Raw genomic sequence first — 60,948 nt, 5'->3', positions numbered from 1 at the left:
TCAAGGGGTCCTGTACTGGAAGATGCAGCAGGGTTGGCTGAGGGGTTGGCTTAAGTGCATGAATTTTGCGCACTGAGCCTCTAGTAATATTATAACATCTGTGTAAGGTGTCATATGGGTTTGAGATTAATTGCATCATTTCTTAGTCCATTATATAATGTCTAATCATTGGGGTGTATCCCTGAAATGAACCTAATGTTCTATGTTAACTCATTTAAAAAATGTTTTTAAAATTACATCGGACCATGTTACCTTCATAGAGTCATATTGTACATTAAGTACGTTTTGTACAGGTTGCTCGAGAAGAGAGATCTAAAGCTAAAAAGAAAAAAAAGTTGAGATTCATAAATTTGCAAAATAAACCAAAGGCAACCACAAACACAACCGTAAAAACCATAAAGATAAAAGCCGAGGTAAAATGCATTTGGAGACCTGATCCCCTGTCTTTCGATGCCAGGACCGAAGTAGCGAGAGGCTAAGATAAGCTGTGGCTGTTGCTCCTGGGACCACGGAGGGGTCATGGCCAAGCTCCCGTCGAAGGTGCACCTCAACTCGCACCCCATCTGCCTGAGGATCCGTGGGCACTCAGTGTATGAGGACGAGGACCAGCGCACGTGGCTGCATCTTGTCATGGAGACAGCAGGTGTCCTGCAAGTACGGTTGCGCCAGGAAGACATCCCCAGTGGGCATATCTCACTCACCACAAGCCCGCAGACCTCGAGCAGCATGCCTTTGATGTGGATGCTCAAACTTGGAGGCCCGTACGTAGACCACATGTACCGTTTCTGGCGTATCGTGCACCACATCAAGGAGAATGGCGTGGAGGAAATGATCCTTGAGCTGATGGAAGACTCGCAAGTGTGATGGAGTCCGTGGCTCTGTCAACCTGAGACCCAGTCCTGCTTCCCTGGGAGTGGAATGTGTATAGTTCTGTTCAAATTCTTAATAAGCTCTGTCGTTCTATCTGCCAGCCCCTGGGTGCAAGGACACATTGATCTCTCTCTCTCTCTCTCTCTCTCTCTCTCTCTCTCTCTCTCTCCTTGTTTTTCTTCTCTTTCTTCTTCTTCTTCTTCTTCTTCTTCTTCTTCTTCTTCTTCTTCTTCTTCTTCTTCTTCCCCTCCTCCTCCTCCTCCTCCTCCTCCTCCTCCTCCTCCTCCTCTTCCTCCTTTTTCTCCTTTCCCTCTGTCTCTTTGTCTCACTGTCTTTCTCTGTGTCTCTCCCTCTCTCTCAAATCAACAAAAACATTTTGAGCTAAGCTGATGTTTCTCAGTTGTTAAGGGACGACCTATGAACCCGGAAGTCACAGTTCGATACCTGTTCAGGGCACAGACAAGAAATAACCAATGAGCCCTAGCTTGTTTTGCTCAGTGGAGAGAGGGTTGGACTGTGGACTCTGAAAGGTCCCAGGTACAATTCTGGTCAAGGGCACTTGCTCTGGTTGTGGGCTCAATACCCAGTAGGGGGTGTGCAGGAGGCACCCGACGTATGATTCTCTCTCATCATTGATGTTTCTCTCTCCCTTCCTGTATGAAATCAATCATATATAATAAAAGCCTAATATGCTAAGAGTCCAGTCGACCGGTCATCTTTTCAAACAATCAAAGCATAATATGCAAATGACATACTAAGGTTGCTCAACTGCTCGCTATGACATGGATTGACCACCAGGGACAAGGCTTTCAGACTGGTAGGTCAGCTTGCTGCTGTGGTCTGGCTGAACGGGACTGAATGAGACATGCTTTACACACCCTAGACCCCTCACACCATCCCTCCCCAGCTGGTCAACCTCCCGTGTCCGTCCGAAGACTTAATGAGGCACCGGTGTGATGCCTTGACATGGCCTGTGCCCTCTCATAAATTGGGAACTGACTGGGGAAGTCAGAGAGCCAGTTTCGGCCTATCCCCTCAGGCGAGTACGAGGAACCACACTGGTGCACGAATTTGTGCACTGGGCCTCAAGTAAAAATATATTAAATAGAGAAAGACAAAGAAAAAGACCTTAAGCCTTAAAATATTAGCCCAGCCCCGTGGACAAGGCTCGAAGACATCACTGGAAATAGTTTTTGTTTCAATGACCAGCGTTCTCATAGTTTGAACTCCTAAGGTGCATCAACTGATACTACAGTCTCCAAAAAAAAGAAGGAATGTTTGGGGGATTATGGGTGTTTTATGCTGATCATCTCTTTCCTTTGAGGTATTATGAGGGATGCCAGGGCTTATCTCCTGAAGGATCAAGCCGTCTCTGTGTACGGCTTTAGCTTCTAGCTCGGGATGCATTTGGGTTTTGAATTGTGTTTAGCACTAAACAGCCCCAAACAAAACCCACCGATCATAAAATTCATCTAGATCGCACCAGAGAGGGCAGCTGGAGGGGGGTCCGGGGGGAGCCCCAGAAATCAATTTCAGGGCATCCATGGTTGCATTAAAGGGATCACTGACTGCTGAGTAAATTCTCCTCTTGCAGGAAAGTGTTGGCAAATGCACATTGAGACCTTTAAGGCTGAGGAAAGGGAGCGTGAGGGAAGTGTTTCAAAGGTGTGTTTCTCATATTCAAAATATTGCACTTCTACCCCAGCCAACGTTGGTCAATCGTTGAGCGTCAACCTATCAAGGAGGAGGTCATGGTACGATTCCCAGGCAAGGGCACATGCCCCGGTTGAGGTGGGATCCCAAGTAGGGGGCGTGCGGGAGGCGGACGATCAGTGATTCTCTCTCATAATGGATGTTGCGCTCCCTCTCGCTTTTCCTTCCTCTCTGAGTCAATAAAAACATTTAAAAAATATTAAGCAAGTGTTGCCTTCAGATTAAATGCACATTGTTTTAAAAGAGTTTATTATTTTTTTGGTTTAACATACCAGGTGTGTAGTCATTTAAAGACTATCTAGCTCCCGAGCTGGTTTGGTTTAGTCGATAGAACGTCCACCTTTTTTATTCAAATAAATTTTTATTGATTTCAGAGAGGAAGGGAGAGGGAGAGAGTTAGAAACATCCTTAATAAGAGATTCATGGATCAGCTGCCTCCTGCAAGTCCCTCACTGGGGATCAAGCCCACATCCTGGGCATGTGCCCTTGACCGAGAATCGAACCCCGGACCCTTCAGTTCGCAGGCCGACACTCTATCCACTGAGCCAAACCAACCAGGGCCAGTTTGATTTTTCAAAAGTCGCAAATGCCTTGAAGAAGAAGTAAGCATCTCAGTATTCATGTCACAGTAGTTGCATGAATTCATGTAAATCATTGGAATTACAACTCACCTCACCATTTTTTCCACATTGTTCCTGTAATGCAGACTCTGACTAATAATGACGCTTGTAGGTAAACAAACAGTTTGAATAAGAATCCTAGGAAAAACTTTTATACGGTATGAACTGTGACCTTCCCAGTTCTGTGAGATTTGCTGTCCTTCAACCTTAGAACCAGGAGGACAAAGTCTAGGATGACGCACAATGGACTGTCAGCTGACCACTTGTAAGATCCTTATCAGATTCGACTGTGCCTGTTGCCACATAGAGAACTTCTCAAGCCCTGCCCCCTGACCTCTTTGCTATGTTTGGTCTCTCCCTCCTTATAAAGGTTCTGTCTGTACTGAGATGTGCAGATGAGTTTTGGGACGAGCTTCCCTCATCTTGTCAGGTTGCCGGCACCTGAATAATCCTCTTTCCTTCCTGACGACCACCTGCTTCCTGGGACTGGTTTCTGGGGTTTGAGTCAGTAGTACCTTGTTATCCTGGAAACATTCCTGGTACATGGACTCCTGGGAATATGTGTATCATGGTCATGTTCTTTCTTCTGCATGTGACAGGGGGAAGCAGAGACTAGTACAGAGTAAAGGAGCGAAGAACGGTGCTTTGCCTTCAGAGCAAGTAGAACAGGTACGAAAAAGATGGATGGGAGAAGGAGGAGGAAGGTTGGGGGATGGAATCTGATCTGAGGGAGGAATTTGGACTTTGTAGACTGAAGTGATTTTAGCAGCACAACCATACAGCTCTTGCCAAGAGCATGGCTGAGGTTTAGGAAAGGGAGAGATCATTCTATGAGTGATGTTATGAGACCTCAGGAATCCTACTTGCTATTTCACCTGTCACTTGCTTCCTGTTTGCCCGATCAGCTATTCCAGGTATCGCTCTGTCCCTGAATATTTTGGTCTTGCCTCTCTCACCAGCAATTGAGAAGCAAGACGGCTGTTAAGAAGCCCACCTGAACGCAGGCATTAGCTTTGTTCCTCTGCCAGCTGTTAAAGGTGAAGCGTATCATTTGCACGGGGTGGGTTGTTCTATGGTTTGTGAGTTCCATCAGAGATGATCAGAAAGAAGGTGGTGGTTTTGGGACAAAAAGAAAAGTTGAACAAACTAGGAAGTTTTAATTAAGAAAAAAAGAAAAGGAAAGAAAAGAGAAGAAAAGAAAAGGAAAAAAAAGAAAAGAAGAGAAAAGAACCCGGCTTGCGTGGCTCAGTTGTTGAGCTTAAACCTAGGAACCAGGAAATCTCGGTTTGATTCCCGTGTTGGGCACAGGCCCGAGTTACAGTCCTGATCCCCAGTAGGGGCATGCAGGAGGCAACCAATCCCTGAATCTCTGTCATCTTTGATCTTTCTCTCTCTCTCTCTCCCTCTCCCCGCCTGTCTGAAATCAGTAAAACTATATGAAAAAAACAACAAAAGAATAGTCATGGCAGTATAAAGTAGAGCATTGAGTCAATCCAATATAATGAAAGGCTAAAATGCAAATCAAACAAACAGCAGAACGACTGGCCGCTATGACACACATTGACCACCGGGGGAAGATGTTCATGGCAGGACCTGTCCACTGGTGGTCCATGCACTCACGCAGGGGGAGCGTTGCTCAGCCAAAAGCCAGGCTCAAAGCTGCCGAGACAGGGGGCGAGGGGGAGCCTCCACGGCAGCACAAAATTGGGCCTCAGCCGTCAGTTGGACATCCCTCAAGGGGTCCCAGACTGTTTTAGGCCACAGGGCTGACTGAGGGACACCTCCAAGTGCATGAATTTTCTGCAGTGAGTCTCTAGTAATATTATAATAACTTTGTATGGTGTCAGATGGTTATGAGGTTAATGCATGATTACTTACTCCATTATATAATGTTTAATCATAGGGGTGTACCCGTGAAATGAACCTAAGATTGTATGTCAAATGTCATTTAAAAATGTTTTTAAAATTCCATAGGACCATGTTAACTTCATAGAGTCACATTTTACCTTAAGTATGTTTTGTACAGTTTGCTCAAGAAGAGATATTTAAGATAAAAAGAAAGAAAAGTTGAGATTTATAAATTTGCAAAATAAACCAAAGGCAACCACAAACACAACCGTAGAAACCATAAAAATAAAAGCCATGGTAAAATGCATTTGGAGACCCCATCTTCTGTCTTTCGATACCAGGACAAAAGTAGCGAGAGGCTCTGAGAAGCTGTGGCTGTTGCTCCTTGGACCACGAGTGGTCATGGCCGAGCTACCCTTGAAGGTGCACCTGACCATACACCCTATCTTCCTGAAGATCCGTAGGCACTCGGTGTATGAGGATGAGAACCAGCGCATGTGGCTGCATCTCGTCATGGAGACAGGAGGTGAACTGCAAGTACAGTTGCGCCAGGTAAACATCCCCAGTGGGCATATCGCACTCACCACCAGACTGCCGACCTCGATCACCATGCCTTCAAGGTGGGCGCTCCACCTTGGCATCCAGTACCTGGACTCCATGGGCCAGTTCTGGCACATTGTGCACCACGTAGAGGAGGATGGCATGGAGGAAATGATCCTTCAGCTGATGGACAACTCGTAGGACATGTGATTGGGTCCCTGGCTCTAGTCAACCAGAGCCCCAGTCCTGCTTCCCTACCCGCAGGACATGTATAGTTCTGTTCACCTTTTTACTAAGCTCTGTTGTTCTATCTGCAACCCCCTGGGTGTGAGGGCACGTTGATCTCTCTGGCTCTCTCTCTCTCTTTCTTCTTGTTCTTTTTGTTCTAGTTCTCGTTCTTGCTCTTGTTTTTCTTCTTCTTCTTCTTCTTCTTCTTCTTCTTCTTCTTCTTCTTCTTCTTCTCCTTCTTCTCCTTCTTCTTCTTCTTCCTAGAAATTCTGCTTCTCCTTTCTCTGTATATTTCTGTCTCTTTGTCTCTCTGTCTCTCTCAGTCTCTCTCCCTCTCTCTCAAATCAATAAAAGCATTTTGAGCCAAGCTGGTGTTGCTCAGTGGTTGAGGGACGACCTATGAATCCGGAGGTCACAGATCAATTCCTGGCCAGGGCACAGACAAGAATTACCCAATGAGCCCTAGCTTGTTTGGCTCAGTGGATAGAGGGTTGGACTGTGGACTCTGGAAGGCCCCAGGTTCAATTCTGGTCAAAGGCACATGCTCAGGTTTTGGGTTTGACCTCACATGGGGGCGTGAAGAAGGCACCCGATGTATAATTCTCTCTCATCATTGATGTTTCTCTCTCCCTTCCTGTATGAAATCAATCCTATATAATAAAAGCCTAATATGCTAAGTTTCCAGTTGACCATTCATCTGTTCAAACAATCAAGGCATAATCTGCAAAAGATATACTAAGGTTGCTCAACTGCTCACTATGACATGCATTGACCACCAGGGAGAAGGCATTCAGAATGGTAGGTCAGCTTGCCGCTAGAGTCTGGCTGACCGGGACTAAGGGAGAAGGGCTGGACATGCCCTGGAGCCCTCCTACGATATCACCCCTGTTGGCCAATCTCCCACATCCCACCCCAGCCCCAATCATGTACCGGTGGGGTCCCTTGGTCTGACCTGTGCCATCTCATAATCTGGGACCCCTCTGAGGATGTCAGAGAGCCAGTTTCTGTCGATCCCCGCAGGACAGGCCACACTGGTGCACGAATTTGTGCTCCGGCCTCTAGTTAAAATATATTAAACAGTAACAGGCAAAGAAAAAGACCTTAAGGTTGAAAATATTAGCCCAGCCCGGGTAGACAAGGCTCGAAGACATCACTGGAAATAGTTTTCATTTTTTTTTTTTTTAGTGTTCTTTCTTTTTATTTTTTTTTAAATATTACAAAGGGTATTACATATGTGTCCTTTTTTTCCCCCGCCCTTGACAATCCAATGGCCTCCCCTGCCATCCAGTGTCTCATGTCCGTTGGTTATACTTATGTGCATGCATATAAGTCCTTCGTTTTCATTTCAATGACCAGCATTCTCATGGTTTGAACTCCTGAGGTTCGTCAACCAATACTACCCTCTCCAAAAAAAAAACGAATGTTTTGGGGATTACGGGTGTTTTATGCTGATCGTCTCTTTCCTTTGAGGAATTATGATGGATGCCAGGGCACGTCTCCTGAAGGCTCAAGTTGGCTCTGTATGTGGCTTCAATATCTAGTTCTGTGTGCATTAAGGTTTTTAATTGTGTTTAGCACTAAACAGCCCCAAACAAAGCCCAGCGATCATAAAATTCATCTACCATCGAACCAGACAGAGGCGACAGGCCGAGGGCCCAAGGGGAGCCCCACAAATCAATTTCAGGGCATCCATGGTCGTATTAAGGAGATCACTGAGTACTGATTACATTCTCCTCTTGCAGGAAAGTGTGTGAAAATGCAAATTGAGACCTGTAAGGCTGAGGACTGGGGAGCGTAAGGGATGTGTTTCTAAGGTGTGTTTTTCATATTCAAAATATTGCACTTCTGGCCCGGCCGGCGTGGCTCAGTTGTTGAGCATCGAGGAATGGACCAGGAGGTCACGGTTCGATTCCCAGTCCAGGGCACAGGCCCAGGTTGCAGGCTCGATCGCCAGTAGAGGGCGTGTGGGAGGTGGCCAATCTGTGATTCTCTCTCATCATGGATGTTTCTCTCCCTCTAGCTTTTCCTTCCTCTCTGAGTAAATAAAACATTTAAAAAAATATTAAGCAAGTGTTGCATTCAGATTGAATGCACATTGTTTTCAAATGGTTTATTATTTTTTTGTTTAACATACCAGGTGGGTAGTCATTTAAAGACTACCTAGTGCCAGAGCCGGTTTGGCTCAGTGGATAGAGTGTCCGCTTTTTTTTTCTTAATATATTTTAATTTATTTCAGAGAGGAAGGGAGAGGGAGAGAGTTAGAAACATCCACGATTAGAGAATCATGGATTGGCTGCCTCTTGGAAGTCCCTCACTTGGGATAAAGCCCACAACCTGGGCTTGTGTCCTTGATCAGGAATCGAAGCCAGGACCCTTTAGTTCACAGGCTGACACTCGATTCACTGAGCCAAACCAACCAGGGCCAATTTGACTTTTCAAAGGTCGCAAATGACTTGAAGAAGAAGTAAGCATCTGATTATTCATGTCACAGTAATTACATGAATTCATGTAATTCATGGGAATTACAACTCACCTTACCATTTTTTCCACGTTGTTCCTGTAAATGCAGACTCTGAGTAATAATGATGCTTGTAGGTAAACAGCCTGTTTGAATAAGAATCCTAGAAACAAATTTTATAAGCTATGAACTGTGACCTTCCGAGTTCTGGGAGATTTGCTGACCTTAAACATTAGAACCAGGAGAACAAAGTCTAGGATGACCCACACTGGACCAACACCTGACCACTTGTAAGATCCTTATCAGATTGGAATGTGCCTGTGGGCATGTAGAGAACTTCTCAAGCCCCACCCCCTGACCTCTTTGCTCTGTTTGGCCTCTTTCTCCTTATAAAAGCCACTGCCTGTACTGAGATGTGCAGATGGATTTTGGGACGAGCTTCCCCCATCTTCTAAGGTTACTGGCACCTGAATAAACCTCTCTCTTTCCTGACGACCACCTGTCTCACAGGACTGGTTTCTGGGGTGTGAGTCAGTAGTACCTTGTTTTTCTGGACACATTCCTGGTACATGGACTATAGGGAATATATGTATCATGGTCATGTTCTTTCTTCTGCAGGTGAAAGGGGGTAGCAGAGACTGGTCACAGAGGAAAGGAGTGAAGAACGCTGCTTTGCCTTCAGAGCAAGAAGAATAGGTAAGAAAAAGGTGGATGGGAGGAGGAGGAGGATTTATTGGGGAAGGAGTCTGATCTGAGAAAGGAATTTTGGCTTTGTCTACTGAAGTGAGTTTAGCAGCAAAACCATACTGCTCTTGCCAAGAACATGGCTGAGGTTTGGGGAAGGGAGAGATCATTCTATCAGTGATGTCATGAGATCTCGGGAATCCTACTTGCTGTTTCACCTGTCACTTTGCTACCTGTTTTCCTGATCAGCTATCCCAGGTGTCTGTCTGTCCCTGAATATTTTGGTCTTGCCTTTCGCACTAGCACTTCAGAAGCAAGGCCCCTGTTAAGAAGCCCACCTGGATGCAGACGTTAGCTTTGTTCCTCTGCCAGCTATTAAAGGTAAAGTATATTATTTTCATTGGGTGGGTTGTTATATGGTTTGTGAGTTCACTCTGAGATGATCAGAAAGAAGGTGGTGGTGTCAGGACAAAAAGAAGAGTTGAGCTAACTACAAAATTTTAATTAAGAAAAAGAAAAGGAAAGGAAAGAAAGGAAAAGAAAAGAAAAGATAAGAAAAGGAAAGGAAAGGAGAGGAAAAGAAAGGAAAGGAAAGGAAAGGAAAGGAGAGGAAAAGAAAGGAAAGGAAAGGAAAGGAAAGGAAAGGAGAGGAAAAGAAAGGAAAGGAAAGGAAAGGAAAGGAAAGGAAAGGAAAGGAAAGGAAAGGAGAGGAGAGGAGAGGAAAGGGAAGGAAAGGAAAGGAAAGGAAAGGAAAGGAGAGGAAAAGAAAGGAAAGGAAAGGAAAGGAAAGGAAAGGAAAGGAAAGGAAAGGAAAGGAAAGGAGAGGAGAGGAGAGGAAAGGGAAGGAAAGGAAAGGAAAGGAAAGGAAAGGAAAGGAAAGGAAAGGAAAGGAAAGGAAAGAAAATAGCCCCCCTGGCATGGCTCAGTTTTTTAGCTTAAACCAAGGACCTGGAGATGTCAATTCGATTCCCAGTCATGGCACATGCCCCGGTAACAGTCTTGATCCCCAGTAGGGGTCATGCAGGAGGCAACCAATCCGTGATTCTCTGTCATCATTGATCTTTCTTTCTCTCCCTCCCCCTTTCTCTCTGAAATCAGTAAAACTATATGTAAAACACGAAAGAATAGTCATGGCACAGTAAAGTAGAGAATTGAGTCTATTCAATCCTATATAATAAAAGGCTAACATGCAAATCAACCAAACAGCAGAATGACTGGTCGCTATGACAAGCACTGACCACTGGGGGCAGATGCTCATGAGAAGAACTGTCCACCGGTGGTCAGTGCACTCCCACAGGGGGAGTGCCGTTCATCCAAAAGCAAGACTCACAGGTGCCGAGCACAGATGGGTGGTGGGAGTCTCAATGGCAGCACTAAAGCAGTCCTAAACTGTCAGTTGGACATCCCTCAAGAGGTTTTGGACTGGGAGAGGCTGAAAGGTTTGTTGAGCGACCCCCATGAGTGCATAAATTTTGTGCATTGAGACTGTAGCACTATTATAATAACTGTGTATGGTGTCAGATGGGTATGGGATTAATTCCATGATTTCTTCGTCCATTATATAATGTCTAATCATTGGGGTGTACCCCTGAAAAGAACCGAAGGTTCTATGTTAACTCATTTAAAAATGTTTTTAAAATTCCATAGGACCATGTTACCTTCATAGCGTCATATTTTACTTTAAGTACTTTTGTACAGTTTGTTCGAGAAGAGAGCTCTAAAACCGAAAAGGAAGAAAAGTTGAGATTTATAAATTTGCAAAATAAACCAAAGGCAACCACAAACACAACGGTAAAAACCGTAAAGATAAAAGCAGAGGGAGAAATGCGTTTGGAGACCCCATCCCCTGTCTTTCGATACCAGGACCAAAGTAGCGAGAGTCTCTGAAAAGCTGTGGCTGTTGCTCCTTGGACCACGGAGGGGTCATGGCCAAGCTCGAGTCGAAGGTGCACCTCACCTCGCACCCCATCTGCCTGAAGCGTGGGCCCTCGGTGTATGAGGATGAGAATGATCGCACATGGTTGCACCACATTATGGACACAGAAGATGTCCTGCAAGTACGGTTGCGCCAGGAAGACATCCCCAGTGGGGATATCGCACTCACCCCCAGCCCGCTGACCTCGTACACCATGCCTTTGGTGTGGACGCTCTACACTGGCAGCCAGTACGTGGACGCCATGTGCCGGTTCTGGCGAATCGTGCACCACATCAAGGAGGATGGAGTGGAGGAAATGATCCTTGAGCTGATGGAGGACTCGTAGGACACGTGATGGGGTCCCTGGCTCTTATCAACCTAAGCCCCAGTCCTGCCTGCCTGTTGGTCAGACGTGTATATTTCTGTTCACCATTTTACTAAGCACCGTTGTTCTATCTGCCACCCCCTGGGTGCGAGGGCACATTGATCTCTCTCTCTCTTTCTCTCATTCTCTCTCTCTCTCTCTCTCTCTCTCTCTCTCTCTCTCTCTCTCCCTCTCTCTCTTCTTGGTCTTATTGTTGTTGTTGTTGTTGTTGTTGTTGTTGTTGTTCTTCTTCTTCTTCTTCTTCTTCTTCTTCTTCTTCTTCTTCTTCTTCTTCTTTTCCTCCTCCTCCTCCTCTTTTCTCTCTCTCTCTGTCTCTTTGTCTCCCTGTATCTCTCTGTCTCTCTCCCTCTCTCTCAAATCAATAAAAGCATTTTGAGCCAAGCTGGTGTTTCTCAGTGGTTCAGGGACCACCTATGAACCCGGAGGTCACTCTTCGATTCCTGGTCAAGGCACAGACAAGAATTGACCAATGAGCCCTAGCATGTTAGGCTCATTGGATAGAGGGTTGGACTGTGGACTCTGGAAGGTCCCAGGTTCGATTCTGTTCAAGGGAACAAGGTCTGGTTGTGGGCTCTATCCCCAGTAGGGGTGTGCAGGAGGCACCTGATGTATGATTCTCTCTCATCATTGATGTTTCTAGCTCCCTTCCTGTATAAAATCAATCCTATATAATAAAAGCCTCATATGCTAAGTGTCAAGTCCACCGGTCATCTGTTCAACCAAGCAAAGCATAATATGCAAATGATAAATTAAGGTTGCTCAACTGCTCACTATGACAGACTTTGACCACCAGGAACAAGACATTCAGACTCGTAGGGCAGCTTGCTGCTGGGGTCTCACTGATGGGGACTTAGTGAGACATGTTGGACACACCCTGGAGCCCTCCGACGGTCCTGACCCAGCTGGTCAAACTCCCACATCCCACCCGGGCGCCAATCGTGCACCGGTGGGATCCCTTGGCCTGGCCTGTGACCTCTCATAATCTGGGACCCCTCGGGTGATGTCAGAGAGCCAGTTTCGGCCGATCCCCGCAGGCCAGGACTAGGGACCACACTTGTGCATAAATTCGTGCAACAGGCCTCTAGTAAAAATATATTTAAAAGAGTACATCAACGAAAAAGACTTTAAGCCTGAAAATATTAGCCCTTCCCCTGAAGACAAGGCTCAAAGACATCACTGGAAATAGTTTTCATTTCAATGTCCAGGGTTCTCATTGTTTGATCTCCTGAGGTTCGTCAACCAATACTACCCTCTCCAAGAAAAGAACGAATGTTTGGGGGATTACTTGTGTTTTTAGCTGATCATCTCTTTCCTTTGAGGAATTACGAGGGATGCCAGGGCTCATCTCCTGAAGGCTCGACCCGGCTCTATGAGTGGCTTTAGAGTCTAGCTCTGGATGCATTTGGGTTTTTAATTGTGTTTATCACTAAACTCCCCCAAACAAAGCCCAGCGATCATAAAATTTATCTAGCATCGCACACAAGAGAGGTGGCAGGAGGGGGGCCCTGCGTGAGCCCCAGAAATCAATTTTAAGTCATCCATGGTTTCATTAAAGAGATCACTGACTGCTGATTCAATTCTTCTCTTGCACGAAAGTGTTTGCAAATGCAAATTGAGACCTTTAGGGCTGAGGACTGGGGAGCGTGAGAGATGTGTTTCTAAGGTGTGTTTCTCATATTCAAAATATTGCAAATAGGGCCCAGCCAGCGTGGTTCAGTGGCTGAGTGTGGACCTATCAACCAGCAGGTCAGGGTTTGATTCCCAGAATAGGGCACATGCCCAGGTTGCGGGCTCGATCCCCAGTAGGCGGCGTTGGGTTGCAGCCTAACCGTGATTCTCTGTCATCATGGATGTTTCTCTCCCTCTCGCTTTTCCTTCCTATCTGAGTCAATAAAAACATTTAAAAAATATTAAGCAAGTGTTGCATTCACATTAAATGCACATTGTTTTAAAATAGTTTATTATTTTTTTGGTTTAACATACCAGGTGCATAGTGATTTAAAGTGGACCTACAGCCTGTGCTGGTTCGGCTCAGTGGATAGAGCTTCGCCCTTTTTCTCAAATACATTTTTATTGATTTCAGAGAGGAAGGGAGAGAGAGAGAATTAGAAACATCCATGATGAGAGAATCATGGATCGACTGCCACCCGCAAGTCCCTCACTGGGGATCAAGCCCACAACCTGGGCATGTAACGTTTACTGGGAATAGAACCTGGGACCCTTCCGTTTGCAGGCCTACACTATCCACTGAACCAAACCAGCCTGTGCAAATTTGACTTTCAAAGGGCGCAAATGCCATGAAGAAGATGTAAGCATCTCAGCATTCATGTTACAGTGGGAATAACAACTCACCTCCACATTCTTTCCACATTGTTCCTGTAAACGCAGACTCTGACTAATAATGAAGCTTGTAGGTAAACAACATGTTTGTATAAGAATCCTAGGAACAAATTTTAGAAGATACGAACTCTGAACTTCCCAGTTCTGGGAGATTTGATGACCGTCAACCTTAGAACCAGGAGGACAAAGCCAAGGACGACGCACACTGGTCCAATACCTGACCATTTGCAAGATCCTTATCAGATTGGACTGTGCCTGTCGGCACTTAGGGAATTTCTCAAGCCCTGCCCCCTGACCTCTTTGCTCTGTTTGGCCTCTCCCTCCTTATAAAAGCCTCTGCCTGTACTGAGATGTGCAGATGAGTTTTTGGACGAGCTTCCCCAATCTTCTCCAGTGGCTGGCACCTGAATAAACCTCTTTCTTCCTGAAGACCACCTATCTCCCGGGACTGGTTTCTGGGGTGTGAATCAGTGGTACCTTGTTTTTCTGGACACATTCCTGGTAGATGAATTTTCTGATAGCTGGTGGTTTGGGGCTGTTTAGTGCTAAACAAAATTAAAAACCCAAATGCACACAGATCTTGACCCTAAATCCGTGATTTTCTCTCATCATGGATGTTTCTCTCGCTCTCGATTTCCCTTCCTCTCTGAGTCAATAAAATCATTTACAAAAATATTAGCAATTGTTGCATTCCGATGGTATGCACATTGTCTAAAATAGTTTATTATCTTTTTGGTTTAACATACCAGGGGGGTAGTCATTTAAAGCCGACCTAGCGCTCGAGCTGGTTTGGCTCAGTGGATAGAGCGTGGGCTTGTGGACTGAAGGGTCCTGGGTTCTATTCCAGTCAAGGGCTCATTCCTGGGTTGCCAGCTTGTTCTACAATGGGAGGCGGGCAGGAAGCAGCCAGTCCAGGTTTCTCTCTCATCATCATTGATGTATCTATCTCTCTCTCCTTTCCAACCTAACATCAATCTTGAGGCCTCGCCTCAAGATCTCTCATGTGTAGCACTGCAGACACTCTGTCTCATGACCCCTTTGGGCTTGATTCCTATGAGGGAAGTATGAGGGTGACATTTGAACTATGTTTTTTATCTCCCATTTTTTCTTTTCTCTTTTTATTTTCCTTCTCCTGAATGCCAACAGGCAGATGCCTAACATTTCCTTAGGACCCCATTCATCTTTCCTTCCTAATTGGAAAGAGTTTGCTTCAGTCCAGGTCATTGAACTGCGAGTTGTTTATTATTTTATTTTATTTTATCAGAGAAGAATGGTGAGGGAGAGAGTTAGAAACATCCATGATGAGAGAATCATGGATCAGCTGCCTCCTGCACATCCCTCTCTGGGGATCAAGCCCACAACCTGGGGATGTGACCTTGACCAGGAATCAAACCCGGGTTGCTTCAGTTCAAAGGCTGACACACTATCCACTGAGCCAAACCGGCCAGGGACAATTTGACTTTTTCAAAAGGTGGAAATGCCTTGAAGAAGAACAAAGTAACTCAGAATTCATGTCACATTAATTAGATGAATTCATGTAATTCATGGGAATTACAACTCACCTCATGATTCATTCCACATTGTTTGTGTAAATGCAGACTCTGACTAATAATGAAGCTTGTAGATAAACAGCCTGTTTGTATAACAATCCTAGGAACTGTTTATAGAAGATATAAACTCTGACCTTCCCAGTTCTGGGAGATTTGATGACCTTCAACCTTAGCACAAGGATGACAAAGGCTAGGATGACGCACACTGGACCATCACCTGACCACTTGCAAGATCCTTATCAGATTGGATTGTTTCTGTTGGCACGTTGAGAACTTCTCAAGCCCCACCCTCTGACCTCTTTGCTCTGTTTGGCCTCTCCCTCCTTATAAAAGCCTCTGCTTGCACTGAGTTGTGCAGATGAGTTTTGGGACGAGCTTCCCCCATCTTCTCAGGTTGCCGGCACCTGAATAAACCTCTTTCCTTCCTCACCACCACAGTTCTCACAGGACTGGTTTCTGGGGTGTGAGTCAGGGGAACCTTGTTTTTTCTGGACACATTCCTGATACATGGACCCCTTGGAACAGGTGTATCATGGCCATTTTCTTTCTTCTGCAGGTGACAGGGCGAAGCAGAGTCTGCTCACAGAGGAAAAGAGGGAAGAACGGTGGTTTGCCTTCAGAGCAAGAAGAACAAGTAAGAAAAAGATGGATGGGAGGAGGAGGAGGAGGAGGAACTGGAAGGATTGGGGATGGAGTCTGATCTGAGGGAGGAATTTGGACTTTGTGGACTGAAGTGAGTTTAGCAGCAAAACCATACTCCTGTCAGGAGCATGGCTGAGGTTTGGGTGAGGGAGAGATCATTCTGTAAGTGATGTTATGAGACCGCAGGAATCCTACTTGCTGTTTCACCTGTCTCCTTGCTTCCTGTTTGCTCGATCAGCTATCCCAGGTGTCTGTCTCTCCCTGCATATTTTGGTCTTGCCTCTCTCACCAGCACTTGAGAAGCAAGACCTCTGTTAAGAAGCCCACCTGGACACAGACGTTAGCTTTGATCCTCTGCCAGCTGTTCAAGGTAAAGAATATTATTTGCATGGGGTGGGTCGTTCTATGGTTTGTGACTTCCCTGTGAGATGATCAGAAAGAAGGTGGTGTTCAGGACAAAAATAAAAGTTGATCAAACAACAAAGTTTTAATTAAGAAAAAATGTACAAAAAAGAAAAGAAAGAAATGAAAAGAGCCGGGCTGGCACGGCTCAGCTGTTTAGCTCAAACCTAGGAACCAGGACATGTCGATTGGATTCCAAGTCATGGCACATGCCCAGGTTACAGTCTTGATCCCCAGTAGGAGGTGTGCAGGAGGAAACCAATCGATGATTTTCTGTCATCATTGGTCTTTTTTTCTCTTTCTCTCCCTATCCCTTCCTCTCTGAAATCAGTAGAACTATATGAAAAAAACGAAAGAATAATCATGGCAGAGTAAAGTTGAGCATTGAGTCCATGCAATCCTATATAATGAAAGGCTAATATGCAAATCAACCAAATGGCAGAACAAGTGGTAGCTATGACACACACTGACCACCGGGAGCAGATGCTCATGTCAGGAGCTCTCCACTGGTGGTCAGTGCACTCCCACAGGTTGAATACTGCTCAGCCAAAAGCCAGGCTCACAACTGTCGAGCACAGGGGGTGGAGGGAGCCTCCACGGCAGCACTAAAGCGGGCCTAAGCCGTCAGTTGGACATCCCTCAAGGGTTCCTGGACTGGTAGAGGCTGCAGGATTGGCTAGGTAACCCCCACAGAGTGCATAAATTTTGTGCACTGATCCTCTAGTAATATGACTGTGTATGCTGGAAGGTGGATATGAGATTAATTGCAGATTTCTTAGTCCATTACATAATGTGTAATCATTGGGGAGTACCCCTAAAATGAACCTAAGTTTGTATGTCAACTGTCATTTAAAAAATGTTTTAAAATTCCATAGGACCATGTTACTTTCACAGAGTCATACTTTACTCTAGTACGTTTTATGTATTTTTTACTAGGAGAGATATCTAAATTTTAAAAGAAAGAAAAGTTGAGATTTATAAATTTGCATAATAAACCAAAAGCAACCACAAACATAACCATAAAAACCATAAAGATAAAAGCCGATGTAAAATGCGTTTGGAGACCCCTTGCCCTGTCTTTCGATACCAGGACCAAAGTAGCGAGAGGCTCTGAGAAGCTGTGGCTGTTGATTCTTAGACCACAGAGGGGTCATGGCCGAGCTCCCGGAAAAGGTGCACCTCACCTCGCACCCCATCTACCTGGATATCCGTGGGCCCTCGCTGTATGAGGATGACAACCATCGCACATGGATGCTTCTTGTCATGGAGTCAGGAGGTGACCTGCAAGTACAGTTGTGCCAGGTCGACGACCCCAGTGAGCATAACACACTCACCACCAGCCCGCAGACCTCTGGCACCATGCCTTCGTGGTGGGTGCTCCACCTTGGCACCCAGTACATGGACTCCATGCACCGGTTCTGGCGCATCGTGCACCACGTCAAGGAGAATGACGTGGAGAAAATGATCCTTGAGCTGATGGAAGACTCGTAGGTCACGTGATGGGGTCCCTGGCTCTTGTCAACCTGAGCCCCAGTCCTGCTGGCCTGCTGTTGGGATGTGTATAGTTCTGTTCACCTTTTTACTAAGTTCTGTTGTTCTATCTGCCACCTACTGGGTGTGAGGGCACATTAATTTCTCTCTCTCTCTTTTTCTCTCTTTCTTCTTCTTCTTCTTCTCCTCCTCTTCCTCTTTTCTCCCTCTCTCTCTCTCTCTCTGTCTCTTTGTCTCCCTGTATCTCTCTGTCTCTCTCCCTCTCTCCCAAATCAATAAAAGCATTTTCAGCCAAGCTGGTGTTGCTAAGTGGTTCAGGGACAACCTATGAACTCAGAGGTCACGGTTCAATTCCTGGTCAAGGCACAGACAAGAATTAACCAATGGGCCCTAGCGTGTTAGGCTCTGTGGATAGAGGGTTGGACTGTGGACTCTGGCTGGTCCCAGGTTCAATTCTGGTCAAGGGCACACGCTCTGGTTGTGGGCTCGATCCCCAGTGGGGGGCGTGCAGAAGGCACCGGATGTATGATTCTCTCTCATTTACATTTCTCTCTCCCTTCCTGTATGAAATCAATCCTATATAATAAAAGCCTAATATGCTAAGTGTTCAGTCGACCGGTCATCTGTTCAACCGATCAAAGCATAATATGCAAATGATATACTAAGGGTGCTCAACTGTTTGCTATGACATGCATTGACGACCAGGGACTAGACATTCAGACTGGTAGGTCAGCTTGCTGCTGGGATCTGGTTGATTGGGGCTAGTGAGACATGCTGGACACACCCTGGAGCCTTCCCATGGTCCATCCCCAGCTGGCCTACCTCCCGTGTCCATCACCAGACCTAATGGGGCACCAGTTTGGTACCTTAGCCTGGCCTGTGCCCTCTCATAATCTGGGACCACTCGCGGGATATCAGAGAGTTTCGGCTGATCCCCACAGGCCAGGTCAAGGCACCACACTCGTGCACAAATTCCCCCAAACATTTGTTCTTTTTTTGGACGAACCTCAGGAGATCAAACAATGAGAACGCTGGTCATTGAAATGAAAACTATTTCCAGCAATGTCTTTGAGACTTGTTTACCGGGGCTGGGCTAATATTTTAAGGCTTAAGGTCTCTTTCTTTTTCTTTCTCTGTTTAATATATTTTTACTAGAGGCCCAGGTTTAGGGCACAATCGCCAGGAGGGGGCATGTGGGAGGCGGCCGATCCGTGATTCTCTTTAATGCAAACATGGATGTCCTGAAATTGATTTCTGGGTCTCCCTCCAGCTCCCTCTCCAGCCTCCTCTCGCTGGTGCGATGGTAGATGAATTTTATGATCACTGGGCTTTGTGTGGGGCTGTTTAGTGCTAAACATAATTAAAAACCCAAATGCACACAGAGCTAGACGCTAAAGGGGTGACTCTCTCTCATCATGGATGTTTCTCTCCCTCTGGTTTTCCCTTTCCCTCTGTGTCAATGAAATCATTTAAAAAAATATTAGCAATTGTTGCATTCAGATGGCATGCACATTGTTTTAAAATAGTTTATTATTTTTTTTGTTTAACATACCAGGTGGTTAGTCATTTAAAGACGACCTAGCACCGGTGCTGGTTTAGCTCAGTGGATAGAGCATTGGCCTGCGAACTGAAGAGTCCCCAGTTTTATTCCCAGACAAGGGCACATGCCCGGGTTGTGGGTTCGATCCCCAGTGGGGGGCGTGAGGAGGCAGCAGGTCCATGATTCTCTCTTATCATCACTGATGTTTCTTCTCTCTCTCCCTCCCTCTCTAAAATCAATAAAAAATTATATTTTTTATAAAAGAGCCCACGCCTCGAGATCTGTCATATGTCCACTGCAGACACTCTGTCTTGTGACCCTTTTGTGCTCGATTCCTTTGAGACCAGTATGAGGGTGTCATTTCAATTAAATATAATTTTCTGCCATTTTTTCGTTTTTCTTTTTATTTTGCTTCTTCTAAATGCCAACGGGCAGATGCCTGACATTTCCTTAGGACCCCATTCATCTTTCCTTCCTAACTGGGGAAGAGTTTGCCTCAAACCAGGTCATTGAGCTGGGAGTTGTTTTTAATTTTTTTTTTCAGAGAGGAATGGAGAGGGAGAGAGTTAGAAACTTCCATGTTGAGAGAATCATGGATCGGCTGCCTCCTGCACGTCCCTCACTGCGGATCAAGCCCACAACCTGGGCATGTGCCCTTGACCAGGAATCAAACCCGGGATCCTTGAGTTCGCAGGCCAAAACTCTATCCACTGAGCCTAACAGGCCAGGGACAATTTGACTTTTTCAAAGGGTGCAAATGCCTTGAAGAAGAATGAAGCATCTCAGCATTCATGTCACAGTTGGAATTACAACTCACCTCATCATTCTTTCCACATTGTTCCTGTACATGCTGACTCTGACTAATAATGATGCTTGTTGGTAAAGAGCATGTTTGTATAAGAATCCTAGGAACTAAATTTAGAAGATATGAACTCTGACCTTCCCAGTTCTGGGAGATTTGCTGACTGTCAACGTTAGAACAAGGAGGACAAACTGTAGGATGACGCACACTGGACCGACACATGACCATTTGCAAGATCCTTATCAGATTTTACTGTGCCTGTCGGCACTTAGGACGTCTCAAGCCCAGCCCCCTGACCTCTTTGCTCTGTTTGGCCTCTCCCTCCTTATAATAGCCTCTGCCTGCACTGAGATGCTCAGATGGGTTTTGAGATGAGCTTCCCCCATCTTCTCAGGTTGCCGGCACCTGAATAAACCTCTTTCCGTCCTCACCACATCCTGTCTCACGGGACTGGTTTCTGGGGTGTGAGTCAGGGGAACCTTGTTTTTTCTGGACACGTTCCTGGTACATGGACTCCTGGGAATATGTGTATCATGGTCATTTTCTTTCTTCTGCAGGTGACAGGTGGAAGCAGAGACCGGTCACAGAAGAAAGGAGCGAAGAACGGTGTTTTGCCTTCAGAGCAAGAAGAACAGGTAAGAAAAAGATGGATGGGAGAAAGAGGAGGAAGGATTGGGGATGGAGTCTGATCTGAGGGAGGAATTTGGACTTTGTAGACTGAAGTGAGTTTAGCAACAAAACCAAACAGCGCTTGCCAAGAGCATGGCTGAGGTTTGGGGAAGGGAGGAATCATTCTATAAGTGATGTTATGAGACCTCAGGAATCCTACTTGCTGTTTCAACTGTCTCATTGCTTTGTGTTTGCCTGATCATCTACACAGGTATCTGTCTTTCCCTGAATATTTTGGTCTTGCCTCTATCACTTGCCTCTAGCACTTGAGAAGCAAGACCGCTGTTAAGAAGCCCAACTGGACGCAGGCATTAGCTTTGTTCCTATGCCAGTTGTTAAGGGTAATGCATATTGTTTCCCTATTATTTGCATGGGGTGGCTTGTTCTATGGTTTTGAGTTCCCTCTTAGATGATCAGAAAGAAGGTGGTGGTGTCAGGACAAAAAGAAGAGTTGAACCAACTACAAAGTTTTAATTAAGAATAAAAGAAAAGGAAAGGAAAGGAAAGAGCCTGGCTGGCATGGCTCAGTTTTTTAGCTTAAACCAAGGACCTGGAGATGTCAATTTGATTCCAAGTCATGGCACATGCCCAGGTTACGGTCTTGATACCCAGTAGGGGGCATGCAGGAGGCAACCAATCCGTGATTCTCTGTCATCATTGATCTTTCTTTCTCTCCCTCTCCCTTTCTCTCTGAAATCAGTAAAACTATATGTAAAAAATGAAAGAATAGTCATGGCACAGTAAAGTAGAGTATTGAGTCTATGCAATCGTATATAATAAAAGGCAAATATGCAAATCGACCAAACAGCAGAATGACTGGTTGCTATGACACGCACTGACCACTGGGGGCAGATGTTCATGACAAGAGCTGTCCACAGGTGGTCAGTGCACTCCCACAGGGGAAGCGCCATTCATCCAAAAGTCAGGCTCACAGGTGCCGAGAACAGAGAGGTGGTGGGAGCCTCCATGGCAGCACTATGCGGGCCTAAACTGTCAGCTGGACATCCCTCAAGGGGTCTTGGACTGGGAGAGGCTAAAGGGTTATCTGAGCGACCCTCATGATTGCATAAATTTTGTGCAGTGAGACTCTAGTACTACTATAATAACTGTGTATGGTGTCAGGTGGGTATGGGATTAATTCCATGATTTCTTAGTCCATTATATAATGTCTGATCATTGGGGTGTACCCCTGAAATGACCCTAAGGTCCTATGTCCGCTGTCATTTAAAAGATGGTATAAAAATTCCAAGGGCCATGTTACCTTCAAAGAGTCATATTTTACTTAAGTACACTTTGTACAGTTTGTTTTAGAAGAGAGATCTAAAGCTAAATAGAAAGAAAAGTTAAGATTAATAAATTTTCAGAATAAACCAAAGGCAAACACAAACACCACCTTAAAAACCATAAAGATAAAAGCTGTGTTAAAATGCGCTTGGAGACCTGATCCCCTGTCTTTCGATGCCAGGACCAAAGAAGCGAGAGACTCTGAGAAGCTGTGGCTGTTGCTCCTTGGACCACGGAGTGGTCATGGCCGAGCTCCCTTCGAGGTTGCACCTCACTTCGCACCCCTTCTGCCTGAGGATCCTTGGGCCCTCGGTGTATGAGGATGAGAAGCAGCACACGTGGGTGCATCTAGTCATGGAGACAGGAGGTGTCCTGCAAGTACGGTTGCGCCAGGAAGACATCTCCAGGGGGCAAATCGCACTCACCACCAGTCCGCTGAACTCGAGCACCATGCCTTTTACGTGGCTTCTATACGCTGATAGCGAGTACGTGGACTCCATGTGCAGGTTCTGGCGCATTGTGCACCACATCAAGGAGGATGGAGTGGAGGAGATTATGCTTGAGCTGAGAGACAACTCGTAGGACATGTGATGGGGTCCCTGGCTCATGTCATCCTGAGCCCCAGTCCTGCTGTCCTGCTGGTGGGATGTGTATAGTTTTGCTCAACTTTTAACTTAGCTCTGCTGTTCTATCCTCCACCCCCTGGGTGCAAGGGCACATTGATCTCTCTCTTTCTCTCTCTCTCTCTCTCTTTCTTCTTCTTCTTCTTCTTCTTCTTCTTCTTCTTCTTCTTCTTCTTCTTCTCCTCCTCCTCCTCCTCCTCCTCCTTTCTCTCTCTCTGTCTATCTCTCTCTGTCTCTCTCCCTCTTTCTCAAATCAATAAAAGCATGTTGAGCCAAGCTTCTGTTTCTCAGTGGTTGAGGGACGACCTATGAACCTGGAGGTCACGTTTCGATTCCTGGTCAGGGCACAGACAAGAATTAACCCATGAGCCCTAGCTTACTCGCTCAGTGGATATAGGGTTGGACTGTGGACTCTGGAAGGTCCCAGGTTCGATTCTGTTCAAGGGAACATGCTCTGGTTGTGGGCTCAATCCCCAGAAGGGGGTTACAGGAAGCACCCGATGTATGATTCTCTCTCACCATTGATGTTTCTCCCTCCCTTCCTGTAGGAAATCACTCCTATATAATAAAAGCCTAATATGCTAGGTGTCCAGTCAACTGGTCATCTGTTGAACCATTCAAAGTGTAATATGCAAATTATATACTACGATTGATCAACTCCTCACTATGACATGCATTGACGACCAGGGACAGGACATTCAGACTGGTATGTCAGCTTGTTGCTGGGGTCTGGCAGATTGGGAATGAGTGAGACATGCTGGACACACCCTAGACTCCTCACAGGGTCCGTCCACAGCTGGCCAACCTCCCGTGTCCCTCCGCAGACCTAATGGGGCACCAGTGTGGTGCCTTGGCCTGGCCTGTGCCCTCTCGTAAATTGGGAACCCTCTGGGAAAGTCAGAGAGCCAGTTTCAGCCAATCCCCGCAGGTGAGTCTGAGGCACCACACTGGTGCACGAATTTGTGCACTGGACCTCTAGTAAAAATATATTAAATAGAGAAAGACAAGGGAAAAGACCTTAAGCCTGAAAATATTAGCCCAGCCCGGGTAGACAAGGCTCAAAGACATCACTGGAAATAATTTTTGTTTCAATGACCAGCGTTCTCATAGTTTGAACTCCGGAGGTTCGTCAACCGATACTACAGTCTCCAAAAAAAGAACCAAAGTTTGGGGGATTATTGGTGTTTTATGCTGATCATCTCTTTCCTTTGAGGAATTATGAGGGATGCCAGGGCTCATCTCCTGAAGGCTCGAACTGGCTCTGTGTATGGCTTTAGCATCTAGCTCTGGATGCATTTGGGTTTTTAGTTGTGTTTAGCACTAAACAGCCCAAAATAAAGCCCAGCAATCATAAAATTGATCTAGCATCGCACCAGAGAAAGGCGGCTGGAGAGGGAGCTGGAGGGAGCCCCAGAAGTCAATTTCAGGGCATCCATGGTTGCATTAAAGAGATCACTGACTGCTGATTAAATTCTCCTCTTGCAGGAAAGTTTTTGGATATGAACATGAAGTCTTTTAAGGATGAGGACTGGGGAGTGTGAGGGATGTGTTTCTAAGGTGTGTTTCTCATATTCAAAATACTGCACTTCGGGACCGGCCAGCGTGGCTCAGTGCCTGAGCGTTGACAGATCAACCAGGAGGTCAGGGTTCGATTCCCGTTCAAGGGCACATGCCTGGGTTGCGTGCTCGATCCTCTGTAGGGGGTGTGTGGGAGGCGCTCAATGCGAGATTCTTTCTCATTAAGGATGTTTCTTTCCCTCTCGCTTTTCCTTCCTCTCTGAGTCAATAAAAACATTTAAAAAAATATTAAGCAAGTGTTGCATTCACATTAAATGCAAATCATTTTAAAATGCTTGATTTTTTTTTTTTTTGGTTAAACATACAAGGTGGGTATTCATTTAAAGTGGACCTAGCGCCTGAGCTGGTTTGGCTCAGTGGATAAAGCATCGGCCATTTTTTTCAAATATATATTTAATGATCTCAAAGAGGAAGGGAGAGGGAGAGAGTTAGAAACATCCATCATGAGAGAATCATGGATCGGCCACCACTTGCAAGTCCCTCACTGGGGATCAAGTCCACAACCTGGGCATGTGCCCTTGAATGGGAATCAAACCCGAGACCCTTCAATTCGAAGGCTGACACTCTATCCACTGAGCCAAACCGGCCGTGGCCTATTTGACTTTTTCAAATGGTGGAAACGACTTGAAGAAGAACGAAGCATCTCAGAATTCCTGTCACAGTGGGAATTACAACTCACGTCACCATACTTTCCACATTGTTCCCGTAAATGCAGACTCTAATACTGAAGATTGTAGGTAAACAACATGTTTGTATAAGAATCCTAGAAACAAATTTTACAAGGTATGAACTCTGACATTCCTAGTTCTGAAAGATTTGATGACCTTCAATCTTAGAACCAGGAGGACAAAGGCTAGGATGATGCACACTGGACCGTCACCTGACCACTTGCAAGATCCTTATCAGATTGGACTGTGCCTGTGGTCACAGAGAACTTCTCAAGCCCCGCCCACTGACCTCTTTGCTCTGTTTGGCCTCTCCCTCCTTATAAAAGTCTCTGCCTGCACTGAGATGTACAGATGGGTTTTGAGAAGAGCATCCTCCATGTTCTCAGGTTGCCGGCACGGGAATAAACCTCTTTCCTTCCAGAACACCGCCTGTCTCAGGGGACTGGTTTCTGGTGGGTGAGCCAGGAGAACCTTGTTTTTCTGGACACATTACTATTACATGGACTCCATGGAACAGGTGTATCTTGGCCATTTTCTTTCTTCTGCAGGTGACAGGGGGAAGCAGAGACCAGTCACAGAGGAAAGGAAAGAAGAACGGTGCTTATCCTTCAGAGCAAGAAGAACATGTAAGAAAAAGATGGATAGGAGGAGGAGTAGAAAGCATTGGGAATGGAGTCTGATCTGAGGGAGGAGTTTGGACTTTGTGGACTGAAGTGAGTTTAGCAACAAAACCACACAGCTCTTGCCAAGAGCATGGCTGAGGTTTGGGGAAGGGAGAGATCATTCTATCAGTGATGTCATGAGACCTCGGGAATCCTACTTGCTGTTTCACCTGTCACTTTGCTTCCTGTTTTACTGATCAGCTATCCCAGGTGTCTGTCTGTCCGTCCCTGAATATTTGGGTCTTGCCTCTCTCACCAGCACTTGAGAAGCAAGACGGCTGTTAAGAAGCCCACCTGGACGCAGACATAAGCTTTGTTCCTCTGAAAGCTTTTAAAGGTAAAGCATATTATTTTCATGGGGTGGGTTGTTCTATGGTTTGTGATTTCCCTCTGAGATGAACAGAAAGAAGGTGTTGCTGTCAGGACAAAAAGAAAGGTTTAACCGACTACAAACTTTAATTAAGAAAAAAAAGAGAAGAAAAGAATAGAAAAGAAATAAAAAGAGCCCGGCTGTCATGTCACAGTTGTTTAGCTTAAACCTAGGAACCAGGAGATGTCGACTTGATTCCCAGTCATGGCTCATGCCCGGGTTACAGTCTTGATCCCCAGAAGGGGACATGCAGGAGGAAACCGTTCCTAGATTCTCCGTCATCATTGATCCTTCTCTTTCTCTCCCTCTCCCTTTCTCTCTGAAATCAGCAAAACTATATAAAAAAAAGAAAGAATAGTCACGGCACAGGAAAGTAGAGCCTTGAGTCAATCCAATATAATAAAAGGCTAATATGGAAATCAAAAAACGGCAGAATGACTGGTCGTTATGACACGCACTGACCACCGGGGGCAGATCCTCATGGCAGGAGCTGCCTACTGGTGGTCAGTGCACTCCCAAAGGGGGAGCTCCGCTCAGCCAAAAGCCAAGCTCACAGCGGCTGAGCACAGGGTGGTAGTGGGAGCCTCCACGGCAGCACTAAAGCGGGCCTAAGACTTGAGTTGGTCATCCCTCAAGGGGTCCCAGAATGGGAGAGGCCACAGGGTTGGCTGAGAGACCCACTTGAGTGCATAAATTTTGTGCCCTGAGCCTCTAGTAATATTCTATCATGTGTGCACCATGTCAGATGTGTATGAGATTAATTGCATGATTTATGAGTCCATTATACAATGTCTAATCATTGGGGTGTACCTCTGAAATGAACCTAATGTTCTATGTTAACTCATTTAAAAAATGTTTTTAAAATTCTGTAGGACCATGTTACCTTCATAGAGTCATATTTTACATTAAGTACGTTTTGTTCAGGTTGTTAGAGAAGAGAGATCTAAAACTAAAAAGAAAGAAAAGTTGAGATTTATAATTTTGCAAAATAAACCAAAGGCAACCATAAACACAACCGTAAAAACCATAAAGATAAAAGCTGAGGTAAAATGTTTTTGGAGACCCGATCCCCTGTCTTTCGATACCAGGACCGAAGTAGCGAGAGGCTCTGAGAAGCTGTGGCTGTTGCTCCTTGGACCACGGAGGTGTCATGGCCGAGCTCCTGTCGAAGGTGCACCTCACCTCGCACCCTATGTTACTGAGGATCCATGGGCCCTCGGTGTACAAGGATGAGAAGCGGCGCAGGTGGCTGCATCTCGTCATGGAGACAGGAGGTGTCCTTCAAGTACGGTTGCACAGGGAAAAAATCCCCAGACGGCATATCGCACGCACCACCAGTCCGCAGACCTCGAGCACCATGCCTTTGCTGTGGACGCTCCAACCTGGCAGCCAGTACCTGGACTGCCTGAGCCGGTTCTGGCGCATCGTGCATCACATCAAGGACAATGGCGTGGAGGAAATGGTCCTTGAGTTGAAGGAAAACTCGTTGGACAGGTGATGGGTTCCGTGGCTCTTGTCAACCTGAGTCCCCGTGCTGCTGGCCTGCCGGTGGGACATGTATAGTTCTGTTCACCTATTTAAAAAGCTCTGTTGTTCTATCTGCCACCCCCTGGGTGCAAGGGCACATTGATGTCTCTCTCTCTCTCTCTCTCTCTCTCTCTCTCTCTCTCTCTCTCTCTCTTGTTGTTGTTGTTGTTGTTGTTGTTGTTGTTGTTCTTCTTCTTCTTCTTCTTCTTCTTCTTCTTCTTCTTCTTCACCTCCTTTCTCTCTCTCTCTCTCTCTCTCTCTCTCTCTCTCTCTCTCTCTCTCTGTCTCTCTCCCTCTCTCTCAAATCAATTTTGAGCCAAGCTTCTGATACTCAGTGGTTTAGAGACGACCTATTAATCTGGAAGTCAAAGTTCAATTCCTGTTCCGGGCACAGACAACAATTAACCAATGAGCCCTAGCTTGTTTGGCTCAGTGAATAGAGGGTTGGACTGTGGATTCTGGAAGGTCCCAGGTTCAATTGTGGTGAAGGGCACATGCTCTGATTGTGGGCTCATCCCCAATAGGAGTCGTTCAGGAGGCACCCGATGTATGATTCTCTCTCATCATTGATGTTTCTCTCTCCCTTCCTGTATGAAATGAGTCCTATATAATAAAAGCCTAATATGCTAAGTGTCCAGTCAACTGGTTATCTGTTCAACCAATCAAAGCATAATATGCAAATGATATACTAAGGTGGCTCAACTGCTCGCTATGACATGCATTGACCAACAAGTAAAAGACATTCAGATTGGTAGGTCAGCTTGCTGCTGGGATCTGGCTGATCTGGACTGAGTGAGACATGCTGGACACACCCTGGAACCCTCCCATGGTCCCTCCCCAGCTGGTCAACCTCTCAAGTTCCTCCCCAGACCTAATGTTGCACCGGTGGGGTCCCATTGCCTGTCCTGTGGCCTCTCATAATCTGGGACCCCTCAGGGGATATCAGAGTGCCAGTGTCAGCCCGATCCCTGCAAACCAGGCCGAGGCACCACACTGGTGCAAGAATTCGTGCACTGGGCCTCTAGTAAAAATATAGTAAACAGAGAAAGAGAAAAAAAAAGACCTTAAGACTGAAAATATTAGCCCAGCACCCAAAGACAAGGCTCAAAGTCATCACTGGAAATAGTTTTCATTTCAATGACCAGCGTTCTCATTGTTTGATCTCCTGAGGTTCGTCAACCGATACTATCCTCTCCAAAAAAGAACCAATGTTTGCAGGATTACGGGTGTTTTATGCTGATCATCTCTTTCCATTGAGGAATTATGAGGGATGCCAGGGCTTGTCCCCTGAAGGCTCGAGCCGGCTCTGTGTATGGCTTTAGCATCTAGCTCTGGAGGCATTTGGATTTTTAAGTGTGTTTAGCACTAAGCAGCCCCAAACAAAGCCCAATATCATACAACTCATTACCATCGCACCAGACAGAGGTGCCTGGAGGGGGGACCAAGGGGAGCCCCAGAAATCAATTTCAGCGCATCCATGGTTGCATTAAAGAGATCACTGATTGATGAATAAATTCCCTTCTTGCAGGGAAATGTTTGTAAATGAATATTGAGCCCCTTAAGGCTGAGGACTGGGGAGCATGAGGGACATGTTTCCAAGTTGCATTTCTCATATTCAAAATATTGCACTTCCGGCCCGGCGGGCGTGGCTCAGTGGTTGAGCATCAACCTATCAACCAGGAGGTCATGGTTCGATTCCCGGTCAAGGACACATGCCCGGGTTGTGGGCTCGATCCCCAGTAGGGGGCGTGTGGGAGGCAGCCGATCCGTGATTCTCTCTCATCATGGATGTTTCTCTCGCTCTCTCTTTTCCTTCCTCTCTGAGTCAATAAAATCATTTAAAAAATATTAGCAATTGTTGCATTCAGATGGCATGCATATTGTTTTAAAATAGTTTATTATTTTTTTGGTTTAACATACCAGGTGGGTAGTCATTTAAAGACGAACTAACCCCCAGCTGGTTTGGCTCAGTGGATAGAGGGTTGGACTGTGGACTCTGGAAGGCCCCAGGTTCGATTCTGGTCAAGGGCACATCCTCTGGTTGTGGGCTCCATCCTCACTGGGGGGCGTGCAGGAGGCAGCCGGTCCATGATTCTCTCTCATCATCGCTGATGTTTCTATCTCTCTCTCTCCCTTCCTCTCTAAAATCAATAAAAATAATATATATTTTTTTATAAAGGAGCCCATGCCTCGAGATCTGTCATGTGTCGCACTGCAGACACAATTTCTCATGACCCCTTTGGGCTCGATTCTTTCAAGGGCCGTATGAGGGTGACATTTGTATTATGTTCTTTTTCTCCCCTTTTTTATTTTTATTTTTCTTCTCCTAAATGCCAACAGGCAGATGTCTGACATTTTGTTAGGACCCCGTTCATCTTAACTTCCTAATTGGAGAAGAGTTTGCCTCAGTCCAGGTCATTCAGATGGAAGTTGTTTTTATTTTATTTTATTTTTTCAGGGAGGAATGGAGAAGGAGAGATTTAGAAACATCCATGATGAAAGAATCATGAATCAACTGACTCCTACACGTACCTCACTGGGGATCAAGCCCTCAACCTGGACGTGTACCCTTAACTGGGAATGGAGCCCGGGACCCTTCAGTTCGGAGTCCAGCACTCTATCCACTTAGGCAAACCGGCCAGGGCCAATTTGACTCTTTGAAAGGGTGCAAATGCCTTGAAGAAGAACAAAGCATCTAAGCATTCATGACACAGTGGAAATTACAACACACCTCATCATTCTTTCCAAATTGCTCCTGGAAATGCAGACTCTGACTAATAATGAAGCTTGTAGGTAAACAGCATGTTTGTATAAGAAACCTAGGAACTAATTTTGCAAGATATGAACTCTGACCTTCCCAGTTCTGGGAGATTTGATGACCTTCAACATTAGAACCAGGAGGACAAAGTCTAGGATGACGCACACTGTACCATCACCTGACCACTTGCAAGATCCTTATCAGATTGGACTGTGCCTGTGGTCACGTAGAGAACTTCTCAAGCCCCGCCCCCTGACCTCTTTGCTCTGTTTGGCTCCTCCCACCTTATAAAAGCCTCTGCCTGCACTGAGATGTGCAGATGGGTTTTGGGACGAGCTTCCCCCATCTTCTCAGGTTGCTGCACCCGAATAAACCTCTTTCCTTCCTCACCACCTCCTGTCTCACGAGACTGGTTTCTGGGGTGTGAGTCAGGGGAAACTTGTGTTTTCTGGACACATTCCTGGTACATGGACTTCTGAGAATATGTGTATCATGGTCATGTTCTTTCCTCTGCAGGTGACAGGGGAAGCAGAGACAAGTCACAGAGGAAAGGAGTGAAGAACGCTGCTTTGCCTTCAGAGCAAGAAGAACAGGCAAGAAAAAGATGGATGGGTGAAGGAGGAGGAAGGATGGGGGATGGAGTCTGATCTGAGGGAGGAATTTGGACTTTGTGGACTGAAGTGAGTTTAGCAGCAAAACCATACAACTCTTGCCAAGAGCATGGCTGAGGTTTGGGGAAGGGAGAGTTCATTCTATAAATGATGTTATGAGACCTCAGGAATCCTACTTGCTGTTTCACCTGTCACTTTGCTTCCTGATTTCCTGATCAGCTATCCCAGGTATCTGTCTGTCCCTGAATATTTTGGTCTTTCCTCTCTCACCAGCACTTGAGAGCAAGACCACTGTTAAGAAGCCCACCTGGACGCAGACGTTAGCTTTGCTCCTCTGCCAGTTGTGAAAGGTAAAGCATATTATTTGCATATTATTTGTATTGGGTGGGTTGTTCTGTGGTTTGTTAGTTCCCTCTGAGATGATCAGAAAGAAGGTGGTGGTGTCAGGTCAAAAAGAAGAGTTGAACCAACTACAAAGTTTTAACTAAGAAAAAAAGAAAAGGAAATAAAAGAAAAGAAAAGAAAAGAAAAGGGAAAAAAGAATTGTAAAGGATAGAAAAGAGCCCGGGTGGCAAGGCTGAGTTTTTTAGCTTAAACCAAAGAACCTGGAGATGTGGATTCGATTCCCTGTCATGGCACATGCCCGCGTTACAGTATTGATCCCTAGTAGGGGGCATGCAGGAGGCAACCAAACTGTGATTCTCTGTCATCATTGATCTTTCTTTCTTCCCTCCCCTTTTCTCTCTGAAATCAGGAAATCTATATGTAAACAACGAAAGAATAGTCATGGCACAGGAAAGTAGAACATTGAGTCAATGCAATCATATATAATAAAAGGCTAATATGCATATCGACCAAACAGCAGAATGACTGTTTGCTTTGACACACACTGACCACTGGGGGCAGATGCTCATGACAAGAGCTGTCCACCGGTGGTCAGTGCACTCCCTCAGGGGGAGCGCCGTTCATCCAAAAGCCAGGCTCACAGGTGCCGAGCACAGAGTGGTGGTGGGAGCCTCCATGGCAGCACTATAGCAGGCCTAAACTGTCAGCTGGACATCCCTCAAGGGGTCTTGGACTGGGAGAGGCTGAAGGGTTGGCTGAGCGATCCCCCTGAGTGCGTACATTTTGTGCACTGAGACTGTAGTACTATTATAATAACTGTGTATGGTGTCAGATGGGTATGGGATTAATTCCATGATTTCTTAGTCCATTATATAATGTCTAATCATTGGGGTGTACCCCTGAAATGAACCTAAGGTTCTATCTTAACTGTCATTTCAAAATGTTTTTAAAATTTCATAGGACCATGTTACCTTCATAGAGTCATATTTTACCTTACGCGCTTTTTGTTCAGGTTGTTAGAGAAGAGAGATCTAAAACTAAAAAGAAAGAAAAGTTGAGATTTATAATTTTGCAAAATATACCAAAGGCAACCACAAACACAACCGTAAAAACCATAAAGATAAAAGCCGAGGTAAAATGAATTTGGAGACTCCATCCCCTGTCTTTGGATACCAGGACCGAAGTAGCGAGAGGCTCTGAGAAGCTGTGGCTGTTGCTCCGTGGACCACGGAGGGGTCATGGGCGAGCTCCCATCGATCGTTCACTTCATCTCGTACCCCATGTACCTGAGTATTCGTGGGCCCTCGGTTTATGAGGACGAGAACCAGCGCACAGGTTGCATCTCGTCATGGACACAGGAGGTCGCCTTCAAGTACAGTTGTGCCAGGTCAACTACCCCAGTGAGCATAATGGACTCCCCACCAGCCCACTGACCTCGAGCACCATGCCTTCGTGGTGGACCATCCACCTTCACAGCAAGTACCCGGACTCCATGGACCGATTCTGGGCACTGACAAGAATTAACCAATGAGCCCTAGCTTGTTTGGCTCAGTGGATAGAGGGTTGGACTGTGGACTCTGGGAGGTCCCAGGTTCAATTCTGGTTAAGGGCACATGCTCTGGTTGTGGGCTCGATCCCCAGTAGGGGGCATGCAGGAGGCACCCGATGTATGATTCTCTCTCATCTTTGATGTTTCTCGCTCCCTTCCTGTATGAAATCAATCCTATATAACAAAAGCCTAATATTGTAAGTGTCCAGTCGACCGGTCATCTTGTCAACCAATCAAAGCATAATATGCAAATGATATACTAAGGTTGCTCAACTGCTCGCTATGACATGCATTGACCACCAGGGACAAGGCTTTCAGACTGATAGGTCAGCTTGAGGCTGGGGTCTGCCAGATCGGGACTGAGTGAGATGGGCCAGACACACCCTGGAGCCCTCCTGAGTCCCTCCCTGGCTGGCCAACCTCCCGCATCCCCCCCTGGCCCCAGTCATGCATTGGTGGGGTCCCTTGGGCTGGCCTGCACCCTCTAGCAATCCAGGACCCCTCAGGGGATGTCGTAGAGCCGGTTTGGGCCCAATCTCTCAGACCAGGCCGAGGGACCCCACTGATGCACGAATTCGTGCACTGGGCCTCTAGTTGGTTAACAAAAATAAGGTTAGTGGATGAAGCAAAATAAAAAGCAAAAACTCAAAATCACAGACAACAGTCCAGTGATGACCAGAGAGAAAGGGGGTTGGGGGAAGGAGAAAGAGGGTAAAAGGAGTATTAATGGTGATGGATGAGACTTGACTTGGGGTAGTGAACACACAGTATGATAGATGAACCATGTCTTATAGAACCTCACGAGTTTTACAGAGTCACTAGAGGCCCGGTGCACGAAAGTCATGCATTTGGGGGGGAGGTGGTCCCTCAGCCTGGCCTGTGCCCTCTCGGGCAGTGGACCTGGGCCGTCAGTCGGACATACTTAGTGCTGCTGGTGAGGTAGGAGAGGCTCCCGCCACCGACCGCCACTGTGCCCACCAGCCATGAGCCTGTGGGAGCACACTGACCACCAGGGGGCAGCAGCTCCTGCATCGAGCTTCTCCCCCTGGTGGTCAGTGTGCATCATAGACCTGGTCCTTCAGCTCTTCAGCCGATTTGCATATTAGCCTTTTATTATATAGGAATATGACACCAACATCAAAAGACTTCAATGACCCTTAATCCAATGTCTGACTTGAATGTCTGAGCCCAAGTATCCCAGAGTCAAGGTTTGGGAAGGTGTGTAGCCTCTTATATAAAAAATGCATCCTTGGCCCGGCCAGTGTTGCTCAGTGGTTGAGCATCGACCTATGAACCAGGAGATCACGGTTCGATTCCCGGTCAAGGGCCCAGGCCCGGGTTGCAGGTTTGATCCCCAGTAGGGGACGTGCAGGAGGCAGCCGATCCGTGATTCTCTCTCATCATGGATGTTTCAATCTCTCTCTCCCTCTCCATTCCTCTCTGAAATCAATAAAAATATTTTTTAAAAAATGCATCATTGGCTCGGCCAGTGTGGCTCAGGGATTGAGCGTACACCTATGAACCAGGTAGTACTGGTTCAATCTCCCAGTCGGGGAAAATAGAAAAATGAACCAATGAATAGCTCAATAAGTGAAACAACAAATCAATGTTTCTCTCTCTTCTTCTCTAAAATCAGGTGTTGTGTTTTTCTTTTTAATTTTTAAGAACAAAAAAGCAGCTGTAACCGGTGTGGCTCAGTGGCTAGAGCGTCGGCCTGCGGACTGAGGGGTCCCGGGTTCGATTCCAGTCAAGGGCATGTACCTTGCTTGCGGGCACATCCCCAGTAGGGTGTGTGCAGGAGGCAGCTGATCGATGTTACTCTCTCATTGATGTTTCTAACTCTCTATCTGTCTCCTTTCCTGTCTGTAAAAAATCAACCATATATATTTTTTTTTTCTTTAAAAAAAGAACAAAAAAGCAAATCTAATTTATTTCTTCTTTTGACCTTAAACCATAGTTTGCTGCTATGAAAAATATCTACCTGCCCATTTGGGGGGAACACAGCATTTCTGTTTGAATATTTGCTAACATCTTACATTCGAGATTGCTTTTCAAAATGAGCATTTTTACATGCTCAGAGCAACGTATTTTAATTTGGAGGGGAAAATAAAAAAAAAAACTAGGGAAACATCTTTCGAGCTATAACTCGTTTCCTGGCTTTTGCCATGCATCGCAATTTGAACTACGTGGGATAAAAGCTCCTATTTGACTGTGCGGCTCACCAGGATGAATGGCCCGTCTTGGAACTCTTCCCTCTAACAAATACGAACACTGTATTCTCTCCTCACAAAAGCGCAGCTTGAATAAACACGCCTGAACGGGCAGGCATGCATGGCGGCAAATACCTCTTTTCAGAGTTCAGAGAACAAAAAACAGTGGAAAAACTTATTTTCATATTGTTGTCTTTTGTTTTGATTACATTTTCATGGTTTGTTTGTTTTTTCCCCCCAACGATTTCATGCCCAGCAAGGACTGCCTTTCTTCCTTGCATTAGTAAGACCGTCAATACAGCCTCACCAGTGTGACTCGGAGGTTGAACGTCGACCTAGGAACCAGGAGATCAGGGTTCGATTCCCAGCCAAGGGCATATGCCTGGGTTGCGGGCTCCATCCCCAGTAGGGGGCGTGCAGGAAGCAGCCGATCCATGATTCTCTCTCATCATTGATGTTTCTCTCTCCCTCTTCCTTCCTCTCTGCAATCAATAAAAATATATTTTAAAAAATAAATAATAAATAAAAGACAAATCTCTCCCCCAGGGTGGAGCGTGCAGGAGGCAGCCAGTCCATGATTCTCTCTCATCGTGGATGTTTCTATCTCTCTGTCTCTCCCTCTCCCTTCCTCTCTCTCTGAAATCAATAAAAACATATTTTTAAAAATAATAAATAAAAGACACATCTCTTCCCAGAAGGCCTGGGAGGGAATTGTATGAAGGTTTCCTCCCCCTTTTCTCTCTTCCTCTCCCGGCCGGGGCAGCTCTTTTGTGCAAACCTGCAGGCGGCCTATAGAAATGTCACTGGGACCCCAGGGAGCCCAGGGTCTTAATAGCCCGAAGAATCCTCTATTATTTAACTCCACTCACCAGATAAGGGCTTTTCAACCGCCCTTTCTAGTCAGAAGCGACAACGCTGCAGCTGAAAAGGAGAGAGGACGGCCTTTATTCACCCAGAAACACCCTCCAAGAAGGAACTGACTTTTACCTCCACGTGAGACGGGGTGTCTGCGGGGCCGAGCTGGGTGTCTGCGGGGCCGAGCGGGAAATCTAATTGGGAGTCTCTGATGTGATTCTCTCTCTCCTCTCCCTGTGGGGACAACACGCTTACATCCATCCAGATTCTCGACCTTCCTAATGTGGTTCTCAACCTTCCTAAGGCCGCGACCCTTGAATACAGCTCCTCATGCTGTGGGGACCCCCAACCATGAAATTATTCTCGTGGCTACGTCATCACTGTCATGTGGCTGCTGTTATGAATCGTCATGGAAATATCTGATCTGCAGGATGTATTTTCATGGTTACACATTGAACATCATGAAAGCACAGTGATCAATCACAAAAACAATATGTAATGATAGATGTGTTTTCTGATGGTCTGCGGCCACCCCTGGGAAAGGGTCGTTCGACCCCCAAAGGGGTCGCGACCCACAGGTTGAGAACCGCTGATCCAGAAGGAAAAAGAAACTTGCATCAGAGTCCCTTACAGCCCATCCCTGGCCGGCTTGGCTCAGTGCATAGAGTGTTGGCCTGCGGACTGAAGGGTCCTGGGTTCGATTCCTGGTCGGGGGCACGTGCCTGGGTTGTGGGCTCCATCAGCCAATGCATAATTCTCTCTCATCATTGGTGTTTCTTTCTCTCCTTCTTCCGCTCTGAAATCAATAAAAATAATATCTATATAAAAATGTTGAAATTCTTTATAAATATATATATATATAATCTCCCTTGCAGCCCAAATCTTAGCGGTTGTAAATTGTGCTGCTAGGAACCAATCATTCTTCTTTTTCTTTTTTTAATTTGCAAAAAATCATAAGAATGCTTATTTACTTATTTTAATAATTATTTTTTCCCCAATATATTTGTATTGATTTCAGAGAGGAAGGGAGAGGGAGAGAGAGGTAGACACATTGATGATGAGAGAGAATTGTGGAGCCTGCAACCCAGGCATGTACTGATGGGGTCATCATCATAATCTGGCCACTCAGTGTATATACTAGAGGCTCAGTGCACAAAATTTGTGCATGGGGAGAAGGAGGGCGAGGTCCCACAGCCCCGCCTGCACCCTCTCTCCAATCTGGGACTGTCGGTTTAGGCCCAATCCCCGGACATCCCTCTCACAATCCAGGAGCGCTGGCTCCTAACTGCTCACCTGCCTGCCTGGCTGATCACCCCTAACTGCCCCCCCTGCCGGCCTGGTTGCCCCACGCAGCCAGCTGTTTGGTCGTTACTGTGACGTTGTCCTGGACAATTTGCATATTCCTCTATTATTAGTATAGATTTTTTTAAATGATGTGTGAAAAAGGGGGGCTCACGTTTGCGGAATATGAGGCGCCCTGAAAAAAAAAAAAGAAGGGAACCCCAAAGAAACTCAGTGGACAAGGTTGCCAGGAGCCCAGTTTGCACAAACCCTTGGCATTTCCCTGCGCCTCACACCACGGATTTCCGGGCTCAGAACGTTTGAGCAAAATGGCCCATTTGTCTTCATTTCCATCCTTAAAACTGCATTCACAGTGCAGAGTCCTCGTCGCCCACCAAATGGCTCCACGGCATTGTGACTGGAAAAAAACCATCGCGTCTCATTTAATTAGCAACGGAATTAAAATCCAGGGACGCCCGAGCACGAAGCCAAAGTGTTTCTCGAGTGAAGGGCTTAAGTTTCATTAAAAAAAAAAAAAAAAAAAAAAAAAAAAAAAACCCTACACAAATCTCTCTCTGTCACACGGATTCTTAGGAGTCAGACGCCTCTGCTGTCTTCAGGGCCTCCTCGTCCACACACGAGCTTGTAACGCAAAATAGTGCAGGAAATCTTAAGCGTGGGGCCTTGCAGAATAGTGTGGGGTGTGGGGAGGGTGGGAATGGGAATGTGGTATTAGTCAGGGTTCTCCAGAGAACAGAACCAATAGGAAATCTATATCTATATCTATATCTATATCTATATCTATATCTATATCTATATCTATATATCTACATCTATATCATTTGTATGTATACCTATATCTATACCTACACCTACACCAATAACTATATCAATGTCTATGTCTATATCTATATCTATATCTATCTTTATCTATGTCATCTATATGTATACCTATATCTATACCTATACCTATACCTATACCTATACCTATACCTATACCTATACCTATACCTACATCTATATCTATATCTATATCTACATCTATATCTACATCTATATCATCTATATGTATACTTATATCTATACCTACACCTAAACCAATATCTATATTAATGTCTATGTCTATATGTACATCTATATCTCTCATCTGTATCTATATCTATCTTTATATGTGTATCTATATGTGTGTATATATATGTGTATCTACTAGTATATGAGTATCTATATTGAATCTATATCTTATCTATATCTATGTCTATACCTATATCTATATCTATATCTATGTGTATCTAGATCTATATCTAATTTACATCTATGTCTATGTCTACATCTACATCTATATCTATATCATATCTATGTCTATATCTATATCTACTAGTACATCTATATCTGTATCTATATATCTATATCATCTATACCTATATCTAATCTATATCTATACCTATATCTATATCTATAGTTGGATCTAGATCTAGATCTATATGTGTATGTATATATGTGTATCTATATCTATGTCTATAACTATATCTACATGTGTATGTATATCTATATCTAAAGCTATATCTATATCTATCTATTATCTGTCTATCAAACTATCCATCTATCTATCACCTGTCATCCATCTATTATAGATCTATCTTCTCCCTATCTACCTGTATCTATCTATCTATATCTATCTATCATCTATCTATCTATCTATCTATCTATCTATCTATCTATCTATCACCTATCCATCTATCCATCCCATCTATCTATCTACCTACCTATCTATGTATCTCTTTATCCAGAGAGAGACAGAGATCGAGACATACAGAGACACAGAGACACATACAAATGCACGTACCTCGGTTGCAGGCCCTGTGCAGGAGGCAACCCATGGATGTGTCTTGCTCACATCAATGTTTCCCTCTCTCTCCCCGCTCCCTTCCACTCTCTCTAAAAGTAAATAAATACAATAAAGTAAAAATCAAAGGAAAAACATCTTCGGGTGAGGATTAACACAAAAAAATAAATATATGTAATCAAAATCAATAAAACATATTTTAAAAGAAGGGGTCAGAGATATAATGATAATCATCACCAGTATAAGAATAACATAACTCTATTCACAATTATAAATAAACTCAAAGAATAGGATTATATCCAAGGCCTTTCTTTCCTTGCCCTTCCTCTCTGACGTCAATAAATATATGTATATACTAGAGGCCCGGTGCATGAAATTCGTACACTGGGGGGGGGGGGTGTCCCTCAGCCTGGATTGTGAGAGGGCACAGGCCAGGCCAAGGGATCCCAATGGTGCATGATTGGGGCCAGTGAGGGACATGGGAGGTTAGTCAGCTGGGGAGGGACCGCAGGAGGGCTCCAGGGCGTGTCTGGCCCATCTCACTCAGTCATGATCGGCCAGACCCTAGCAGCAAGCTAACCTACCTGTTGGAGTGTCTGCTCCCTGGTGGTCAGTGCCCATCATAGCGACTGGTCGACCTGTCTACTGTCTGCCCCCTGGTGGTCAGTGCACGTCATAGCGAGCGGTTGAGCGACCTTAGCTTATCATTAGCATATGACGCTTTGATTGGTTGAACGGCCGACCAGACAACCGGACACTTAGCATATGAGGCTTCTGTTATATAGGATATATATTTTTAAAATGGGATAATACTGTTATGGACCTTTTCCTTTCTTAGGAGGATAAAATGAACTCCGGTGTGTGAAGGGCTCAAAGAGAATGACTGTCATTCAATGAGTGTTACGTAAATTACTATTTTCTCACAACCTGCTGGATTTATTCCTTCATCGATGTAGAATTGGGGTGAGTGGCCGAGAATAGCAGGGGGTCCCCACCCTTGGGCGCCCACACCAGAAAGATCTCCAATGAAAGCCGAGTCCCCTCCAAGCCCAAACAAGGCGTTCTACGTTACTTAATTAAGATGCAACCCTTGATTGCCGTCTGGCCCTTTGATAATTGTGTTTTTGCCATGCCATGGGTCCTTCCTTGCATTTAATTATTTTTTTAAAATACATTTTATTGATTTTTTTACAGAGAGGAAGGAAGAGGGATAGAGAGTTAGAAACATCGATGAAAGAGAAACATCGATCAGCTGCCTCCTGCACACCCCCAACTAGGGATGTGCCTGCAACCAAGGAACACGCCCTTGACCGGAATCGAACCCGGGACCCTTCAGTCCACAGGCCGACACTCTACCCACTGAGCCACACCGGTCAGGGCTTAATTACTTTAAATTATTTTTGCGATTTGCTGTCAGACCCATCCATAATGCCTCCAGCCAGAAAAAAGCAAATGCTTGGATTCCTAAATCAAGTCAACTCAGACCCAAACAACGTGACAACGTTTTTCCTTCATGACCCAAACATGAAAGGAACTTGGAGGAAATGTGTTACAACCACAAAGATGACTTCAGAAAAAATAAAACAAAAAAAAACACATAGTCCTTAGCTTTTTCTGTCTGACATATCTCACTCCCCATCATGGTCTCAAGACCCATCCATGCTGTTGCAAATGGCCCCACTCCATCCTTTCTCGTGGCTGCGTCGTAATCCATTGTGTATATGGACCAAGCCTTCTTCATCCAGACCTCCATCGCGGGACACGTTGGCTGTTTCCATGTCTTGGCCCCCGTGAATAAGGTTGCAATGAACATAAGGGTGCATCCATCCTATAGAATAAAAGCCCAATATGCTAAGTGTCTGGTCGACCAGTCGGCCGTTCAGCCAATCAAAGCATAATATGCTAATGACATGCTAAGGCCGCTCAACCGCTCGCTATGACATGCACGAAACACCAGGGGGCAGACAGTCGACTGGTCGCCCGGTCGCTATGACGTGAACTGACCAGCAGGGGGCAGACGCTCTGACCAGTAGGTTAGCTTGCTGCTGGGGTCCGGCCTGATTGCTATATGATTTCACTCATATGTTTGGCTCAGTGGATAGAGCATCGGCTTGTGGATTGAAGGGTCCCGGGTTCGAGTCCCAGACAAGGGCACATGCCTGGGTTGTGGGCTCTATCCCGAGTAGAGGGCGTGCAGGTGGCAGCCAATTCATGATTCCCTCTTATCATGGATGCTTCTCTCACTCCCTCTCTCTCTTTATCTCCCTCTCTCTCTCTCTCCCTTTTTTTTCTTCTCTGAAATCAATAAAAACCCATTAAAAACATAGCTGAGAAGAAATGATTCTATCACATTTAAAATTATACAGATCCTGTAAAAAAAACAGTACAGAAAATCACAGGTTTTCAACGTCTTCTATTAGCTGGAAAACTACTAATTGAGAATAATGTATACTTGCTCTTCTAGGAAAAGCCGCTGAAGATAATGGGTACTTTGAGCCTGAAAACCTTTAAAATTTCAATGAAGACTAAGCACATTCATTCATCGAAATTTATACTAATCGTTATTTACGATGTACTCATGGCCCAGACGTCTTTGGGGAATAAAGCCGGAATTCATCAAGCTTGCGGCTTCGTGGAAGGTACCGTATCTACTGTGAGGTTCAGTGTGTGAGAAGGAAGGGTTGATATAAGCTAGTAAACACGTCACAGGGAGAGACTAGACAAGCAAATAATGAAGAAGTGATAGGGCGACTTATATTCTGATAGACAGAGCCCCTGAATGAATCTGAAAAATAATCCTATTATTTTACATCTTAGAACACATACACTTATGTGAAGAGCAGGCTAAGTTTCTCCTATGGGAAGAGGGGGTTAATTTTTTCTTAAGTTTCCTTTGCAAGGCCTGTGGGCAGCGATGGGGGAGGTGACTCAGCTGTGAATCCAGCAAAGAGAACCGATACACAGGGTCAGGCCGACCCACCAGGAGTCAAAACATCATCTCGTCCACATCATCTCACCCACATCATCTAACCCACATCATCTCACCCACATCATCTCACCCACATCATCTCACCCACATCATCTCACCCACTTCATCTCGTCCATATCGTCTCGTCCACATAATCTCACCCACATCATCTCACCCACATCATCTCGTCCACATCATCTCACCCACATCGTCTCGTCCACATAATCTCACCCACATCATCTCACCCACATCGTCTCGTCCACATCATCTCACCCACATCGTCTCGTCCACATCATCTCACCCACATCGGCTCGTCCACATCATCTCGTCCACATCATCTCACCCACATCATCTCACCCACATCATCTCACCCACATCATCTCACCCACATCATCTCACCCACTTCATCTCGTCCACATCGTCTCGTCCACATCATCTCACCCACATCGTCTCGTCCACATCATCTCACCCACATCGGCTCATCCACATCATCTCACCCACGTCATCTCGTCCACATCATCTCACCCACATCGTCTCGTCCATATCATCTCACCCACATCGGCTCGTCCACATCATCTCACACACATCGTCTCGTCCACATCATCTCACCCACATCATCTCGTCCACATCATCTCGTCCACATCATCTCACCCACATCATCTCGTCCACATCATCTCGTCCACATCATCTCACCCACATCATCTCATCCACATCATCTCACCCACATCATCTCACCCACATCATCTCACCCACATCATCTCACCCACATCATCTCACCCACATCGGCTCGTCCACATCATCTCACCCACATCATCTCATCCACATCATCTCGTCCACATCATCTCACCCACATCATCTCGTCCACATCATCTCGTCCACATCATCTCACCCACATCGTCTCGTCCACATCATCTCACCCACATCGGCTCGTCCACATCATCTCACCCACATCATCTCACCCACATCATCTCACCCACATCGTCTCACCCACATCATCTCACCCACATCGTCTCACCCACATCATCTCACCCACATCATCTCACCCACATCATCTCACCCACATCATCTCGTTCACATCATCTCACCCACATCGTCTCGCCCACATCCTCACACCCACAGCGTCTCGTCCACATCATCTCACCCACATCGTCTCGTCCACATCATCTCACCCACATCGGCTCGTCCACATCATCTCACCCACGTCATCTCGTCCACATCATCTCACACACATCGTCTCGTCCATATCATCTCACCCACATCGGCTCGTCCACATCATCTCACACACATCGTCTCGTCCACATCATCTCACCCACATCATCTCGTCCACATCATCTCACCCACATCATCTCGTCCACATCATCTCGTCCACATCATCTTGTCCACATCATCTCGTCCACATCATCTCACCCACATCATCTCGTCCACATCATCTCACCCACATCATCTCATCCACATCATCTCACCCACATCATCTCACCCACATCATCTCACCCACATTGGCTCGTCCACATCATCTCACCCACATCATCTCGTCCACATCATCTCGTCCACATCATCTCACCCACATCATCTCGTCCACATCATCTCGTCCACATCATCTCACCCACATCGTCTCGTCCACATCATCTCGTCCACATCATCTCGTCCACATCATCTCACCCACATCATCTCGTCCACATCATCTCGTCCACATCATCTCACCCACATCATCTCGTCCACATCATCTCGTCCACATCATCTCACCCACATCGTCTCGTCCACATCATCTCGTCCACATCATCTCGTCCACATCATCTCACCCACATCATCTCGTCCACATCATCTCGTCCACATCATCTCACCCACATCATCTCATCCACATCATCTCACCCACATCATCTCACCCACATCATCTCATCCACATCATCTCACCCACATCATCTCACCCACATCATCTCACCCACATCGGCTCGTCCACATCATCTCACCCACATCATCTCATCCACATCATCTCGTCCACATCATCTCACCCACATCGTCTCATCCACATCATCTCACCCACATCGGCTCGTCCACATCATCTCACCCACATCGTCTCACCCACATCATCTCACCCACATCATCTCACCCACATCATCTCACCCACATCATCTCGTTCACATCATCTCACCCACATTGTCTCGCCCACATCCTCACACCCACAGCGTCTCGTCCATATCGTCTCACCCACATAATCTCACCCACATCATCTCACGGGGGGGTGGGGGGTGGGAAGAGATCAGCCCATGAACTTGTGTCCATAGATATGTCACACATGGACGCAGACAATAGGGGGTGAGGGCCTGGTCGGGGTGTTGGGGGTGTTGGAAGTGGCCTGGAAAAGGTTAATGAGGGGAAAAAGAAAGACCTAGGTAATACTTTCAACAATAAAGATTTTAAAAATAAAGAAATAGCCATAGCTGGTGTTGCTCAGTGGATAGAGCGCCGGCCTGTGGACCAAAGGGCCCCGGGTTCGATTCCCGGTCAAGGGCACATGCCCGGGTTGCGAGCTCGATCTCCAGTAGGGGGCGTGCAGGAGGCAGCCGATCCATGATTCTCTCTCATGTGTGTTTCTCTCTCTCTCTCCCTCTCCCTTCCTCTCTGAAATCCATAAAAACATCTTTAAAAAAAATACATTAATATACCATTTAAGTGGCACAATGCGTCCTTCAATACTAAGCATATTAGAGACGCTTTTGATCCTTTTAAAAACCACCGTGTCTTTCTGCTTTGACATCCGACGGGTTATTAAACAACGTGCGTCTCAGCGCCGGCGTTAAGAAGACCTTGACAAATTTATGAACAAACATCAGTTCATTAAGACGGCGCCATGGCGACATAATTGATGAAGTCATTAATTGCGACTCCAACGCTGATTTAGTTGGAGAAAAAAAAAATTTATAAAAAACCCTCAATTTTGAGCCTAGACTCCACGGATCTGCTCCCTGGCAACGCACGCATAATGAAGTGCTTATGTAATTCCTCGTTAGGCTGCCGCATGACAAATGCTTTAATTAAAATCGCTGGAACGGGGACGCCTTGATCGATCTGCCTCTCCTTTTCTTTTAAAAAAATAATCTTTTCACTTTATTTGTGGGAGATGAACTGTAACATGGACACCCACCTCCTCCTCCATGGCTGGGTCCCTCGGGGAAAAGATGCAAACTGGGGACAGAGACGCAAAACCTTCCTCTTTCAAATATTTCACGAAACATTTTTTTTTAGTGGATCTTGATTGGGGAACGTATTACAGATGTGCCCCCCTCTCCCTCTCCCCGATGAACCCCCCCCCCCCATCGCAAACCACACACTATTGTCTGTGTCCATGGGTGGTACATATCCTATATTATAAAAGGCTAATATGCAAATCGACCAAATAGCGGAACGGCCAGTTGCTATGGCACGCACTGGCCACCAGGGGGCAGACGCTCATTGTGGGAGCTGCCCCCTGGTGGTCAGTGTGCTCCCAAAGGGGCAGCGACGCTCAGCCAGAAGATGAGCTCACGGCTGGCGAACCCAGTGGCGGTGGTGAGAGCCTCTCCCACCCCCAGGGCGGTCAAACATCCCCTGAGTTCTCCCAGAATGCAAGAGGGTGCAGGCTGGGGCAGAGGGACACCCCAGGTGCACGAATTTCATGCACCGGACCTCTAGTATGCATACACATTCCCCAGTTGCCCTACCGGGTTTGACTCCGTGGATAGAGCATCAGCCTGTGGACTGAAGGGTCCCGGGTTCAATTCCGGTCAAGGGCATGGTGTCTCGTTTTTCTTGGAAACAAGACAAAGCCTTCTAAATGGTCTTTCCCTTTAAAATCGTGAATTCAAAGCGGAGTCATTGGTACGCTGAAATGAGTGTGCGCTCTGCGTAGAATGACCAAGTAAAATCCTTACGAAAGCACTTGGAATATCTCATCTAAAAATTAAACTTCTTTTTTCTGCTTAAAAAAAAAAATTTAGGGTCTTCGTATTCTGCAGGGAACAAGGTCTCATGTCAGAAAGGGAGATGGGGAAGGATGCTTGTAGATAATGACCATCATGCCTGTCCGGTGTGGCTCAGGAGTTGGGCATCGACCTAGGAACCAGGAGGTCACGGTTTGATTCCCAATCAAGGGAACATGCCCAGATTGCAGGCTTGATCCCCAGTAGGGGGCGTGCAGGAGGCAGCCGATCCATGATTCTCCCTCATCATGGATGTTTCTCTCTCTCTCTCTCTCTCTCTCTCTCTCTCTCTCTCTCTCTCTCTCTCTGTCTCTCCTTCTCCCTGTTTCTAAAATCAATCAATCAATAATAATGATAATAATGGACATCACTAAGCTCTTTCCAAGTAAAAATGAATCTGCATAGACATACGGGTCCAGGGCAACTATGAAGTAAAGAAACACAGATTTGCTATTTTTATTTTTATTATTGACTAGAGGCCCGGTGCACGAAATTCATGCACAGGTAGGGTCCCCAGGCCTGGCCAGCAATCAGGGCCGATCAGGGCCTTCTGGCAGCCAGCTGGGCCTTCCTTCATTCTGCGCTGCCCCCTGGGGGTCAGTGCATGTCATAGCGAGCAGTTGAACTCCCGATCTCTCAGTCGAACTTTGCATATTAGCCTTTTATATACATAGATATTTTAAAATAATTTTTCAGTTTTTTAAATGCTTTTACTGGTTTCAGAGAGGAAGGGAGAGGGAGAGAGAGACAGAGAAACATCAATGATGAGAGAGAATCATGGACTGGCTGCCTCCTGCACGCCCCCTACTGGGGATCAAGCCCGCAACTCGGGCATGTGTCCTTGACCGGGAATCAAACCCTGACCTCCTGGTTCCTAGGTGGATGCTCAACCCTTGAGCCTCGCTGGACGGGCAAAATTTTTTAATTGTAGCCAAAGCCGGTGTGGCTCAGTGGATAGAGCATTGGCCTGCGGACTGAAGGGTCCTGGGTTCGATTCCGGTCAAGGGCATGTACCTGGGTTGCAGGCACATCCCCAGTAGGATATATGCAGGAGGCGGGTGATCGATGTTTCTCTCTCATTGATATTTCTGGCTATCTCTCTCCCTTCCTCTCTGTAAAAAATCAATAAAATATATTTAAAACATTTTTTTTTAATTGTCAAGCCGAATTGAGATGAACAGCTTGAATTCACCAGATTCCCCTAAACCAGCAGTTCTCAACCTGTGGGTTGCGGCCCCTTTGGGGGTCGAACGACCCTTTCCCAGGGGTCGCCTAAGACCACCGGAAAACACATCTATAATCACATATTGTTTTTGTGGTTAATCACTAGGCATTCATTATGTTCCATTTGTAACCATGACATTGGGGGTCACCACAACACGAGGAACTGTATGAAAGGGTCGCGGCGTGAGGAAGGTTGAGAACCACTGCCCTAAACCCTCTTATAAATGAAGGTTTAGCAAATCCCTCCCACACACACCAGGCCAGGCTGACGAAAACAATTAAGCAAATACACAAGTTGAATTAGCCTGAGACTCCAGGCACTCCGACATCAAAGACACCTGGCTAAGCCCCAGGCCTTTGAAAACCAGAATCAAACAACCCTTTGAAAAATAAACTAAAAAAATAATAATTCAACCAGAAGAAAGGGAGGGGAAAAAAATGACGGCTTTGTTTGTTCCAAAGACAAGACTTTTTGTTCCCACTGGGTGAATGGGTCCTATTTCGGCACCTGGCTCTCAGGGCCAAATGATGGATAGAGAGAAATCTGGCTCCAATAACCCAGCTCGAATCCATTTACAGAAATCGAAAACGGCCGCCATCCACAAATCGGCCGGCGACAAGTGCTGGCGAGAACGTGGAGAGAAGGGAACCCTCATTCACTGCTGGTGGCAATGCAGACGGGTGCAGCCACTGCGAAAACCAGTATGGAGTTTCCCCCCAAAAAATTAGATAAGCCGGCCAGTGTGGCTCAGTGGTTGAGCGTTGACCTAGGAACCGGGAAGTCACAGGTTCGATTCCCGGTCAAGGGCACATGCCCGGGTTGCGGGCTCCATCCCCAGTCGGGGGCGTGCAGGAGGCGGCCGGTCCATGATTCTCTCTCCTCGTGGATGTTTCTCGCGCTTCCTCTCTGCAATAAATAAAAAATATATTTTAAAAAATTAACTATGGACCTGCCGTTGTACAAATCGATCCCACTTGTAGGAATATCTCCCAAGACATCAGAAACACCCATCAGAAAGAATGCAGGCATCCCTATGTTCCTAGCAGCATAATTCACAAGCGCTAAGATCTGGAAACAGCCCAAGTGCCCATCAGCGGACCAGTGGATAAAACAGCTGTGGCCCATCGACACCGTGGAATACTACGCAACCCTGAAAAAGGTAGGATCTCTTACCATTTGCAACAGCACGGAGGGACCTGGAGAGCATGATGCTGAGTGACATAAGCCAGCCAGAGAAAGATAAATATCATATGATCTCACTTTTACATGGAAGCTAATGAACCAAATAAACTGATGAACAAAATAGACCCAAGGACAGAGAAGCATCAAACAGACTGTCGAACCTCAGAAGGAAGGCAGGGGAGGGAGGGTGGGTAGGTGGGGAGAGATCAACCAATGAATATGCATGTGTATATGCATCTCCCATGGACACAGACAATGCGGGGTGAGGGCTTGGACGGGGCAAGGATGGGAGTGGGCTGGGAGAGGTTAATGGCGGGAAAGAGGAGGACCTATGTAACAATTTCAACAGTAAAGATTTAAAAATAAATTAAAAATATTAAAAAGTAAAGAAAGAAGAAATGCATGGGGGGGTTCTCTCCATTGCTCGGGGAGTGGGGTTCTTGGGGTGCTCTGGGAAGAAGCATTTGCAGAGGCCCCTGAGGGAAGGCGCAAGGTGGGAGGCGGCTTTATTTGCCTGGAATTACACCCCTGCGTTTGCAAAGTCCATTGTCCCTGAATCCAGGCCTGGAAGACGGGGCCTCTATGGGTGCAGCAGGGCGAGAAGCAAAGCCAGTGGCCTGAGTGTCCGGTCCATGTTGCATCCGGGTCCAGTCCGGCATCAGGCTGGCTGCCGTCCATCAATCCTTTGGCTGGGTGCCATTCATTTATTATTATTTTTATTTGTTATTTATTTCCTAGAGGCCTGGTGCACGAAATTCATGCACAGGTAGGACCCGTAGGTCTGGCCTGAGATGAGGACCGATCGGGGCCACCCTTCCGACTGCTGGCCGGGGCCTTCCTTCGTCTGTGTACATCACAGCGAGTGATTGAACTCCCGGTCACCTGGTTGAACTCCCACGGGGACATTTTGCATATTAGCCTTTCATATATACACTAGAGGCCCGGTGCATGAAATTTGTGCACGGGGGGGGGGGGGGCATAGGTGTCACGCATTCCGGCCTGAACCCTCGCCGATCTGGGGCCCTGTGGATTATTTCTAACTGCCGGACATCCCTCCCACCATCCGGGACCCCTGGCTCCTAACTGCTCGCCTGCCTGCCTGCCTGATCGCCCCTAACCACTCGCCTGCCTGTCTGATTGCCCCTAACCACTCCCCTGCAGGCCCGATTGCCCCCAACTGCCCTCCCCTGCTGCGACCCACCTTCTCAGCTGGGACTGGCCTCTTCCATGCCCTGTGGAGCCACGCAACCCCCAGGCCTCACTACTGTGGGCACGGCCATCTTGTGATGATGTCGCATGTGAGGGCCACCTAGGCTTTTATTAGGATAGATACTAGAGGCCCGGTGCAAGGATTCGTGCACCAGTGGGGTCCCTCTGCCTGGCCTGCGAGAATCAGGCTGAAACTAGACCCCAGCAGCAAGCTAACCTACCAGCCAGAGCGTCTAACCCCCTGGTGGTCAGTGCACGTCATAGCAACTGGTCAACCGGTCGACTGTCTGCCCCCTGGTGGTCAGGGCACGTCATAGTGAGCGGTAGAACGACCTTAGCATATCATTAGCATATGACACTCTGATTGGTTGAACGGACGACCAGACGACCGGACACTTAGCATATTAGGCTTTTATTATATAGGACGACATACCATAAACATGAATATTTCAAGGAGGAAAAAAAAGAGATGTAAATATCATAAAAGTGCCAACACTGTGCCCACAGAGTCTATGGCATCGCAATGCATTTATTTATCCAACTTTTTCGTGGTGCACCAGCCTCCATGCTGAGCAGAGGGGGAAAAAATCTCATTTTGTAAAAAAAAAAAAAAAAATTAGAAAGTGACTGACTGACCTTTTCAAACGGCTCCGTGGTGACAGCACGCACACATCTCCAAGAGGCCGCGTGCGGCCGGCGGCCGGCCTGCGGGCGGTCTGTGCGACGCGTTGGTCTCGGGCTGGGAATTAGTAAAAGTCCTGGTTCGATAGCCAAAAGGTCAGAAAAACCCATCACCTTGTTCCAGCTCAGTTGACAGCTCAACTTCGTCTGTGTGTGTGCTATTGGCCCGTCTTGCTGTAGAGAATATGGAAATACCAACCTCGCCTGGCTGGTGTGGCCCAGTGGTTGAGCGTCGACCTAGGAACCAGGAGGTCCCGGGTTCGATTCCCAGTCAAGGGCACAGGCCCGGGTTGCAGGCTCGACCCCCAGTAGGGGGCGTGCAGGAGGCGGCCGATGCGTGATTCTCTCTCATCATGGATGTTTCTATACTTCTCCCTTCTTCTCTGAAATCAATAAAAATATATTTAAAAAATATATATTTAAAGAAACATTTAATAATGGCTCAAGAACAGTAGGGGGTGTGCAGGAGGCAGCTGATCGATGTTTCCATCTCATCAATGTTTCTAACGCTCTATCCATCGGTAAAAAAATCAATAAAACATATTTAAAATAATAATAATAATAATAGTAATAATAATCTTTTTTTTTTAAAGAAACAATATATCCCCTTGAACTAGCCGGTGTAGCTCAGTGGATAGAGCATCAGACTGCAGACAGAAGGGTCCCGGGTTCGATTTCTGGTCAAGGGCACACATGCCTGGGTTGCGGGTTCGATCCCCAGTAGGGGGCGTGCAGGAGGCAGCCGATCCATGAGTCTCTCTCATCACATGGATGTTTCTCTCTCTCTCCCTCTCCCTCCCTCTCTGAAATCAATAAAAATATATTTGAAAAACAATTTTGAAAAGAATATGAGAACTCTATTAAACCGTCCTTTTTACGTAAATTCCGTTTTCCTAAAGAGAGAGAAGTTGCATTACTTCTCAACGCAGCCACTTAAACAAAATTCTTATTAACAATAAAGTTCTAACCCTCATGGCCCTCACCTCTTCCTTTCAATGCTGTGCCCACATAAGGAGCTTTTTGCTTTTACCTTCTACCAACTCACACAGCCGACGGCTAATTTTGTTTGTTTTTTTTCTCCCCAAATGCAGTTAACCTTTTAAAAGCATTTCGAGAAGAATTTATGGGGGAGAAAAGTGTCAGAGAAACACATTAGTGCATTAAAAAACAAAAAAAACAAACCGAAACCCAATGTTGCATTCCGAAAAGTGTGGGCATCTCTAGTCCATAAAATCATGCTGGCTTATTTTCTACAATGTCCAGGTGGCCTTTTAAGAAAAAAAGAAAAGAAAAAAACGAAAATGCGTTTTATATTAAACTGCCTCAATTTGAGCAAATGAGGCCAACATTTCCCTTTTTTTTATTTTTTATTTTATTTTATTTTTTTTTTTACTGTTTAGAGACTATCATTTCCTACAAGGTTTCAACGTCTTGAAAAGGTTTTATGCCTTTTTCTCACATAGAAAAAAAATTAGAAATTGGGCTTTCTGGTCATGTTCCAATGCATCTATCCACTTTTTAATTTTTATTTATTTTATTTTATTTTATTTTATTTTATTTTATTATTTTATTTTATTTTATTATTTTGTTTTATTTTATTTTATTTTACTTTATTTTATTATTTTGTTTTATTTTCTTTTATTTTCTTTTATTTTATTTTATTATCCATCTGTGTAAAGCAGTTTCGTTACCAGTAGGGGGCGTTCAAGAGTCAGCCAATCGATGATTCGCTCTCATCAGGTTTTTATTTTTATTTTATTTTACTTTATTTTATTTTATTTTTATTTTATTTTATTTTATTTTATTTTATTTTATTTCATTTTATTTTATTATCCATCTGTGTAAAGCAGTTTCGTTACCAGTAGGGGGCGTTCAGGAGTCAGCCAACCGAGGATTCTCTCTCATCACGTTTTTATTTTTATTTTATATTATTTTGTTTTATTTTACTTTGTTTTATTTTATTTTATTTTATTTTATTTTATTTTATTTTATTTATTTTATTTTATTTATTTTATTTTATTTATTTTATTTTATTTATTTTATTTTATTTTATTTATTTTATTTTATTTATTTTATTTTATTTATTTTATTTTATTTTATTTTATTTTATTTATTTTATTTTATTTATTTTATTTTATTTATTTTATTTTATTTATTTTATTTTATTTTATTTTGTAAACTTCTCTAAGAGTGAAATTGATTGGGGGGAAAAAATAATTAAATCCTGGAAAAAGCCATTGGTACCACCTCTCGTCCTCACTATCGTACACAGTCGAGTGTCGGTCCTTCGCATCCCCTGGTTACCAATCGACGTTCGTGTTTAAATTATTCAAAGAGCTCACCCCGGCCGGCCTGGCTCAGTGGTTGGGCATCGACCTAGGAACCAGGAGGTCCCGGGTTCAATTCCTGGTCAAGGGCACAGGCCCGGGTTGCGGGCTCGATCCCCAGTAGGGGGCGTGCAGGAGGCAGCTGATCCATGATTCTCTCTCATGATTAATGTTTCTATCTCTCTCTCTCTGTCTCCCTTCCGCTCTGAAATCAAAAAATACTTATTTTAAATAAATAAATAAATAAATATAAGGGCCTTGAGCTGGTGTGGCTCAGTGGATAGAGCGTCAGCCTGCGGATTGAAGGGTCCCGGGTTCGATTCCCGGCCAAGGGCACAGGCCCGGGTTGCGGGCTCGATCCCCAGTAGGGGGCGTGCAGGAGGCGGCCGATCCGTGATTCTCTCTCCGCATGGATGTTTCTCTCTCTCTCTCTCCATCTCCCTTCCTCTCTCTGAAATTAATAAAAACATTTTTTTATTAAAAAAAGAAGAATATCAAAGTACAACCGCATACAGGGAACTTTATCCTGAAGAGCTATTGGGGCCATAAAAACTACTCGTGCGTTTTATAGCTCGGCTGCTTTTTGAAGACCCGGACGTGTTACTGTCCCGTGTCATAAAAAACTCCTGCTGGCAATTTTTTAAAAAATGAATTAGCTACTAAAAATTAGCACCGAGCTTTTCTAAAATGTATGATCGTTAAAATATTAAAAAGGGAGAGAGAGAGAGAGAGAGAGAGAGAGAGAGAGAGAGAGAGAGAGAGAGAGGAAGAGAGAGAGATGACTAGTGGCTTTCCTATATTTCATATAAAATCAAAATCAGCCCAGCCGGTGTGGATCGGGTTAAAAAGTATGAATCTCTCACCATCCTATGGGGTTACTTTCCATCTCTGAGGTTCTAAGGCCTCCACATAACTACAAGGTAAAAGTAAAAATAGTTTTCCCGGCCAATGTCGCTCAGTGGTTGAGTGTGGTTGACCTATGAACCAGGAGGTCACAGTTCGATTCCTGATCAGGGCACCTGCCTGGGTTGTGGGCTCGATGCCCAGTAGGGGGCGTGCAAGAGGCAGCTGGTCCATGATTCTCTCTCATCATGGATGTTTCTCTCTCTCCCTTCCTCTTTGAAATCAATAAAAAAAAACATAAAAAATAAGTGGTAGTTATATTAATAATACAATATATAATATATAATCATAAAATTAATAGGATAAAATAAGTCATCAATAGCATAGTAATCACAGAATTCCTCGCAACTGACTAAGAATGAGTTATATGGAAAGTTACATAATATAGGATGTTATAATATAAAACAATGAAGAATTAGCAATGCTTGTGATGATACTAGAGGCCCGGTGCACAAAATGCGTGCACGGGGGGTGGTCCCTCAGCCAGGCCCGTGCCCTCTCGACATCCGGGACCCCACAGGGGATGTCTGCCTGCTGGCTTAGGCCTGCTCCCCTGGGGATTGGGCCTAAGCTGGCAGTCAGACATCCCTCTGGCAGCCCGGGAGCCCTCGGGGGATGTCCACCTGCTGGCTTAGGCCTGCTCCCCGGGGGATTGTGCCTAAGCTGGCAGTCAGACATCCCTCTGGCAGCCTGGGACCCCACAGGGGATGTCTGCCTGCTGGCTTAGGCCTGCTCCCCTGGGGATTGGGCCTAAGCTGGCAGTCAGACATCCCTCTGGCAGCCAGGAGCCTTCAGGGGATGTCCACATGCTGGCTTAGGCCTGCTCCCCGGGGGATTGGGCCCAAGCTGGCAGTCAGACATCCCTCTGGCAGCCCGGCAGCCCTCGGGGGATGTCCACTTGCCAGCAGGGAGCCAGCCTAAGCTTCAGTCGGACTTCCTTAGCGCTGCTGAGGAGGAGGCAGAGGCTCCCACCACCACCGCTGTGCTGGCAGCCGTCAGCCTGGCTTGTGGCTGAGCAGAGCTCCCCCTGTGGGAGCGCACTGACCACCAGGGGGCAGCTCCTGCATTGAGCGTCTGCCCCCTGGTGGTCAGTGTGTGTCATAGCGACCAGTCACTCCCAGTTGTTCTGCTGTTAGGGTCAATTTGCATGTTACCCTTTTATTAAATAGGATAGAGGCCCGGTGCACGAATTCGTACACAGGTGGGGTCCCTCTGGGTGGCCTGCAGGGATCGGCCAAAACCCGCAGTCCAACGCTGCCTGAAGCTCCTACCTGCTGCTCCCGCTCATGCCGGCCCCACTGTGCATCCGGCGGGCTCGCGCCCAGTCAGTCCTTTTCAGTGGAGCCATGAGCCCTGCGTCTGGCGCCCTCCCAAGGGGTGTGGCCCGCGGGATGGGGCTGAAATCGGCTCTCCGACATCCCCCAAGGGGTTCCGGATTGCAGGAGGGAGCAAGCCAGGCTGAGGGACCCCACCGGTGCACGATCGGGCCAGGGAGGAACCAAGGGAGGGCTCCAGGGTGTGTCCGGCCCGTCTCGCTCAGTCCCAATCGGCCAGACCCCAGCAGCAAGCTAACCTACCAGTGGGAGCAACTGCCCCCTGGTGGTCATTGCACATCATAGCGACTGGTCAACCGGTCTACTGTCTGCCCCCTGGTGGCCAGTGCACGTCATAGCGACTGGTCGACCAGTTGACTGTCTGACCCCCTGGTGGTCAGTGCACGTCATAGCGACTGGTTGACCAGTCGACTATCTGTCCCCTGGTGGTCAGTGCACATCATAACGACTGGTTGACCAGTCGACTGTCTGTCCCCTGGTGGTCAGTGCACATTATAACGACTGGTTGACCAGTCGACTATCTGTCCCCTGGTGGTCAGTGCACATAATAACGACTGGTTGACCAGTCTACTGTCTGCCCCCTGGTGGTCAGTGCCCGTCATAACGACTGGTTGACTAGTCGACTGTCTGTCCCCTGGTGGTCAGTGCACGTCATAGCGACTGGTCGACCAGTTGACTCTGCCCCCTGGTGGTCAGTGAACATCATAGCGACTGGTTGACCAGTTGACTCTGCCCCCTGGTAGTCAGTGCACGTCATAGCGACTGGTCGACCAGTGACTGTCTGCCCCCTGGTGGTCAGTGCACATCATAGCGACTGGTCGACCAGTCGACTGTCTGGCCCCTGGTGGTCAGTGCACATCATAGCGACTGGTTGACCAGTCGACTGTCCCCTGGTGGTCAGTGCACGTCATAGCGACTGGTTGACCAGTCGACTGTCTGTCCCCTGGTGGTCAGTGCACGTCATAGCGACTGGTCGACTGCCCCCTGGTGGTCAGTGCACGTCATAGCGAGCAGTTGCACAGCCTTAGCATATCATTAGCATATTACACTTTGATTGGTTGTTCGGTTGTTCTGCCTTTCAGTCTATTTGCATATCACCCTTTTATGATAGAGGATACGTTTACCTAATATATACATAAACTGTAGAGGGTGTCCCCCAGAAGAGGTATACAACCAGATCTGTAGATTCTATTACATTTTTTAAAAATATATTTTATTGGTTTTTTTACAGAGAGGAAGGGAGAGGGATAGAGAGTTAGAAACATCGATGAGAGAGAAACATTGATCGGCTGCCTCCCGCACGCCCCCACTGGGGATGTGCCTGCAACCAAGGTACATGCCCTTGACCAGAATCGATCCCGGGACCCTTCAGTCCGCAGGCCGACGCTCTATCCACTGAGCCAAACCGGTTACGGCTCTATTACATTTTTTAAATATAAGATGTATTTTAGGAAGCACTGCCTTTATAATTATTCAAAACGTGCAGCAATTTTCGGGGACACTGTGTAATTAAAGAACATTTAGCATGCATCATGCTCAACAGACACAATATAGCATGGCATAACAATATACTGATCATTTTTGCAAGTGACATTAAAAGCAACTTGGCTCAGTGGATAGAGCATTGGCCTGCAGATTGATGGGTCCTGGGTTTGATTCCAGCCAAGGACACATGCCCGGGTTGTGAGCTCCATCCCCAGTCGGGAGCATGCAGGAGGCAACCAATCCGTGATTCTCTCTTGCCATGCATGTTTCTCTCTCTCTCTCCTTCTCCCTTCTTCTCTGAAATTAATAAATATATTTTAAAAATTAAAAAGATCAAAGCAAGTGATATTTATAACAATATAATAGTCACAAAATATAGTAGGAAAGCATATAATAACATTTTATAAATACATGATATAATATGCAAATATATAAAACTAGAGGCCCGGTGCAGGAAATCGTGCACAGGTGGGGTCCCTTGGCCTGGCCAGAGATAGAGGCCTATCATGGGGCCAGGCAGCCGGGGGAGGGACCCCGGGTGGTTGGCTGGCCAGGGGGAGGGGCCGCGGGTGGTTGGCTGGCTGTGGAAGTGCACTGACCACCAGGGGACAGCTCTTACTTTAATCATCTGCCCCTAGGTGGTCAGTGCTCATCATAGCAACTGGTCGACCAGTCGTCTGGTCATTCGGTTGTAATGGTTGCTTAGGCTTTTATATATATAGATAGATCGTTAGTTAATATAATCTATAGCAGTGTACGATACAATATGATACCGTAATTCTCAGCAACTGTTTAAAAAATAGGTGACTCCATGTCATCTATCTATATAAAAAGCCAGCAACCGTAACTCCATAACACCCAGAACGACCGGTTGCTATGACGCCCACTGTGGCCAGAAAACTGCCCGATCGGGGGGTGGGGCCAGCTGGCCAACCTCCCGTGTCCCCTCCTCCTGGTTGGCCCCACCAATTATCGGCCGCTCCCATCCTGATCAAGGGTGAGGCAGCCGGCCAACACCCCCTGTGGCCCAATCCCCTCCCCCCCCGATGGGCCACCACCACCCCGATTGGTCTACAGCCCCTCCCCCAAGCCAGCTCCATCCCTAATCACCCTCCCCACACCAATTGGGAGCGAGGCCAGCCAGCCCACCACCCCCAGTCCCTCCTCATAACCAACCTCACCCCCAATCAGCCCCCCACCCCAAACGAGGGCAGGGCCCACCAGCCAATCGCCTGTAGTCCTTCCCCCGTGGCCAGCCCACCCCTGATTGGGCCCCGATCGGGACAGGCCAGCCATCCAACCTCCTACCATCTCCTCCTCCCAACAGGCCCAGTCCCGATCCCCCCCAATCGGGGCCAGGCTGGCCAGACCCCACCCTCGCACAAATTCGTGCACTGGGCCTCTACCCTAGAAATATATACTATCACAAAACCTAACATGTACGAATACACTGTGACACGTAATGATGTGATTTGCAACACAATATGAAATACAATCCTGTGCAATCGACTTATTAAAATAGCTGACACGCACCGTGCCTATTACGGAATATATACTGATGCATCAGTACGTAATGTCTAATTTACCACGAATGCCATACACGAGCTATTCTTTGCAGTCGACTCGTTAAGAATAATTCCCTGCAACGGTGGCCCATTCATTCAAATTAAAAAGAGATTCCCCCATCCTAAGTATACATGTCCCATACCTGGCCTTTTTCTTAAAGATCTTTTACAAAAATTGATTTTTAGAGATTGAGGGAAGGAGAGAGAGAGAGAGAGAGAGAGAGAGAGAGAGAGAGAGAGAGAGAGAGACATCGATGCGAGAGCAATGCATCAGTGGGCTGCCTCATTCACAACCCGTCTTGGGGATCCAGCCCACAACCCAGGCACATGCCCTGACGTGGAATCCGACTGTGACCTCCTGGTTTGTGGCTCGATGCTCAACCACTGAGCCACACCAGCCGGGCTGTTATTTTATTGTGTTTTTTTTGGCACAGGAAATGCTGAGAGATCTCCCTTCGTTGGGCCCTGACTGCCTGGTAAAATCCACAGTCTCCTCGTCCAGGTAAAATCCCCAACGGCAGCGAGTCTGACCACGTCAACCCCGCAGGTGTGGGCTGGCCCATTGCCGTCAGACTCAGGGAGGTGAGCCATCCGTCTCCCGACGTGGGCACAGCGCTCAGGCTCAGAGCCCTTGTGGGAAGGAAGGGTTCGCTGTTGTTTCCTGTCCGCACCTCCGCTCTCCTCGTCCTCATGCCTCCTGACAAGGTCACCTTGCAGGACTGCACCGGCCTTGGCAAGCAGCCTGTGCCCTCGGGATGCCCTGCGGGTACCTGAGACGGAGGGTCTGGCCGGGTGCACGGTGGGGACCCTATTAGTCCTCCATCGGAGCTCGCCCTCCAGAGTCTTCCCACCCTGTACGCCCTTATTTTATTAATTTAGATACATAGATAGATAGATAGATAGATAGATAGATAGATAGATGATAGATAGATAGATAGATAGATAGATAGATAGATAGATGATAGATAGATAGATAGATGATAGATAGATAGATAGATAGATAGATAGATAGATAGATAGATAGCTGGATGGATGGATGGATGGATAGATAGATAGATAGATAGATAGATAGATAGATAGATAGATGATAGATATAGAAGATAGATAGATAGATAGATAGATAGATAGATAGATAGATAGATAGATAGATAGATGATAGATAGATAGACAGACAGATAGATGATAGATATAGAAGATAGATAGATAGATAGATAGATGATAGATAGATAGATAGATAGATAGATAGATAGATGATAGATATGGATATGGATATGGAGATGTATGGAGATGGAGATAGAGAGAGATGGATATGGATATATAGATATAGATGATATGGATATACATTACATATAGATAGATAGATATATGGATATATAGATGTATAGATGTATAGATGTATAGATAGATAGATAGATAGATAGATAGATAGATAGATAGATAGATATGGAGATGGAGATAGATAAAGGGACAGAGAGATGAATATGGATATATGGTTATAGATGATATAGATATACATTTACATATAGATAGATAGATGGATGTATAGATGTATAGATGTAAAGATATAGAGATGTATAGATATATAGATATATAGATGTATAGATGTAAAGATATAGAGAAGTATAGATATATAGATGTATAGATATATAGATGGATAGATATATAGATGGATAGATATATAGATGTATAGATATATAGATGTATAGATATATCAATGTATAGATGTATAGATGTATAGATGTAAAGATATAGAGATGTATAGATATATAGATATATAGATATATAGATGTAAAGATAGAGAGATGTATAGATATATAGATGTATAGATATATCAATGTATAGATGTATAGATTATAGATGTAAAGATATACAGATGTATAAATATATAGATATATAGATATATAGATATATAGATGTATAGATGTAAAGATAGAGAGATGTATAGATATATAGATGTATAGATGTACAGATATACAGATATATAGATATATAGATATATAGATGTATAGGTATATAGATGTATAGATATATAGATGTATAGATGTATAGATATAGAGATGTATAGATATATAGATTATAGATGGAAAGATATATAGATATATAGATGTATAGATTTAAAGATGTATAGATATATAGATATACTAAAGGTCCGATGCACAAAGATTCGTGCAAGAATGGGCCTTCGCTCTGGCCGGAGCTGCCTTTCCGCCTTCCCATGCTGCTCAGAGGCTCAGAGCACCTGGGACGGTGCGGAACACCTGCCGAAGCAAGCATCCTGCCCCGCCCCAGACCACTCCGTGCTGGCATATGCAAATTAAACTGCCATCTTTGTTGGGTTAATTTGCATACTCACTCCTGATTGGCTGGTGGGCGTCATGAAGGTACGGCCAATTTGCATCTTTCTCTTTTATTAGTGTAGAATGGTAGATGTACAGATTTGTAGATGTATAGTTGTATAGATGTATGGGTAAATAGATATATGGGCATATAGATATATAGATATATAGATATAGATATATAGATATATAGATAGATAGATAGACAGGTAGCGAGATCATAGATTACAGATAGATATAGAGACATAGAGATATATAGATATGGATATATATAGATATATAGAGATAGAGATATAGAGATATATGGAGATGAGATGGCGATAGGGATATGGATATAGATATGGACATATGGATATGGATATGGATAGAGATAGACATGATATAGATACACTTGGAATTTTATTTATTAATTTTTATTTATTTATTTTTTAATCTTTATTGTTGAAAGAATTTCATATGTCCCCCCCTTTTCCCCCTATTAACCTCTTCTAGCCCAGCCCTGCATGCACCAAGTTTTTATATATTTTTATTGATTTCAAAGAGGAAGGGAGAGGGAGCGAGAGAGAGAGAAAAAAAACCATCCATGATGAGAGAGAATCGTGGATGGGCTGCCTCCTGCACGCCCCCTACTGGTTGGGGATCAAGCCCACAACCCGGGCATGAGCCCTTGACCGGTAATCGAACCCATGACCTCCTGGTTCCTAGGCCGACGCCCAACCACTGAGCCACCCCAGCCGGGCTGCACTCCCTTCTCTACCTGGCGTCCCCAACCATTTCCGTCCTCAGTACCGCGTCCTGCAGAGTTCCCTGCAGACAGTGGAGAAGAGCAGGGCGTGGACAAGGAGGTGTCGGTCTTGCTAAGAGGAGCACACCCCCATCTCTCCTACGACCCCAACATTGTCCTAGCACCCGTGGT

At 45.9% G+C, this 60,948-nt stretch overlaps 6 protein-coding genes across 6 annotated transcripts; all 6 read left to right on the top strand.

Annotated features, from left to right (window-relative positions):
* Positions 1–519: 519 nt before the first annotated feature.
* Positions 520–864, top strand: LOC308511023 (protein p13 MTCP-1-like; the record flags this gene model as incomplete). The annotated part of the gene is made up of 1 exon (XM_081081033.1): positions 520–864. The coding sequence occupies one exon, from the start codon at positions 520–522 to the stop codon at positions 862–864; it is 345 nt and encodes a 114-aa protein (XP_080937159.1).
* Positions 865–5,453: 4,589 nt separating this feature from the next.
* LOC308511022 (protein p13 MTCP-1-like) lies at positions 5,454–5,792 on the top strand (the record flags this gene model as incomplete). Its single annotated transcript, XM_081081032.1, has 1 exon — positions 5,454–5,792. One exon carries the CDS (start codon positions 5,454–5,456, stop codon positions 5,790–5,792), a length of 339 nt encoding a protein of 112 aa, XP_080937158.1.
* A 5,094-nt stretch (positions 5,793–10,886) lies between these two features.
* LOC308511021 (protein p13 MTCP-1-like) lies at positions 10,887–11,222 on the top strand (the record flags this gene model as incomplete). The annotated part of the gene is made up of 1 exon (XM_081081031.1): positions 10,887–11,222. The coding sequence occupies one exon, from the start codon at positions 10,887–10,889 to the stop codon at positions 11,220–11,222; it is 336 nt and encodes a 111-aa protein (XP_080937157.1).
* Positions 11,223–17,347: 6,125 nt separating this feature from the next.
* LOC308511020 (T-cell leukemia/lymphoma protein 1A-like) lies at positions 17,348–17,686 on the top strand (the record flags this gene model as incomplete). The annotated part of the gene is made up of 1 exon (XM_081081030.1): positions 17,348–17,686. One exon carries the CDS (start codon positions 17,348–17,350, stop codon positions 17,684–17,686), a length of 339 nt encoding a protein of 112 aa, XP_080937156.1.
* A 4,538-nt stretch (positions 17,687–22,224) lies between these two features.
* Positions 22,225–22,563, top strand: LOC308511019 (T-cell leukemia/lymphoma protein 1A-like; the record flags this gene model as incomplete). Its single annotated transcript, XM_081081029.1, has 1 exon — positions 22,225–22,563. The coding sequence occupies one exon, from the start codon at positions 22,225–22,227 to the stop codon at positions 22,561–22,563; it is 339 nt and encodes a 112-aa protein (XP_080937155.1).
* A 4,469-nt stretch (positions 22,564–27,032) lies between these two features.
* On the top strand, positions 27,033–27,380 carry LOC308511018 (protein p13 MTCP-1-like; the record flags this gene model as incomplete). Its single annotated transcript, XM_081081028.1, has 1 exon — positions 27,033–27,380. One exon carries the CDS (start codon positions 27,033–27,035, stop codon positions 27,378–27,380), a length of 348 nt encoding a protein of 115 aa, XP_080937154.1.
* Positions 27,381–60,948: the final 33,568 nt, after the last annotated feature.

Source organism: Myotis nattereri (assembly GCF_964212035.1).
Source record: "Myotis nattereri genome assembly, chromosome: X".
Taxonomy (NCBI): domain Eukaryota; kingdom Metazoa; phylum Chordata; class Mammalia; order Chiroptera; family Vespertilionidae; genus Myotis; species Myotis nattereri.
The sequence above is the reverse complement of the archived record's forward strand: the minus strand, read 5'-3'. Positions and strand labels throughout refer to the sequence as shown.